Source organism: Mustela nigripes, chromosome 2, assembly GCF_022355385.1.
Source record: "Mustela nigripes isolate SB6536 chromosome 2, MUSNIG.SB6536, whole genome shotgun sequence".
Classification (NCBI taxonomy): domain Eukaryota; kingdom Metazoa; phylum Chordata; class Mammalia; order Carnivora; family Mustelidae; genus Mustela; species Mustela nigripes.
In genome coordinates, this window is record NC_081558.1 from 17,878,597 (window position 1) to 17,949,131 (window position 70,535).

At 47.8% G+C, this 70,535-nt stretch overlaps 1 protein-coding gene across 4 annotated transcripts; it reads right to left on the minus strand.

Annotated features, from left to right (window-relative positions):
• Positions 1-5,445: 5,445 nt before the first annotated feature.
• Positions 5,446-32,703, minus strand: CDC25A (cell division cycle 25A). Of its 4 annotated transcripts, none has more exons than XM_059389624.1 (15): positions 31,362-32,703; positions 30,295-30,368; positions 28,714-28,756; positions 28,165-28,201; positions 27,385-27,483; positions 25,056-25,175; positions 22,301-22,435; positions 21,483-21,557; positions 17,444-17,617; positions 12,693-12,791; positions 11,102-11,164; positions 10,908-11,006; positions 9,697-9,827; positions 7,625-7,736; positions 5,446-7,414 (listed from the first exon to the last, which is right to left on the minus strand). In XM_059389624.1, the coding sequence occupies exons 1-15, from the start codon at positions 31,529-31,531 to the stop codon at positions 7,274-7,276; spliced, it is 1,572 nt and encodes a 523-aa protein (XP_059245607.1). In that variant the 5' UTR covers positions 31,532-32,703; the 3' UTR covers positions 5,446-7,273. The 4 variants fall into 4 exon arrangements, with proteins under 4 accessions (XP_059245607.1, XP_059245606.1, XP_059245609.1 ...); XM_059389623.1 differs by having other exon boundaries at positions 27,385-27,486; XM_059389626.1 differs by lacking the exon at positions 25,056-25,175 and having other exon boundaries at positions 31,362-32,702.
• Between the last annotated feature and the right edge of the window lie 37,832 nt (positions 32,704-70,535).

Below are 70,535 nucleotides of genomic sequence, written 5' to 3' on the forward strand. Positions count from 1 at the left end.
GTGTAGAGATTACTTACAAATTCTAAAATCTTTTAAGAAAGAAAGTTGGAAGAAAGAAAGAAGGGGCGCCTGGGTGGCTCAGTCGCGAAGCGACTGCCTTCAGCTCAGGTCATGATCTCAGGGTCCTGGGATCGAGCCCCACATTGGGCTCCCTACTCAGTGGCAAGTCTGCTTCTCCCGCTCTCTCTGTGATCTCTCTCACTCTCTCTCAGATAAATAACAATCTTAAAAAAAAAAAAAAAAAAAAAAAAAGGAAAGAAAGAAAGAAAAAAGAGAACGAAAGAAACCCAACATAGGTCTGGTGTCTTTCCACGAGGACCACTTTACTGTATTTATTAAAAATGTACACTGGGGTACCCAGGTGGCTCAGTTATTTAAGCAGCTGCCTTTGTCTCAGGTCATGATCTCAGGGTCGGGGGATCGAGTCCCCAATTGGGCTCCTTGCTCAGCTTTGTCTGTCAAATAAATAAATAAAACCTTAAAAAAAAAAAAGGTTAAAAAAAATATACATACACTAATGGCAGGGCACCTGTCTGGCTAAGTCTGTAGAGTATGCAACTCTTGATCTCAGGGTTGTACGTTCCAACCCCATGGTGGGTGTTGAGATGAAAGCAAAACAAAATGAAAAACAAACAAACAAAAAAACCCAAACACTAATGGGGGCAACTGGCTGGCTCAGTTGTAGCACACGTCACTCATTCTCAGGATCTTGAGTTCAAACCTACATTGGAAGGCACCTGGGTGGCTCAGGGGGTTAAGCTGCTGCCTTCGGCTCAGGTCATGATCTCAGGGTCCTGGGATCCAGTCCTACATCAGGCTATCTGCTCAGCGGGGAGCCTGCTTCCTCCTCTCTCTCTGCCTGCCTCTCTGCCTACTTGTGATCTCTCTCTGTCAAATAAATAAATAAAATCTAAAAAAAACAAACAAACAAACCTACATTGGACATGGACCCCACTTGAAAGAAAGAAGTAAAAAATAAGTAATTCGTTTTATAAAATATATATACACTGATAACCCACCCTCATCCGTCCTTTTTCTTCCTCTGTTGGTGCTCCTGCTTTGTGGTACGTGAAGCACATGCTTTTACTAGGCCTTTGGGAACTGCGGCCTGAACAAGGAAGAACAGCACCTTTGCCACACTCAGGGCAGGCAAAATGCCTTTAAATACAGCCGGAAGCCAGGGTGGAGTGGGGAGCTCCTGCAGAGACCCCAGCTCCTCCCAGTTAGTGGTTCCGGGGAAGAGAAGCTGGAAGGCCGAGGTCTGGGAGGCTAAACTGGGGCACTATCGCCATCTGGTGGCGTATTCCTGCCATGGCCGTGTTCGTGGCCGCAAGCCCCGCGGGGCGAAATGAGAACAAAGGACGCCGGTGGGTGGAGGCGTCCGGCTGGACGGTTTGTTTCGGCCGAAAGAGCTGACCCGCCCTGGCCGTCGCTGGAAGGGGCTGCCTCCTGGTGAGGGTGAGCTCCCTGACCCGGGAGTGTGCAAGCAGGGAGCCCTAGGCCGAGCTTGACACGAGCTGCAGGCATGATCACTTGCAAATCTGAGTGGCCAAGGTCTTCAAAGGTTAGAATCATCAAGGTCATCCGGACTTCCAACCCTCCCGCTAGGTCACAGTCACACAGACGCTGAGAACAGCCCGGGATGCCCCCGCTCGCCGGTGACGCTGTTTCTGCGTCGCTCCTAGGCGCTCCTCCGCCTCCACCCCAGTGTGGGAAGCCTTTGTTCAACCAAGGTCGTGGGGCGCGTTGCAGCCCCAGCCAGCAGAGCTTTCCCTTATCTCTCGGGCCTTCCAGCGGAACGGCCCGTGGCTCCACTCCCCTCCCTTCCCCGTCCTGTCCCTGTCACTGCCATCCTGCCCTCCAGCCTCTCACTGCTTCCCTGAGGCCCTCGGCGCCCCCCCCGCCTCCCCCCCCCCCCCCCCCACCCCACCCCCGTCCCCGCGGGGGACCTCTCGCGTACATCAATGCCATTTGGGTGCTTGGGACAAGTTGCTGCCACCACCCTGGATATTTCTCCAAGACCGTTCCTCACGTTCATCCCCCGACCACCCAGGCTTCTGGACAGACAGACGGCTGCCTACACCCGCCCTGTCCCCACAGGAGCCTAACCCGCAAGTCATCACCTCTTAAACTTCTTTTGAAATAATTTCATACTTACAGAAAAGTTGCAAAAATAGTACAAGAACTTCCTTAGACCGTTTATCAAGAGTCACTGATTTTGGGGGGCACCTAGCTGGGTCAGCTGGTAGAGCACAAAACTCTTGATCTCCAGGTTGTGAGCTCCAGCCCAACGGTTGGGCCTAGAGTTTACTTAAAAAAAGAAAAAGCCATTGATTTTCCACACTTGTCCCCACCCCTCCCCCCCTTTTTTAAAAAAGATTTTATTTATTTGTCTGAAAGAGAGGGCAAGCAGAGAGAGAGAGGCATAGGCAGAGGCAGAGGCAGAGAAAGAAGCAGGCTCCTGGGTGAGCAAGGAGTGTGATGCAGGACCAGATCCCAGGACTCTGGGACCACGACCTGAGCCAAAGGCAGCTGCTTAATGAACTGAGCCACCCAGGTATCCCTCACACTTGTCTAATTTGCTTTCTCTCCTCTGTATCTTTTACACACACACATTTACATCTTTTTGTTATTATTATTAAACCACTTGGAAGTAAATTACATCACAGTTCTTTACTTTTTTTTTTTTTTTTTTAAGAGAGAGAGAACCTGGATATGGAGGGGTGAATTTTGAGCAGGCTCTATACCCAGTGAGGGGCCTGACACTGGGCTTGATCTCAGGACCCTGAAATCATGATCTGAGCCAAAATCAAGAGTCTGGCGCTTAAGTGACTGAGCCACCCAGATTGTCCCCCACCCTTTTTTAAGTAGGCTCCACACCCAAGTTGTGGTTTGAACTCAGGACCTTGAGATCAAGAGTCGTGTGCTCTACTGACTGAGTCAGCGGGGCACTCTCCTGTCACAGTCCTTAACCTTAAATGCAGTGTTATTTCCTGAGAATAAGGATATCCTTAGATACTTATCGAAATCAGGAACTTTAATCCTGAGGCAATCTTTCAACCTCGGTCAACTCCATATTGCAATTTTGTGAATTATCCCAAAAATGTCCTTTATAGCACTTTCTTTTTTTTTTGGTCCAAGGTCCCATATTTCATTTAGTTGTTGGGTCTCTTGAGTCTCCTTTAATCTGGAACGGTTCCTCAGCCCCTCTGCCCTGTGTGACACTGACATTTATGAAGAATCTAGGCCGGCAGCTTTATCAAGTTCCTCAAGGCAGACATTTCCTTTCCTCTTATATTTTTTGCTCTAAGTGCCAAGTTCTATCTGCCCAGTTCCTCAGGCTTCGCCTCTTGGGTGGTATGCTTCCTTCTGTCCCTCTTGAACACTACTGGCTCTACACCTGTCTCAATCCCAGCTTCTCCTCCCCAGAAGTGTTACTCCCATGTGCTCCTGTCTTGAAGGGACTATTTCTCCTACTAGTTGGTGAGCTCCTTGAGAAGAACCTGCCTGTTACACATTGCCTCATCCTGGGGGTCTACCTAGCGCAACTGAAATGTCTGTTGAAGGAGCACGTGAAAGAAACAGCTCTTCTTCCACAGTTGCCCTTCTTCCCAGTAGATCTGAAGTGGGTACTGGGGCATCCAAAGACCGGAGTTACAGAATGTTGGGACAGGGGTAGCCACAGCGCGACATCAACTTCAAATGCCCTTTGTTACTTACGAGGAAAGGCACCGGGGAGTGAAAAGTGACTTACTGAAGATTCTGTGGCTGGAGAGGTGTGGCCCTTTAGTCATCGCTGGCTCATGCTTTGCTCTTCCTGGAGTCAAGTGGCCTTATGTGGTTTGGTTGAGAAACAGGGTCATAAAAACCAAAGTGAGGGTCACCTAGGTGGCTCAGTCAGTTGTGTGCATCCAGCTCTTGGGTTGGGCTCTGGTAGTTATCTCAGAATCGTGGAATCAAGCCTTGCATTGGGCTTGGCGCTCAGCAAGGAGTCAGCTTGGGATTCTCTCTCCCTGCCTCTCTGCCCCTCCCCATGTATATGCACTCTCTCTCAAATAAATAAAATCTTATGAAAAGAAGTGAGATGCAGAAGAAGGTGCACAAAATAGAGACATTTATGCAGTTTTACATGAAAAGCAGTTCTGTATCTGGTTGCTTAGGAAGCAATCACACTGCCAATGGTAGCAGTTACCTTGGGGGGAATGGGTGGGACTGGACAGTTGACCATTAAGCGCGAATTCACAAACCCCAAGCTCCAGTCACATGCTCTACCGACTGAGCCGGCCAGGTACCCCTGAACTTAAACATTTTTCTACTGAAACCAAGGGATTATGGCTTGCATACAACAGTTGCCCCTAATCTTTTTTAGTGAGCTGTCTTAAGATTCTCAGGGAACTAGCTCTCAACCAAATTTCCAAGCAAGGCTCCAAGGGCAGGGTACATTCTAGAAACAGAACTCTGCCTGTTATTGGAGCATAAGATGAACACAGGGTAAGGCTGGCTTTGTCTTAGCACATGGGCTAGAGTTCAAGTTTAATTTTATAGGCAACAAGGAGCCATTCAACTCTCCAGTGAGAATGGGCTGACCTAATTAGACATTTAGCAAGTTGATTATGGCAACAACAGGCTAAGCCAAAAAGCCGGTGGGCTTTTGCAATAATCCAGAGAGGTGTTACTTGCTCAGAGTAAACTTAAAGAGCAAAGTCAGGGAGAAGTGAGGAAGAGAAGATGCTCTGAGTAGATGTTGTGGAAGCTTTCTAATGGGCAGAAAAGTGGTTCATTATTCTTTCTGGAGTTCTCCATGATTAAAAAAAGCCAATTTCTTGTCAAGGTCATATACACTCACATGACCCGTGAATCAAATCCTTAAAGAATGGATACTTGGAATAAATAAAGTTTTCATACATGAACTAGAAAGATACAGGCCTCTCAAATAATTTGGGATAAGAAGATGGGTTCAAAAATAGTAGTAAAGTCTGGAAACAAATATTAAAGTTGTTGGTTTTTTTTTTTTTTAAGGTTTTATTTTTTTTTGACAGAGAGACAGCGAGAGACCAAACACAAGCAGGGAGAGTGGGCAAGGGAGAAGCAGGGCTTCCTTTCAAACATGGAGCCCAATGTGGGGCTCTATCCCAGGACCCCAGGATCATGACCTGAGCTGAGGGCAGACACCTAACCGACTGAGCCACCCAGGAGGCCAGTTTGGGTAAGCTTTTGATATCCCTATTTCATCTTGCAAATCAATCTGAATGCCAAGTTTTTGGCGTCAGGGTAGTAACTGGCGGTTATTCCGGCCATCCCTGGGACCATGCTACATAGGAGCCCTTTGGCCTCTTGGGGAAATAGCCGCGCCCACCCCCGCACCAAGGGTTTTAGTCAAGTAGGGTCCCAGAACCTTAAAGGGAAACACAATTCTCTTAAATCCATCAAGAACTAGGCAGAGAGTATGGGTTCAGGATTGTTTTTATTTTCAGAGCCTGCAACAGTTGGTCACCCACGCGAGCTAAGCTGGTACAGTCCGAAGGCCATCCCACCTCCCTTTCCAGGCATCCAACCAACAGAATCCCTACCAACAAGATTAGAGACCAACTGAGAAGTGTCTCAATGTGTGGTGAGAGGGGGAAGAGGCCTTTCTCTTTCTTCCTGTTCCCTTCCTCCCCCACTGACTTTTTTCTAACAAGATTGTTTTATAGCCAAATACAACTCAAACCCATAAGAACAGCAACAAACCATCTCCTGTACCACTGCTTCCCTCCCTACCTCCAGAGGAGGAAGGGAAGTAAAAGGGGAGACTGGCTCTTGTGTTTAAGAAAAAGTTGGCTACACCCCAGTGGAACAAAGATGGCGACGAGGCTGGTGCCTGGGGGCGGGGGGGCATGAGCAGGAACCAAACAGGCTTGTCCAGAATCAGCCAAGTCAGCCCCAGCTGACTTGAGACTGTTCCTTTGAAACCCCCATTTCCACAGGGCTAGATGAGGGGGCAACTAGTGACGATCCATCACTCCCTGTCCCTCAAATTCAAACATGATAAACTCAGAAAGTTTTACCTTCAAAATCCACCACGCTGCCTCCTGAGAACCACATTCGGTATCGTCATCTGTATGCACCTATGCCCCTCTCCTAACGCCCAGGACTTCCAGTCCCTCTCTTCACCCTTGAGTGGCCCAGCCAACACTGATTTGATACTCCCTGACTCATACAATGACTATTTTTAGAAAACCAAAAGCTATTCAAGAGTATCAGTGTAACAGAAGACACTGAGCATACACTCCTGTCCCCTATCCCGCAGAGAACCCCCACGCTGCCCTCCCCCCCACTCTAGGACACCTACACTACCACACTCCGACAATGACCTGGGGGTGGCCCAATGGAAGCTACCTGAAGTGCTTTCCTGACTGGGACTCCTGTACCAGCCAGCATCACAGGGAACCGGGGTGGGCAAGAGCAGGGTCACCCCCTCCCACATACACATTGATCTCAGTGGCCTTCGAGGTAGGTCTGGGAGGTTTAGCTTATGTCCTGTAGTCAAGTCTGAGTCCAGTGCCCACTCCTACTGGTACCTCAGTCCTTGGCTTTAAATAGCAGCAGCCCCAGTACCACAGTGCCTCCTGGGGGTGACAGAGCTCCTAGGTCTGTCCCTCGACACATGTTTGCCTCTTCTCTCCCATCTTTTTTTTTTTTTTAAAAAGCAGAGGTAGTCCCTGGGATGATAAAACCCTACCCAGAATGGCAGTATTATGACTTAAAGAAGCAGTTAAATAAAAGTCTCCAGGAATTAAAAAAAAAAAATATTAAAGTGATTGATGAAGTTGAATAAATTAAAGATACGGGTTATCCCACTGAGACCGTTCCCTTCCCAGGCTGTCTTTGGTATCTGGCCAGCAGCATTTCTGCTTCCGTGACTTCTCTCTCACTCTCCGACGCCTCCCCTCCGAGAGGACAGTGCCCCGTAAGGCCCCAGGTGGTCTGTCCAACACCAGGGGGTCGTCGGAGGGGTGAGAAGTCAGAACTTCCTAACTTGGTGCTCGGAATGGTGCTGTGGCCAGTGACAGCCTTGGCAGCCAGTCCCGAGGCAGAAGGAGAACGTCTTACAGGGACAGAAGAGGCTCCCAGCCCGGGAGCGCAGAGGCAGGGGTAAGGTGAACCAGCCCCGGTCCTCTCTCCGCACGCTGCGCACACGGCTGGCCCCTTCGCTCACGTTTCTCTGCAGCGAAGAGGGAAGGGGGGAGGCACGGAGGGAAGCTCAGGCTGCTGTAGTCCGGTGTGGCCACCCTCACAGCTTCTTCAGACGGCTGTACATCTCCCTTTTGCTCTTCTCCCCTGCCCAGGTCCGGCTCTTGGTGCGGAACTTCTTCAGGTCTTCTTTGAAGTCCTCGTGGTGCATGGGGCGGTAGCTGGGGGGCTCACAGTGAGACTGCAGAGGGGAGAGGACGAGATGAGGGGCCCCCGCCTCACAGCTCCCCCCACGTGCAAGGCTGGGAGCAGCGCCCACTGGGTAGCACGTTCCAGGGCCCGTCTCTGTGCAGGGCAGATCTCCAGACGAGACACAGCCATGCCCACCAGACAGATCGGACCGTCCAAGCTGCGTGAGGGGGTACTACGCCCTCCCGAGACTCCCCCTTACCTGGCATTTCAGGAAGAACTCCTTGTACCCGCCCTTCAGGACATATAGCTCAGGGTAGTGGAGTTTGGGATACTCGTTACCAAGCCGATCTCTCTCTCTCACGTATCGGCACCTACAAAGAAGGCAGGCCAAAGCGAGGTGAGCCGTTGCGACGCAGAGAACATGACACAATGCAGCAAGCGCGGCGGGGCGGTGCGAACACTCCTCACACAGCTTCCCAGTCTCCCGGTCATTTGTGCAAACAGTCAGTGTTGAGCTGTGCGTTCCTGGCCACACAGGATCTCTAGGAAGAGTTCCCAGGTGGTGGGAGGGAGACAGTCTCTCCCTGATGGTCCTTCCTCCGAGTTAAACAGCCCTACCAGCCGGCCCCTGCCCAGCATCCTCCCTGCCCCCACGGGACTGACATGGAGCTGCCCACATGGGAGTGACAGCCTCAGAGCCAGCTCCCCACTGCAGTCTCCGCTCTTGGCACATCCACGACCGGGGTCCCTCCCTCACTTCCTGTGTAAGCCGGCTGCCTTCTTCCTGTGGCTTTTAAAGAGGCTGAGCTGGCTCCTGCCTCAGGACGCCTCCTTGCACCCTCTGCCTGGACTGAATTGTGAAGATCTTACTAACAGCCTCACCCGGCCTTGGCTCCTGAGCTCCCGATCCCGGGTACCAAAGCCAAGTCCTCCCAGGGGCCCACAATGTGGTACCCCACCATCGCCGCTCCCCCCCTCTCCCCACTCGGCCACTCCTGCCACCTTGCCGTTCCTCCAACGTGCTGGGGGCAAACAGCTCTCATCTTATTTGTCTCCAAAGCACCTTCTAACACACTGAGTAGCTGACTTGTCTTTTCTGCCCACCCAGAAAGGCAAGCTCCATGAAGGCCAAGAGTTTTTGCTCTCCTACGTTTTGCTGTTCCCTGCAGTGCCCAGAACACCTTCTAGCAGGCGAGAGGCAACAGGACCTGTCGAGTGAATGAGTAATCCCACTCGTGAAGGAACAGAGTCCTCGCTGAAATCCTGCCTCTTCCTGTGACCAGTTTTGTGCCAAGTTCAGGGCAGGTCCCTGTCCTGGGGAAGGAGGTGGGGAGACAAGTTCCTGCTATGGGTGCACGTGGGCCAGTGAGGCAGAAACAGCAGCGCTGCTGAAGCACATGCAGGCAAAGGGCCCTTTTTTTTCCTTTGAAGAATTTTTTTTTTTTACATGGGGGCATCTGGGCAGCTCAGTCAGTTAAGCATCTCCCTTCGACTCAGGTCATGATCTCAGGGTCCTGGGATCAAGCTCTGTGTGGGGCTCCCCGCTCAGCGGGGAATTGGCTTTTCCCTCCACCTCCTCCCCACTCCTGCGCATGCTCTCTCTCTCAATTAAATAAATTTAATTTTAAATTAAACAATTTTTAAACAATTTTTAAAAAAGAGATTTGAGTGTGTGTGTGGTGTTGGGGGTGGGGTGGTGGCAGAGGGAGGGAGGGAATCTCAAGCAGACTCCCTGCTGAGCAGAGCCCAAAGCTGGGGACCATGACTTGAGCCAAAATGAAGAGTTGGGACTTTTAACGGACTCACCCCCCAGGTGTCCCCATGTGACCTGACTTTTGAACTGGTTCAAAATGAAAAGGCTGTGCAAGAATCTAGGCTTGCGGGCCTATGAAAAGTTTACCTTGGCCCACCCTGGTCAAAGCTGCACCCTGCCCTGCCCCAGCCCCCACCCCCCCTCTCCAGCTGTCCCCCTGTTCTCCCAGTACAGACCACACTAGCATCCGAGACAGGGCCAGGCTGGAGAAGGCCCAAAGCCCTTGGCAACAGAAACTGCTAGGTCAAACCTATAAAAAGCCACACTCAAGGAAGCTGTTCATCAAATCAAATGACTGTTTAATAGATAAGAATTTGGGAAAACAATTGCTACACATGAATTTGAACTTTCACAAAGCCAACATTTGCATGCATGCAGGCGAGGGTATGGAAATGACTCAGGAGGTGTGATAGGGTGCTCAGTGTGCTGACGTCTGCCCCGAGCGCAAGCCATCCCCGGCCACATCCCCCCAGTTACGGGGGCCCACGCCCCAGAGCCCAACTGCACGCAACACTCACATGCGAGGACCTCGCTCAGAAGAGAACTCGCAGTGGAACACGACAATGACGCGCTTGCCGTCAGTAGGTACGATGGGCTTCTTGAGTAAGAAGTCCTCGACCTCCTCCTCCATGTGCAAGTTCACCGCACCCTGTGGAGGCACCAGAGACCTTTGGCATCCATACGCATCACACTTGCCAATAAGGATTCTGGGAGAGTCATCTTTAATTGGGTACCTCATATTCCGTTACGGCTACAGTGGACATGACTGGTATTTATGGATTCAGGACTTTCGAAAGCCACTGAGACCGTGGCAAACACTCACGTACTGAATGTACCCCTTTACTGTATAATAAAATATACACTATTTTATTGGTTAAAAGATTAAGCTGGCACAACCAGTCACTTTCTTCCTGGGAAACTGTGTCACAACACCCGCCCTCCACCCTGCGGCTTAATTCCATTACAGACTTAGAGGCATCACTAAGCCTGGCATAGACAGAAATACGTCCCCAGAGACTGGCTTCTGGTCAGGAGCCTTGGCATGCTCAGGCCTGGCTTAGCAATCAGTGGGTACAACCTAGAAACGCCCTGGATGGTGCCAGTGTGAGGCCTAGGACAGCGAGCATCTGCGGCAGTGCGGTGAGCAGTGCAGGCCAGGCAACGCTCTTCAGTGCCCCAGGAATCGAGGCCTCTTTCAAAAATTTGCATAACCAGCATGCGAGCTAATAAGCAGCCAGGTGTCACACCCCACCCCCCGCTTTATTTTACTTTTTATTTATTTTTTAAGTAGGCTCCATGCCCAGTGTGGAGCCCTATTCAGGGCTTGAACTCACAACCCTAGGATCAAGATCTGAGCTGGGATCAAGAGTTGGAGGACGCTTAACCAACTAAGCCACCCACACACCCTGACCATCCTGCCACTTAAAAAAAAAAAAAAAAAAAAAAAAATCCCACATCCGTGGGGTGCCTGGGTGGCTCAGTCTTAAGTGTCTGCCTTCAGCTCAGGTCATGATCCCAGGGTCCTGGGACTGAGGCGGGCACCTGGCTCCCTGCTCAGCGGGGAGTCTATTGCTCTCTCTCACTCTTGTCTCTCAAATGCATAAATAAAATCATAAAAATAAATAAATAAATAGATAGATAGATAGATAAATAAAATCACAGATCCTGTCAGGGCTCCTTCTATGCCTCCCACAACAGCAGGGCTCACCAGCAAGTCTCGGGAACATACCTTGATGTGGCCTCCCTCATACTCATACGGGTACCGGCAATCGATGATGACAAACTCTTTAATGAGGTTGGCAAACTTGCCATTTAAAACAGATGCCATCTGTGGACAGAAAACCCAGGAGAATCAACTGGGGCTACCAGAAACAGCTAGATGCAAATACCCCATGGGTGGCAGGATCCAAAAAGATGACTTACAATTTCTGGAGAGATGTATTTTAAATCCTGATGCTTCCCAGCAACTGTATGAAAGAGATAACCCTGGGGGCGGGGGGGAAAGAAAAGATACTTAGTAAATCTCAAAAGGCCTATAAATGCAACATTTACACTGCTAGCCTGCCTGGGAAGAGGCAGCTTTATACACAAACCTTAAATAGTACAGGCAGGTTACTCATCTAGGCACTTTGTCAACATCCTGACATCGCATGTTTGCTCATACCTAAAAGGCTATTATCCTTCTTCTCATGTGTAAAGCTGGGCACTCTATCTGAGGTTAGCTAGCTAGTAAGCCAGACAGATGTAAATACAGAAACCTCAGGTAATTTCCTTCCTCCTCCTTGTCAGGAACCTTCATCTCAGTAGCCAGATTGGCAGGAACATGGTGCTGGGCATTGGAGATGGGAAAAATGAGACCTGGCCTGGCCTTGAGGGGAAAGACAGGCACATCGGCAAGTACTCATTAGGGCAATTCGCTGAATCAAGAGCTCACCTGTCCCCATCGCCATGTGTAAGGTCATTATGGCAAAAATAACCAACAGCTTCAATTCAAATGGAAGGTTCCATCAACGAGGACACACCCAGTAGTATCTGCTTGCTCTTCCCTTCAGACAGAATTGTCTCCTATTTTTAATCCCCTTACAGGTCCCTATTCCTTCAAAACCTACCTGGCCGAAATGTGAAACATGGCCCAGACCCGTACCCTCCCCAGTCTTCTAGCTGGGACAAGCCGTCTTCATTTCTCCCAGTCTGCTTACACTGCCCTGACCTTCACTTCCTTCTACTCTGCAGTCCACTGTCCACGGCACAGCAAGTCTTACCACATGAGAAGTGTTTTGAGGGAAGGGACTGGGTCTCATACTGGAATCTTTGCTTAATATGTAACACTGAATGCTTCAACAAATGCTAGCTAACTGATGAGTAAGAAACTGATCTGGTAGCCTTCACATCCTTGTGGCTGAACCAGCCGTACCTTCTCTGTCCCACCCTTGTATTTCACGGCAACCCAAAGCCGCCAAGTCCTCCACTCAGTAAATCCGTATGTATCAGGCCTCAGATCTTCCTCCACACTTCCCTGAGGCCCTTCTCCCTCAAAGACTATGCTTCTCTGCACAACAGAGAAATTTGTAACCTTAGGATTTTCTAAGATAACCTTTTGATACACAGTCATATAGTGAGGCTACGGGTTTATTCTTGCTTCTTTGCACTTTACTGCATTACTGTTTTTATAATCAGAAACACAGTTCCCAAGGAGCCTGGCCTTTGGGTTGGGAGTCGAGGTGGCTGGTTGGTGGCTTCCTACTTTGTCTGATCAGTACTGGTAAGGTTGACAGTGCCAGAGAGCAAGATACATCAGATTATGAGACTGTTTCCTTACCTTCAAAAACTTCAAACTCTGTCCCCTTGATCTCAGGGTTGTAAGTTCAAGCCCCATGTAGAGTGTCCCCAAAAATGCCCTTTTGGGGGCATTGCAAGAGCCACCCAGGGAGGAAGAAAGGCTGAGGGGGGTTCTAGGAAACACCCCCAAGTCCAAATCACATAGCCAGAGCTCCTTGCATCTGTTTAGAATTACCTTGGAGAAGTCTCCTATAAGGTCCCTTGGGTCATTATCCAAAATGTTCTCAATGGTGCCCTTTGGGGAAGATACCAAGGATAAAGACTGATGTAGAATCTGTAACAAATCAAAGGTGGAAAATGAGGCCAGGGTTCCCAATAGGACTTTTGAAAACATTCACCTAGAATATGTCACCAGGAGAGTGACATATAAATGTCTATATTTAGCAAATAAAATATTTTCCTTATTTGATTGAATCTAGACTGAAAAAGATAATGTGGGTCACTGACTAGGTCTATTATTTCAGTGTCTAACTCCAATGTTCTGAAACATTGATTTTTCTTCCCTTTTTACATTTTTAAAAATTTTTAGAAGATTTATTTGAGAGAGAGAGAGCATGTGTGTGCACAAGGAGAAGCAGCAGGCAGAGGGAGAGGGAGAAGCAGGTTCCCACCGAGCAGAGCCCGATGTGGGCCTTAATCCCAGAATCCTGGGATCATGATCTGGGTGGAAGGCAGCCACTTAACTGAGCCACCCAGGTGCCCCTCCCTGCCTTTTTAAAAAAGGGAAATTAAAATTAAGGCCAAGTCTAAATAAATATTTTTTAGTTCTCTACAACTGAGAAGCTCTAGAGGTACAATGAGCATTCCTAAAGGATATTACGGTCTCTAAATACTATTTCCCACTAAAAGAAACCAGGGTTTGAGGGTGCCTGGCTGGTCAGTCAGTGGAGGTGCGACTCTTGATCTCAGGGTTGTAAGTTCAAGGCCCATGTAGAGTGTAGAGATTACTTAAAAATAAAATCTTAAAAAGAAAAGAAAGCAGGGCTTTTTGAAGAAGCAGTTGACTCCAGGTTGGGACAAGAAATGTACAAGATAAACCTGGAATGCCTTCTGATAGTAGCAAGGAAGTTACCAGACTAGTCAGGCTGTGTCAAAAGGGCTAGTCATGGGGAGGTAAGGATTTCTTAAGCAGGACACAAAAACCACTGAACAGAGATAAGACTGATGAACTGAAATACATTTAAAAATCAAGAAATTCTGTTCATCAAAAGAACAGTATTAAGAGAAACGGCAAGCCAGAGTGGGAAGATATATAATCTTGTCAATACTACACAGCAATAAAAAAAAGGCGGGGTAAGGGAGGACCCAACCATGGATATGATATACAACAAATGATTCTCACAATAATAATGCTGAACAAGAGAATCCAGACTTAAATGAATACATACAGTAGGACCCCAAGGATACAAGGTTCAAACACAGGCAAAACTTGGCCACATTGGCAGAGCTCGGATCAATGTTACTGAGGGGAAGCACAGGAGGGGCTCTGGGTGGCTGCCGGGGCTCCTTCTTACGTCATGATTGGGTGTTTATGGGGGACATTCACTTCAAAGAGATCCAGCATTCATTCTGTCTTTCCCAAGGGTGACCAAAGAGTTTGATGCGCAGAAGTTTCTCTTTGTGGGAACATTCTGCCAATAAAGGACGAGTGATGGAACTGCAGGATTGGTTTCTGAAACCTTTGTTAAAGAATCCTAGGCAATAATCATCAATGGCTGCCCAGTGGCGGGCCGCCTGATCGAAGTAAACGAATCACCCAGGAAACAAATGGAACCGCAATCTGATTAAGCCTTCCCAGGGTTTAGGTGTACGGGTGATCCAGAGGATAGAAGACAAAGTCAGAATATCCCACAGGACTGGGAACTTCTACAGGACAACTGGCCTGAGTTCTTCAACCAATAAATCTCAAGAAAGAAACAAAAAGATGGAGCCCAGGGGCCCAAATAATAAGAGACCTAGCGACTAACTGCAAGGCACAGACCTAACTTCAACCTAGATTGGAACAAATAAACTGGAAACGCATTTAGGGCACAATTAATTATAAATGACACCGGGGCATCTGGGTGGCTTCGTTGGTTAAGCATCTGACCTGATTTCAGCTCAGATCAAAATCTCAGGATCATGAGACCCAGCCCCAAGGCAGGCTCCTTGCTGGGTGTGGAGCCTGCCTAAGATTATCTCTTCCTCTCCGTCTGTCCCCTACTCTTTCTCTATTAAAAACAAACAAACAAACTTAGAAATGATATTAAGATTATAAAAAGATAAATCCCAAGTATAGCAAAGAGTATTGATAGACACATACACTAGAAGCTTCCTGGAAGGCAATTTGTTGGCATGTATAAAATGCAAAGTATCATAAATGATACTTTGCATTATCATAAATGTTCCTGCCCTTTAGTCTAGAATTCTGTTTCTTTTTTTGAGGGGGGGGTACAGAGGGAGAGGGAGAGAGACTCTTTTTTTTTTTTTTTTTTTTAAGATTTTATTTATTTATTTGTAAGAGAGAGAGAGTGAGAGCGAGCACAGGCAGACAGAGTGGAAGGCAGAGTCAGAGGGAGAAGCAGGCTCCCTGCGGAGCAAGGAGCCCGATGTGGGACTCGATCCCAGGACGCTGGGATCATGACCTGAGCCGAAGGCAGCTGCTTAACCAACTGAGCCACCCAGGCGTCCCGGGAGAGAGACTCTTAAGCAGGCACCATGTATACTGTAGAGCCCAACATGGGGGCTCCACCTCACACCCTGAGATCACAACCCGGGCTGAAATTAAGAGTCAGGCACTTAACCAACTGAGCCACCGAGATACCCCTAGAAATCCATTTTTTTTTTTTTTTTAAAGATTTTATTTATTTATTTGACAGAGAGAAATCACAAGTAGATGGAGAGGCAGGCAGAGAGAGAGAGAGGGAAGCAGGCTCCCTGCTGAGCAGAGAGCCCGATACGGGACTCGATCCCAGGACCCTGAGATCATGACCTGAGCCGAAGGCAGCGGCTTAACCCACTGAGCCACCCAGGCGCCCCTAGAAATCCATTTTTTTAAGATTTTATTTATTTATTTGACAGAGAGAGATCACAAGTAGGCAGAGAGGCAGGCAGAGAGAGAGAGGAGGAAGCAGGCTCCCTGCTGAGCAGAGCTTGATGCAGAACTCGATCCCAGGACCCTGAGATCATGACCGGAGCCAAAGGCAGCAGGTCAACCCACTGAGCCACCCAGGCACCCTAGAATTCCACTTTTAATAAGAAAAAGTAAAATGCAGGGCGCCTGGGTGGCTCCATTGTTAAGCACCTGCCTTAGGCTTGGGTCATCATCCCTGGGCCATAGGATGGAGCCCCGAATCGGGCTCCCTGATTGGCAGGAAGCCTGCTTCTTTCTCTCCCACTCCCCCTGCTTGTATTCCCTCTCTCGTTGTCTCTCTCTCTCTCTGTGTCAAATAAACAAATTAAATAAATAAATAAATAAATAAATAAGAAAAAAGAGAAAGAAAGATGCTCATCAAGTATTAGGTAACCAAAGACAATTATAAAATAGGAGATAGCAGGCCTAGGTAGTTTTAATGGCTGTCATCTAGCTGATTTTTTTTTTTTTTTTAAAGATTTTTATATATTTATTTGAGGGTAAAGAGAGAGAGCACAAGCTGGGGGGAGAGGCAGGAGAGGGAGGAGCAAACTCCCTGCTGAGCAGAGAGCCTGATGTGGGGCTCAATCCCAGACCTATAGGTGTTTCAACCTATAGAAAGTTCATGATATATTATTAGTAGAGAAAGTTCCAAAGTAACAGGAAAACAAACCATAACCAACTATGAGCAAACCATGAGAAGTTAGAGAATTCGATATGCTGAACTTGACACCAAAGAAGATACATATTGTTTGGAGCATAGGTAAACTTTTATATTTTAGAGGCACCTGGATGGCTCAGTGCGTTAAGCATCTGCGTTTGGCTTGGGTCACAATCTCAGGGTCCTGGGATGGAGCCCCGCATCAGGCTCTCTGCTCAGCGGGGAGCCTGCCTCTCTGCCTATTGTGATCTCACTCTCTCTGTTAAATAAATAAATGAAATCTTTAAAAACAATTAAACTTTTATTAGGCCATGACAGGTCTGAATTAAAAGAAAACAATGGAACCAGAATACTTAGAAAATACTGAAAAACACTACACCGTTGTGAAACAAACTTAAAATAACAGGTAATTTGTAGATCCAAGTAGACCAGAAAACAGTGATGTAGCAAACTCAAAGCAGTAAGAAACCATAAGGAAAGTCTGTTCTCCCTAGCCAAAGGACTAAGAAAAGGGCCGCCTATCAAGGCAGAAAACTAAGACAATACCACCACTGTAGGCAACGCCAAGGGAAAACTACTGATGGCCCAACACCAGGCCCAGTCAGAAGCAGGGAGCTAACTTGTTCAGCCCTTGCCCAACTGTAATGAAATGCCCAGTCTCCATTCCACTGGAACGGTATCAGCAGAGCCCCTGTGGGGACCCTGAACCCCCACTCTGCCCAATAATAATGAGGCTTACCCCCATCCAGTGTGTCAAGGGAGGCTGTGTTGGGGGAACCTGAACTTCCACCCCTACCATCCCCGCAGTTATCACAGGCCTAAAACAGAACATTTACATAGACCCCAGTCTTATAATACCCAAATACACAGGATACAATAGAAAGATCACTTGCCATAGCAAGAACCAGGAAGATCTCAACTTGAATAAGAAAAGACAATCAACGGAACCCACCACCACAACTTGGATGCTGGAATTATCTGGCAAGGATTTTAAAGCAGCCATCCTAAAAATGCTTCAGTAGCCAACTGGGAACATGCTTGAAACACATGGAAAACAGTAAGTCTTGGCAAAGAAAAAGAACTAAATGGAAATTTCAGAATTGAAAAATACAGTATCATGCTCCTTGAACGAAGAGGCACCTGCCAGACCAACCTCCTGGGGCTTCTCTGGACTGGCTGCCTCCTCGGGACCGGCCCCAGCCATGCTCTTTCTCCGCTTTGTATTTGCGGGCAGGTGCTCCTCTTGAGATCGATCTGGTCTTTTTAAAACGGACCGGGTGACAGAGCTACACGTGGACGAAGAGTCAAACAGCTTGCATCGATTGCCCTAGAGAGGAAACAAAAGAGACCCATCTTCCATTAAAACCTGCTCACTTGAGGGGCAGCTGGGTGGCTCCGTTGGTTAGGCAGCCGACTCTGGGTTTCAGCTCAGGTCATGGTCTCAGGGTCCTGGAATCGACTAGAGTCAGGCTCCGCATGGACCCTGAGCACAGAGACTCCTGAGCACGGAGTCTGCTTCAGGATTCTCTCCCCCTCTGCCTCTCCCTCCCTGGTTGCTGGAGCTCTCCCTAAAATAAATCTTAAAACCCAAACCAAACAAAAACCCCTGTTCATTTGGGACGGTAAAGAAGATGGGTCATGAGCTTGCTGGGAGGAAACAGACACGGTCCCTTCCTCTAGTCCCAGTGACTGCTGGAGGACTGGGCACATAGTAGCCACTGAGTACCTGATGCCTACGTATACAGCTGACAGGATACGGAGATAAGACAATCAGCTCTCCAAAGCTGTCTACACAAAGTTCCAAAGATCAAATCACTGTTACCTTCCAGCTGGGAACACATTTTTTTTGGTTTGCCTCCTCCCCACTGTTTGTTAACCTGCACCTTGCTCTCAACTGGTTTTAATACCCCACCTAAATCCAGAAAAGGTATGAAGTTGCTAGATCATGCTAGAAAACAGGGCCAATGAGGTGTTAAGATAGTGCTAAGGGTGTACGTTTGTAAGGAACAGGGATGTGCAGAGGAGCAAGTGCCTTCAAAACTGTGTTCAGAAGTCCTCTAGAGAGGCACCTGGGTGGCTCAGTGGCTTGAGCCTCTGCCTTCAGCTCAGGTCATGATCTCAGGGTCCTGGGATCGAGCTCCGCACTGGCCTCTCTGCTCAGTGGGGAAGTAGACTCCCCTCTGTCTGCCGCTCTGCCTACTTGTGCTCTTTGTCTGTCAAATAAATAAATTAATTAAATCTAAAAAAAATATATTAATTAAGGAAAAAAAAAATAGTCCTCTTGACCTGGTCTTTCTAAGACTAATTTTCCAGAGTCCTGGGGCAGCCACTCTGACCAGTGGTAGGGGCAGTCTGAACTCATGTGTCTGTTCATGACTCAGTATGCCCTGGCTTGGCTTTCCCTTCCATGCACAATCTACTTTCATACCCCAGTAAACCACTCCTTTCCAAGTTGATACTATAATTGTGATGCGTCCTTGAAATGTTCCGGTTAATCCCTAGCAGAGTGTGCCACTCCCAAACCAACTTTCTCCGAGACCAAGACTATTCCTAAAAAATCTATTCCATATTAAAGGAATGTTTTCTGAAAAGCGAGACCAGAGTTCTTTTTTATTTGTTTGTTTTTTAACCTAGAATTGCTGAAAGCATTTTTGGGGAAGAGGATCACTGCCTTCAACAGTCTCAGGGGGAACTGTGAACAACCCCCAGGGCCCAAACCACATTTCCAACACAGCCCAGCAACTGAAAGTCTGCAGTAAGTGTCCTTACAAGGCAAGTCCTTGCTGTGAAGGGCCCCAGAACGCTATTGGTTAAAAATCTAATTAAACAACAACAAGGGGCGCCTGGGTGGCTCAGTGGGTTAAAGCCTCTGCCTTTGGACAGGTCATGATCCCAGTGTCCTGGGATTGAGCCCTGCATCAGACTCTCTGCTTGGCAGGGAGCCTGCTTCCTCCTCTCTCTCTGCCTACTTGTGATCTGTCAAATAAATAAATAAATAAATAAATAAATCTTTAAAACAAAACAAAAAAACCACCACCAACAAAGAACTGATAGACATTTCCTAAGCTTCCTCACTCTGTACACAATTTACATCTTTCAAAGGGACCTAGTAAATTTAGTCAGAGCATTTGTACTGGGATAGCCCACTAGCAATGCTTATAATTTTTAAGTGATCTTAAGGGTATAGTTCATTTGTCCCATATTGATAGTTCAAGGGCCTAATTTAGGATTCCTTCAACTATTCCCTCCTCTCCCTGTAAATCAGAAAAAGTCTGGAGCACTTTGCCAAATAGTCACAACCAGCGCCTAAGTAACCTGTTTGTAACTGACCCCTCCTCCCTTCCAGTTAAGGGTCACTCTCAGATTTTGGCGTCCCTGGGGAAATCCATCCAACCCCCTTAGACTGGCAGACGGGTGATACCCGTTCACCACCTCACCCCTGCCCACCACACGTCCCCATTCTCCCCCTTCTCAGGGCCATGTGCTTTTCCCCAGATGAACTCTCTTTCATGAATTAACACATCCTGTCCCCCAGCAAGTTCCTACACAGCCTGAGACCTTGAGCAAATGTGCCCTCCCTGTGGGATCGGCCCCTGACTTGCTCACAGCACTCAGGTGGTGGCTCACAGCTTATGGCTCTTCCTAGGGGCATGGACGTTCTTGCCCGTGAAGAGTCCACAAGGCCCACCCATTCGATGGGCTACACGTGGCCACACATACAGGGTAAGCTACTGTCTGCTTCCCCACGGGGGCTCCAGAACTCCATGGCTACTGTGTGACAGAGACGTGCAAAAATAATTCATTCCTTGCTGTCGTCGTACTGCTGAAAGGGTGAAGTTTTAAAATGGGAGCTGAATCAAACAAAGGTGTAGCTGAGGATGACAGCGGGGCAAACCCTATGTGGGACAAGATGATGACACACAAGCTATACAAGCTCTAACAATGGCCTATTAAGGACACCGGCTAGAAGGGAAGTCTCAGTGTGAAAGCACAGGCCGAGTTCACCCACTGACACCTCAAACTCCTGGCTGAAGCCAATGTTGGTGACTGCCACAGCAAGCCACCTGCCCCTTCTCAAACTCAGAGCACCTTTCTGAGCAGGTAAAGCAGAGGGCCAGAGGGGGTTCTGCTCTGCAGAGGTGGGACACAGAGCTTCATGGGCCACTTTCGGACCCCACACCAATGAAGAAGCCATCCAAGGATGTGCCTCTATCCCTAACAGTTGTAAGCAAATGCCTGGCTGGGTCCGAGGCAAGTCTAACTTGACCTAGGCAAAAGAAACACAAGTATCTGTCCTAAATATGAGCTGTGAGTGAGTCTATACAGGAGAACGGAAAAACATAAAAATGATATAAAACTTCAGTTATCTACGAGTAACACTCTCAGCACTTTTAAGCTCCGAAATAATCTGAAACTCCACGTGGAAAATACCTGTAGTAAAACAGAATCTTTGAGCAGAAAACGTTTGTTCCAAACGTTTGGCAGTGTTTGTGCAAATGTTGAAAAGCATGGACAAAACAATCAAGCAAACCTAAGAAAGAGGAGAGCCAGAGACCTAGGGAGTACAGACCTAAGAGGAGAGCCAGCTCCGCACGTAGGTGTGCTCCTCAGCTCCTGGGGGACATCCTGGGTTTTGAGGCCAACCAAGGCCTGGGCCTGTGAACTCAGCCTCATTCAGAGCCAATCCCTAGACTACCTGGCCCAGCACCCACAGCTGAGAACACAAATGTGCCATCCACCACGATCACTTATGAGGGGTTCAATTTAGCAGACATTTTCATGAAATCTTAAACTAGAAAGTAAGAGAGGTCAGAGTTGAACAGAAGAGACATTAACACACACACACACACACACACACACACACACACGACATTAACTTGACCAAAGGTTGGGATAAACGAAAAATTATAAAATAAGAACTAGGGGTGTATGTATCCCAGCCAGACTTCCTCACACACCAATAAGGAAACAAAGAAACAAAAGAGAACAAAGAAACAGGGTGCTTTACACCAGAGAACATCAGTGACCAGTCAAGGGAAAGGCCCACAGACCGAAAGACAGAATCAAATGCAACTATTTCTGATCCCTGTGGTGATGTGGGCAGAAGGATTAGTTTTCCATTTAGTCTAGTCCACTATGTCCCAGAGGTCTAATTACTCAAGTCTCTCTCCAGACACTCAGGAACAACTTACAAGGTTTGTCGTTCTTCTCATGACAAGGGGAGCTGTCCAGAGACTCGACATGCACGATGGGGTCTCTTCATCATTCTAAAAGAGAAAAACTATTATAAAGATACAGCAGAGCCTAACAGTTTAAAGGCATTAGGTGTGACTCTGCCTGAGAAGCATCAGATAGGCCTGGAGAGGAAGCCTCAACGTTCGCTCCTCTTTCCCATTGCCCAGTATGTTAAGGTCAGAAGAGCATCACATTTCACAATTTGGACACCTGAACATGTAGCTAAAACCACCCCAAGCTAAAAAACCAAGGATTTGTGAGTAGGTAGTTTCTAGCTCTCCAGCTTTACACCAGCTTGTTCTACACCTTCTTGTTCCCAGTTTCTTGTACAAAAAAGACTGTCAGCTCCTTCAGGGTAAGAAGGATCCTCCCGGTGTCTTCTTTTGAACTGTCCCACTTCCACCTCAGATTTAACTAGACTAGGAGCAGAGTCTCTATAAAGAACAAAAATATTGGGGCGCCTGGGTGGCTCAGTGGTTTGGGCTGCTGCCTTCGGCTCGGGTCATGATCTCAGGGTCCTGGGATCGAGCCCCACATCGGGCTCTATGCTCCGCAGGAGGCCTGCTTCCCTCTCTCTCTCTCTCTGCCTGCCTCTCTGCCTACTTGTGATCTCTGTCTGTCAAATAAATAAAATCTTAAAAAAAAAAAAAAAAAAAAGAACAAAAATATCAGCCACCCAAAGCCCTGGAGAACTGCAGTTCTTTCTCACGACTTCCCCAGCGTACTCAGTGGAATGGGTAGGAACACACGCGCACACACACACACACACACACACCTTCAGATTCTCTCCATCAAGAAGGTCCATGAAGCCATCATCCTCATCAGACAAAGTGGCTGTCACAGGGGACTGGGGCATAAAAAGAGGGACGAAATTCCTGGGCTCGCTGCCATCTCTTTCGTTGGAGGAAAGCTGGAAGACAGAATTCACATCTTGTAAATGACTGATCACATTGGATTCCCTTGGATGGGTCACTAGATTTTATGAGGAAAACATACTGTATTTATTAGAAGTAAAATTGTAGTAGCTACTCGTCAAAAGAAAATGCAGCCCAAGATGACAAAGGATTTGATATCTACAGTCCTGAGCAGCATCAGGCCTGGAAGTCTTCAAAAAAACCTCTTCCCAGAAACAATTCACCTTACAGTGGAGTTGGGGAGAGCCTCTAGCAAAGGGCAAGGCTTGCTTTATCAGAGGACTGTAATCCGTGAAGTGGGTTGTGATACGACAGGATAACCGGCTGCAAGGAGGAAGGTGACAGATACAATCTCTGCCCACAGAACTGCCTAGAGAATGCCTATGTGACCCTAGCTCTGATGGGGTTGCAGGGAGAGGAAAGGGTGGCCTGGTTCTACAAAGTCTATCCTAGTCCGTTAGACTTGGAATTTGAATGACAAGTACTGTTTTTAACTGAGGAATTACTGTGTACTGGGCACTATGATATCATCTTAAGTGTTCAGTTCCATTGAAACCTCACAACACACTGAGGGGAGTTACTCCTCCTCTACGTATTTAACAAATCAGTAAATCCATGCTTAAGAGAGGTTACCAAGATCACATGGCTCACCCATTTGACTCCAAAGCCCAAGCTTCTCTCCCCACTATATTCTCTCCTAGGAGAGAACTATTCCTGGAGTAAAAATGAGGTATTTTACCAGGTGACCCTATGTTGTTCTCTGGGGGGTAACCCCCATCTTAAAACTACTATATATTTAATATAGGAAATTTAGACAGATGGCTCGTAAGTCTACCATCTAGAGATAAACATTACTGGGGCACCTCGGTGGCTCAGTCGGTTAAGGGTCTCCCTTCAGCTTGGGTCATGATGTTGGGGTCCTGGGATCAAGCCCCACATGGCTCCCTGTTCGACGGGGAGTCTGCTTCTCCTTCTCCCACTGCCCCTCCACCCTGCTCATGCTCTCTCTCTCTAAATAAGTAAAATCTTAAAAAGATTCTAGATATAAACATTACTAATACAAATATTGCTGATAGTGAATTGTATCTTTTCCAGATATTTCCCAAAGCCAGGAAAAATGTTCAGAGAAGGATATTTTTCCCCACAGTAAGGAAGCAGTCTCAACCTAAGTCCTACAGACAATCCTTAAGACACAAATCCCTTTGTGGCTGGCCTCCTCTGCTTCAAGCACCTGCTTGCTTCACAGAAGTTCTAGGTGCCTCTGATCCTCCACAAGTGCTCCCGAGCACGCTTGGGGCATATTGTCAAGTTTTCAGCCAGCAGAACCAAGGGGCAGGTAATTTTATTGTGGGGCAACACCCCTGAAGGCTCAGACTAGAATACCACTATTTGTGGGGCGCCTTGGTGGCTCAGTAGGTTAAGCATCTGTCTTTGGCTCAGGTCATGATCCCAGGGTCCTGGGATCAAGTCCCACATTGGGCTCCTTGCTTAGCCAGGAGCCTGCTTCTCCCTTTGCCTGCTGCTCTCCCTGCTTGTGTGCTCTATCTCTCTGACAAATAAATAAAATCTTTAAAACAAAATTTACAATACCAGTATTTGTGACCTAAGTTCTGGGATCCCTAGTGCACACGTGATACAGCAAATGATGGACATGTCACCTATAATTAGGGATGACCAGGTGACCACAATAAACCCCGATATAGTAGTCTTCAAGGGCACACTAAAGAGATTTAGTTTTGGACACGCAGTACTTAAAAGAATTACTGTGTAGTTGGGAATCAGTAGGTTTTGTTAAATCCTGGTCTTCTATTTATGTGTCCTTTGGCAAATCACCCAACCTCCCTGACCAGACTTTTCCCAATCCGTAAAAGGGGTTAACTCCAGCTACTTCACAGGCTTATGAAGATTTAAAGACCAGAACATATATAGAAGTGCTTTGTGATTATGCTAGACAGAGTAACAATACTGGACCTGGACCTGACAGCACAAGCCAGACTGGAAAGCTGTATTTTCACATGCCAAGTTCCCAGGAAAACCCAGAAACCAAATGCGGTCATTTCATTGGCCCTCTCTAGCTTCAGCTGTCAGATTGCAGCAGGCAACTTGGGAAGCAGTGACACCTCAGTCTTGCAAAGAAATAACCCTGGCGTAGGTGGCCCCCAATACTGTCAAGTAGCCCATAGGGAGTGGGTTTGCCAGAATCCCTAATAGTTCTCAATAAACCACCTTTGGAAGAAGCCAAGTGCTATCTCTGAACAAAACCACTCTGGGAGTATCTCTTAGCTCTCAGGAAGCACTATGAAAGAGCAAGTTTTAAGACCTATAATCCCACCGTACACACATTTAGAAGAATGACCCAGAATGCCCCAATCTCCCAGAATTGACAAGGTCAAATATTTCTTGCCAAGTTCAATATTCCAAACATACCATTTCTCATTCTGCTTCTGCCTGTCTGCTCTCCAGACACAGCAAAAACACCAAAAAATGTGAGTCTAGCTTCAAATGACCAAGTCAAGGTAAAAACAAGAGCTACTGTAGTGTCTCTGACTCCAGGTTAAAGGGGATGCTTTAATTCTGTTCCCATCAGGAACTCCCCTGTGAAGGCCGGGCACATACCATCCGAGCTGGGGCAGAGTTCTGCCTCTGTGTGAAGAGATCTTTACTCTCCTCAAGTCCATGAGAATGCAGGCAGCCACGAGATGCCGGTCTTATTGGCTTCTTAAACTCAAAGGCTTCCTGCAAGACAGTAGAGTCAAGACATCTTCCACTGTCCATGAAAACCAGGGCCTTGGCTGTTGTTCGGGTGAGACGATCAGGGGAGCAGGCACCGCTCGCCTTTGTAACTGTCTCCAAACTAAGGGTTTACCTGTTTCTGAGCTTAACTTCAACACTGGATCTGTGTCACCAAGAATTTCACAGACTCTGTCAACAGCTAACTTCTAAGGCAGCATTTTTATCTCACCACAAAGACTATTTCCTGACAAAAACATAAATACCAGCCATGTATACAAAACACTGAGTTAAAGAGCTACATCAAATCGACAACTTCTAAGCTAAAGCAAAGTGTTTCAGTATAATTGCCTGTGAATGGGAGCCAAAACTTCTCACTCTAGATTTGTTTGAGGATTTTCTATTTCCCACCTTCTTCCTACCAAGAGGAGTTAATTATTTTCCACTTTAACAGTTTTTGTACTCCATACTCAAAGCAATGGAAAATTAAGAAAACTACTGTTTTACACAAGAATACGAATGATTCACGTATGTTGAGTGAAAGCCAGAAGTGACAGAATACATTCTGTATGATTCCATCTACTTCAAGTCTGAAAGCACATATAAACCCCCACTTAAGAGCCACTTCACTTGTGGTGAGCGCTCAGAGCAGTAACAGCTAGTATCACAGAGTATTTATATGCCAACACAGCACTCAGAACTTTCTGTGCATTAACTCAGAGAACCATCACCGATCACCCCCATTTTACAGATGAGGAAAGCAAGGCCTTACAGGTTAAGTGATGTGCCTAAGCTCACAAGAGCTCTTTAACTACCATCTATACTGTTTCCCTTCAGAACAAAGTTCCAAGCAGGCAACCCTGGGAAAAGACAAGTTCAGGGGAAAATCAGGCATCAGTACACCTTTCTTGCGTCCAGTAGAAGGCTATATATATATATATATCCCTCTCTATATATACACATACACAGGCCAAGGCAGTGCTCCAAGCACTTGAGGCAGGAACTCACTCACTTCTGTATTCTCCCTCCAAACCACTCCCAAGTGGCTAAGGGAATTACTGGGAGAATTTACGGAGGCAGAAGGTTTTACATGAAGTCTGGAAGATGATAAGAATCACTTACTGTGGCATTTTAGCGGGTAATGGAAGAGGAGAAAATCGACATGGGGATATAGTGAGGATGAAAGCTGATGAAAGTTCAGCCAAGTCACTGAACTGTTTTGGGTGCTTACTCTGTGCAAGGCACCTGGCAGGTGTGAGAAAAGCCAGGCCGGGATGTTCTTGGCCTTTTGGATGGTGCACCACAAGCTCACCCTCTAAGCTGCCAGTTTAGTTACTCTGTAATTCCCAGAGACTTGTTGGCCCTGTTCTTTCAATACTGCCAAGAAGCCTTTTCCTAAGCTTACAACTCATCCCAGGTGAGCACAAAGAGGCAGGGCCTGGGCAGACCCTTCTGGAAAAAAGTATTCATGGTGTAATTACTCCTAAGAGCTACCATTTCAGCAAATCCTCCCAGCTGGGAACCATTTTAAATATTTTATATATATTATCTTACTTAATTCCATAATGTCCTACAAGTTTTGCTACTCCTATCTTACAAAGAAACGAAGAGACCTAAAAAGAAGTAAGGGGGGTGCCTGGATGGCTCAGTCAGTTAAGCATCTGCCTTTGGGTTGGGTCATGATCCCAGGGTCCTGGGATCAAGCCCTGTGTTAGGCTCTTTGCGGGAACCTGCTGCTCCCTCTCCCTCCTGCTCCCCCTGCTTGTGCTGTCAAATAAATAGATAAAATCTTTTCTAAAAGGTGGGGGAGGGTGCCTGGGTGGCTCAGTTGGTTAAGCATCTGTCTTCATCTCAGGTCATGATCCCAAGGTCCTGGGATCGAGCCCCATGCCTGACATCGGGCTCCCTGCTCAGCAGGAAGCCTGCTTCTGCTTCTCCCTCTCCCACTCCCCCTGCTTGCGTCCCCTCTCTCTGTCAAATAAATAAATAAAATCTTTAAAAAAAAAAAAGAGAGAGAGAGAGAGAGAAAAGTAACAGGTCAGGGACGCACAGCTAATAAGCAAGATTCAAACGCAGGTGTCTCTGACTACAAAGACCATGCATGGCTTTGGTGGTAAAGGTCTAGTCTCCCAGAAAGGAGCCCAGCCATACTATGTAAGCCACTGACACTTGTGGCTTTACCTCTATCCTAGGTTAGTACACTGGTGACACTCACATTTTCCTTGTTCTCATCCTGGTCCATCAGATGAAAGACATCATGGTCAAGAGAATCAGAATGGCTCCTCTTCAGAGCTGGGCTACATCCCAAGAGCTTCTGCTGTCAAAATGAAAAAAAGACATTAGGGTACATGACAATGCAATGAAAGTCAGGTTCAAAAGAAAAACAAAAATGGCAGTGGAGGGGGTGGGGTAGCTTCTCACACACTGCAGGGGTTAACCCAGAAATGTGGCCAGGGTTTCACCTTGCCACAACATGAGATAGAAGATCCTGCTACACAGCTTCCCACCTAACCACACAAGGTTGGTCTATAGCCCTCTCAGCAGAGATTTAGGGTGCCAAATCAACCCCAAAACATCATCTGCAAAAAAAAAAGAATACTTCCTGTATCTAACTGGTTACATACTGTTAGAACTGAAAGGTGAGAGGCTCCTGGGTAGCTCAGTGGGTTAAAGCCTCTGCCTTCAGCTCAGGTCATGGTCTCAGGGTCCTGGGATCAAGCCCCACATCAGGCTCTCTGCTCATCAGGGAGCCTGCTTCCTCCCCCACTCTCTGCCTGCTTCTCTGACTACTTGTGATCTCTATCAAATAAATAAATAAAATCTTAAGAAAAAAAAAAAAAGAACTGAAAGGTGAGGTTGTTTAGGTGTTTGGAGTGCTTACAAGACTAAGGAAAAGCAGGTTTTGCTGTCTAAATTAAGTTCTACCATCAAGGTCATGCTGATAACTAAGGAGACAGATAATATGAATTAGCTCGAAATAAACAAGGGAACTTACAGGCAGGAAACTTATTCTCCTCATGGGGTTTTCAAGGCTGCAAAGAAATCAGAAGACAAACAATGAGAATAAAACAAGAGAGAGGTATTCACATTAGCAGATACAGTGTCTAGTCTATAGTCTGGGGAGGGGGCAGTCAAACATCCCCATTTTAAGCAAAATGGAAGAACAGACTTCTGAGGCTGTCTGTCCTGTTCTCACAAGCACCCCCAACATTACTGAGCTTCTAGGTAAAAAAAGCAAGCCTAGGTCTTCTCTTAAAACTCACATTTCTCTTTAAGTCTCTGATGCCAGAGGGTGAAGTAAAGGTTTGGGCAAGACTTGAAGAGAACACCACAAATTACAGTGAAATAAAAGATGGGAAGTCCTAAAATTTGCTGACACAAACAACTCATTCTCTAAAGGCACCAGACTTATTTGCAGGATCCACAAGTCTTACTGGGGGCAGCTAAATCCAGGTCTCTCATCCAGAGCACAAAGAATTTCAATAAAACATTAGTAAGAGGAGTCTTTCCTAAGTATAAACTTTTAAAACCAGTGAATACATACTTTTCTTTACTGTCCAAGGGCCCAGGAGAATCCAGACAGAAGCCTGTGGGAAATAAGAAAACCTCAGGAAATAATACACGAAGAAACACCATCTTGTCATTAAATAAAGCAAAAATACTACTAGTACTGCTTCTTTAAGCCATCAGTCAAGACTCATGGCTTGGACTTCTGCCGGAATTATAGTGGCATCACTATTTGACTGTCAAAAACTTCCTCTCTGCACAAGTCTTAATACTTCCATAGTATATTTGCCAATCCCATTGTCCTTCTTGCAAACACCATCAAACAAATAGGATGTGAGAACTGAACATAATCTTTTAAGAACTAGTTGGTTATTCAGACAGAGATTATCCAGTTAACTTTCTGTTGAGTTCTGACAATGGAAAGAACAGGTACCAGCTTTCTGGAGGAGTTTTGACTTCAAATATTTTATCTTGTCAGAGCGTATGTGTAATCTGAGGGCTTGGAAAAATACATTTTTTTTTTAAAGATTTTATTTATTTGACAGACAGAGATCACAAGTAGACGGAGAGGCAGGCAGGCAGAGAGAGAGAGAGAGAAGCAGGCTCCCTGCTGAGCAGAGAGGCCAAGGCGGGACTCGATCCCAGGACCCTGAGATCATGACCTGAGCCGAAGGCAGCGGCTTAACCCACTGAGCCACCCAGGCGCCCCTGGAAAAAAACATTTATCAGGCCTATCACAAGCCAAGTCTTCACTGCCTTTAACAAAATAAGACCAAGTAAGGTGCTCATCTCATCAAAGGGAGCAAGGTGTAGGAGACACTGCTCTCAGGATGGCCCAGACCCACCAACGTCTGCTCTAGCCTACACCTTTCCTCACGATAGCCACATAACTGCAGAAGTCAAGTGCTAGCTCTGGTATTCTCATTTGCCACGCTGCTGCAAGTAAGCATCCTATCCCTCATTCTTTTTTTTTTTTTTTTTTTATTTGACAGAGAGATCACAAGTAGGCAGAGAGGCAGGCAGAGAGAGAGGAGGAAGCAGGCTCCCCGCTGAGCAGAGAGCCCGATGCGGGGCTCGAACCCAGGACCCTGGGATCATGACCCGAGCCGAAGGCAGAGGCTTTAACCCACTGAGCCACCCAGGCGCCCCAGCTATCCCTCATTCTTAAGAAGGCTACATTTTAAGATCTTTGCTCTTGCAGTTCCCTAACCTAAAGCATCTGTGTAAATACAATCATGAATTTATGAATTAGAATAAAACGCACTGGCCCGTTTCCTCCATAGCAGGCTCGCTGAAACAATCATTTGACTCTGCATTTCAACTGATATGCTTTTCTGGTCTTGGTGTTATGGTTCATTTTACCCAGCTACTCAACCTCAAGATCAAGCACACACCACCTCTCCATGCATACCCTGGACACTTGTTTCCTCCATAAACTACCACATGGCCTTCTTTGTCCTGTTTTACCAGTGTTTGTCACGGAATCCCAGGACTCTTGTTTACTATCACAACTAGGCACCACGCTCCATTCCTCAGTGAAGTGCACGTTACAAGAAACTCCAAGTCTTGCTCCCCATGTAGCAAATACATAATAAATGTTGGAAGACTAAAGGAATACCTGAATCGGTTGACTCGGAGGAGCCCATTCTCTGCAGACTGCTGTTTCTCACCTCCAGTGGCTGTTCATATTCACTGAAAGCAAGAGAAAGAATTTTCTATAAATTTCTAAAACATAATGACAAGGTTATATACAGGAGACAGGCCATGAGGTTAGCAAGTATCCAGGCTGCTCTCAACCACCTCCTTCTAAGGCCACACCACAGCCCCATTTTGCTACCCAAAACACCCAGTTAGCACTTGAATATAAAAGATGAGCAGGGAGTGGGTAGGCATGGCCTGGGCAAAACTGTAGACAAGAGGACCACCATGCTGGAGTATTTCCTGAAGTGAGAGCATGTGTTCTAGGTACCTGCTAGGATGAAAGGTGAATCAGACAAGTTCCTGCTTTTCAGAGGCTGGAAAACGTACCAAGACCTGTGCTTACAGAGACAATGGGACGTCCAAAACCGAAGGAGAGCAGCTCCACCACAAACACCGTGGGATGCGTATTTTGCCATAAGGAAAAGCCCAGGAAGCGTTTTTGGATGGAAAGCTGAATAAAAAGGCCTGGCGATAAGAAAGCGGGGTGGACATCACGAATGTGCACGGGGTGAGGAACTGTGATGATTTTGCACATACGCCAGGAAAGAAAAATCCATGTCTCTCTGTAGAGAAGGAACAAAGCTAAGATCCTTCGAGATGGTTCAGCAAAGGATGGAAGTGAGCGCCTGGAAGGGTCCGCTTTGCCCTCGTGGGGGTAGATTACAAAGAGCTTCCTGGGATTGGGACAGAAAAAAAGTACAAAGCAGTCTGAAAGGGGAGGCCAAGGTGGGGAACCCAGGCCGACCCCACCCCCTACCGGGCCCGGCTCGGGGCTGAGGGCAGCCCTGGAGGGTCCGAACGGCCTCTCCCGCCCCACGTTCCGCCTGGGGGGGGGGGGGGTGCACATGGCGGGCCTCAGCTCAGCCGGGCGGCGGACAGGTCTCGTCCCGCTCTCGGCCCGTTTCCCAGCCGGACCCCCACCCCCACCCGAGAGCCGACTGGAAGTCCAGCGGCCTGCGGCTCCGCTCGCCAGACCCTCCTCACCTGCCCAGCCCCTGCAGCTGGTCCATGGTGACCGTCAGGTTGGTGACAGGCGACAGACCTCCAGAGGCTGGCGCGCCGAACAGCGCTTTCACGACGGGCTGCGGCGCGGGAGGGGTGCTGCAGGCGAAGAGCAGGCGGCGGCGGTGCGGGGGCTCCGGGCCCAGTTCCATGGCGGCGCCGGGCCTCCCAGGGCTCCCGCTCTCTCTTCCTCCGCCTCTGCCTCCGCCTCTGTCCGCCCGCCCGGCCCCGCCCCGCCGGCACCGGCCTCGGCCGCGCGCCCCGCCGCGGGCGCCCGCGGGTCAAACACAAACACGACCCCGCGGTTCAGGGACGCGGCTGCCGCGGGCAAGCGGCGCGGACGGGCGGGTGTCCAAACCCGGCAGGCGCCAGCGACATGCACGGGTGATTCCCCCTCACCCCGCGAGGCCAGCGGGCGGGCGGGCGCCAGCAACCTGAAGATTAAATCCAAACAAACGCGTCCGGTCGAGAAGAGAGAGCGGCCAGGGCCACAAGGCAACGGCCTGGGCTCACACTGTCTTCGCTTTTCTCTCTTTTTTTTTTTTGCCCGAACCCGGGGTCGCGGAGCACCAAGTGGACCTTCACCTCCCTTCCGGGCTGTCGCTGCTGAGGTGGCCTTTCGCGGTAATAGCTTCTCACTAGGGACCTCCGCTGCCCCGCCCCCCTTTCCTAGTTGGCGCCAAACGGAATCCACCAATCAGCAAGCAACTTCTCCTCCTCGCACCCGAATGGCAGCTACGCTGGGCCAATGAGAGGAGAAGAAGGAAGAGGCTCGCGTGGCTCGGCGAGGTCACCCGCTCTCCCTAAGGGGCGGGGCCTAGAGAAGGCCGGAGCAGATCCAAATGAGAGGGGGCTCAGAGGTCAATGAAAACTCCCAGCGGAACCTGCGAGACGCGGGTAGAGCGGCGAGACCTCTCTTGCCCCGTTGCATGCTGGGAAGCGTAGTTCGCAGCCCGCACGGCCGTCCAGGCACCTTCCTACCCACTGTGGACACCGCTGCAGGGCCCCTTCCGGGAGGTCCACACACGGAGAGGACATGAGCCTGGAGAGAGCCGTCCCGGCCACTGGGGGCCGGCCCGAGCCCAGCCTTGGTCTGACCTATAACCATGAGGTACTGTAGGCCCCTTTCTTCCCGGGGGCCTCCAGGCCCCAATTTTGTAACTGAATGACCCAAGGACTGGACTCTGTGTCTTGAACTCCAGGCCCCCAAAGCGAAGCACGTCACACTCTTGCGGTGCTGGTCACGAACTGACCACACAGACTTGAATCCTACTATACAGACTGCTGGACTCCGCATTCATTGCTTACCTCCATTTTAAGTTCACACTGCATTTTTTCAGAATCATTTCCTTCGTTTCTATCCTTTCTTACCCTTTTGGGTGCTCCAAGATAGTAATGCCATAAATACAATAATAGCCAACACTTATATAGTGTTTATGTGCCAGACACTGTTCCAAGTGTTTATCTGTACTAATTCATTTAATCCTTACAACACTGTGGGGGAGGAGTTGTTCCCATTTTAGAGGTGACCGTATTTATTTTTATATCTCCTGCCTCAGTGGCAGGTCCTAGATTGAATGGTTTTATAAAAGGGGCATAGGTACAATGATCAGGCAGCAAGAGGACTTGTCTGTAGACAGCATGCTTAGAGCAGACACTCTGCTTATTGGGATTGTATAGTTATTTTAGGGGTCTGCTGGAGATTATGACCATTACCTCTGCTTAGGGCCAACCATTAAATACATTCAATTAAGTGTTTCTTTGAAAATCTTTTGCTTTCAAAGATTTGTATTACACATATAATACAAAATAATTATAGCCTTTAGAAAATACAGATAAGCACAATTTAAAACACCTGTAATTTTACCATCATCGAGGACACAACTGTCAACATTTTAAACGTTTTTTTTTAACATTTTAAATTTTTTGCGTGTGTGTGCATTGTAAACATACAATCAGTATTCGTTTCAGAGTCAAATAAAGGAATTGAGAGCTCTCCCTCCTGGGGATACCTTGGGGGATCAGTCAGTTAAGACAGTTAAGTGTCGGGCGCCTGGGTGGCTCAGTGGGTTAAGCCGCTGCCTTCGGCCCAGGTCATGATCTCAGGGTCCTGGGATCGAGTCCCACATCCGGCTCTCTGCTCAGCAGGGGGCCTGCTTCCCTTCCTCTCTCTCTGTGATCTCTTCCCTTCCTCTCTCCTACTGTGATCTCTCTGTCAAATAAATAAATAAAATCTTAAAAAAAATAAAAAAATAAAAAAAAATAAAAAGTTCTTTAAAAAAAAAAAAAAGACAGTTAAGTGTCTACCTTTGGCTCGGGCCCAGATTCTGAGGTCCTGGGATCAAGTCTCTCATGGTGCTCCCTGCTCAGCAGGGAGCCTGCTTCTCCCTGGGGCTGCTGCTTCCTCTGCTTGTGCGCGCTCTCTCTCTCTCTCATGAATAAATAAATAGAATCTTTTAAAAAAAGAAAGTTCTCCCTCCTTGCTTGAGTAGACATTCCCCGAATGGGATCAGCCCAAGAAGACTAACATGTGGAAACACCTAAGCTAGCAAGTCCAAGTACTGGAATAAAAACGTGATGTCTGAAATGCAAAATGGCAGCAGAAGGAAAAGCATAGTTTCACCAAACCATTTCCCCCCATTCACTTGGGCATGCTCTCTGAAATCCCAGAGGACCACTGGGGGACAGTAAGAACCATGCACTGAGCTGGGAGGTCTGAGTTCTAATATGATTTTGCTTTGGGGCAAGTCAATTTTTTGCTCATTCATTCAGTCTCTATTAAGAGCTTACCAATTTGCTATATCCAAACAGAGTCAGTGTTTTCCTGGACACTAGCCTGAAATGCCCTTCTTACCTCCATAGTCCCTTCACTCAGCAAATATCCACCCTTTCCAGGAAAGCTCTACCCTCAGACATCCTAACTAATCTATTCCTCTGTTATCATCCACGTTCCAGGCACCATATGTTTACATTTGATTCTGTGATTATTGGATCAGGGTGAGTCTCCCCGCCAAAATGACTACAAACTTGAAAGGATAGAGACCCAGCCTTTTTCTCCCCCTCGTATAGTACCAGCCAGTGCCTGGTACTCCTCAGAACATACAGATTGAATTACATGTTACAAAGAAAAAGTGTAACCCCTATGCGGAGGGGGAGGGGAAGAGGAAGAAGAAAAAAAGAAAAAGTATGAATGCTTTGAATTTTTTTTAAGATTGTATTTATTTATTTGATAGAGAGAGAGATCACAAGCAGGCAGAGAGGCAGGCAGAGAGAGAGGAAGGGAAGCAGGCTCCCCGCCCAGCAGAGAGCCCGACACGGGGCTCGATTCCAGGACCCCAGGACCCCAACCCGAGCCAAAGGCAGAGGCTTTAACCCACTGAGCCACCCAGGCTCCCCTGAATTTTTTTTTTTTTTAAGATTTTATTTATTTATTTGAGAGAGAGAGAGAGCGCGCCCAGAGTGAGTGAGAGAGCACATGCAGGGCCAGAGGTAGAGGGAGAAGCAGATTCCCACCAAGCGGGGATCCTGATGCGGGGCTCGATTCCAGGACTCTGGGATCGTGACCTGGGTCAAAGGCAGACATTTAACTGCTGAGCCACCCTGGCACCCCGATCTGAGTGTTTAAATTTTATTTTATTTTATTTATTTATATGATAGACAGAGACCACAAGTAGAGAGAGAGGCAGACAGAGAGAGAGGAAGGGAAGCAGGCTCCCTGCCGAGCAGAGAGCCCGATGATGCGGGGCTCGATCCCAGGATCTTGGGATCATGGCCTGAGCCAAAGGCAGAGGCTTTAACCCACTGAGCCACCCAGGTGCCCCTCGATCTGAGTGTTTAATAAGGGAATCTGATCTGATCTGGTATGTCCTCAGGAAATGTCCAGAAGGATAAATCCTTAGGAGGTAGAAGAAAGTGTTCTGGCCAGAGGGAGATGCCCTAAGCAAAGGCTCAGAGGCTCATGGAGTCACTGGTGCACAGCAGAGAACAGTGGGAGAAGAGGAGGCTGGGGAGGGCCCAGACTCTGCAAGGGCTTGGGGACCACATTCTGGAACTCGGACTTTGTCTCAAAGGCTATGGGAAACAAAGCAAGGTTTACATTTACATGTTAAGTAGATAACCTTGGCTGCAGAGTGGGGAACTGATTTCAGAGCAGCAGTGGGAGAGCTGGGGAGACCAGTTTGGGGGGATCACAAGGTCCCACCCTGAGAAGGTGGTGACTTGAACGAGGTGGGAGGGAATGCAGAGTGGGGAAGGAGGCCTGCATTGTACCTGTGAGTGATGACTCAGGTGGACCACAGCTGTGTCTCTCAAATAGTGAGCTACCCTGGCAGGGTTCCACTCCTTGGCAACCACAAAAACTTGGCTTTTAAATCTGCATTAGGTAGGGCAGTGCCTTGTCCATTTTCTTGGGGAAGGGAGTCCCCTTGTTAAAAACAAACAAACAAATCTGCATAATTTCCCATCACTGTATCAGACTTAATTTCTGGGACAAAAGAAGTGTTTCTTTTCTGATTTCATGTTTTACGTATGTTCATTCTTCTTTTACCCACCTGTGCTGGTGGCAGGTTTGGGTTGATTCTGCCTGGTTATGGGAGGCAGCATGAGACTCCACCCAGAGGCTATCAGGTTTCGGTTTAAATTAAGGAGGGGGACCAGTGTAACCAGTATCTTAGATGCTGTCAAGGTGAGCCGGAGTCCCTGCATTCAGAGGCTCCCAAATTCTGGTTCTACAGCACAATTGTCTGATATTTATTTATTGAGTAGATAATCTAATGGTCTGGTACAAATTCATATGATACCAAAAAAGCCTAGAGTAAATCTCCTCACCCCGTGCCAGCTACACTGTTGTCTTCCCTGTTGGTTGCCACCGTGGTCAGCTTTTTTGTGTTTCCTAGAGTCTGTGTCTATGCTAACAGCTAGTACCTTCTCTTCCACATAGACTTTTGATTTTTCGTGGACAGCAACATGTTATAAACACTGTCCTGGACATTTCTTTTTTCACTTGGTCTATCTTGGAGTTGGTTCAATAACAGATAGAGTTCGTCAGTTTCTTTCTCTTTCTTTCTTTCTTTTCCTTCCTTCCTTCCTTTCTTTAAAGATTCTATTTATTCATCTGAGAGAGCATGTGTATGTGATTGGGGGAGGGAAGAAAGGCAGAGGGAAAGGCTGAGCAGGGAGCCCGACATGGGACTCAATCCCAGGACTCCTAAAATCATGATCTGAGCTGAAGACAGGTGCTTAACCTACTGAGCCACCCAGCTGCCCTCCTCAGTTTCTTTTCTTTCTTTCTTTTTTTTTTTTAAACTTCTTTTTAAAAATTTTTAAAAGATTTTATTTATTCAACAGAGAACACAAGTAAGCAGAGAGGCAGGCAGAGAGAGAGAGAGAAAGGAGGAAGCAGGGTCCTTGCCAAGCAGAGACCCCGATGTGGGGCTCGATCCCAGGACCCTGGGATCATGACCTGAGCCGAAGGCAGAGACTTTAACCCACTGAGCCACCCAGGCACCCCCACACACATTATTTTGATACGTAATCTGTATTCTTACTATACTGTGCTGGACAACCAGTTTTGATGGATGATATTCTGAGCACGGGCGACGTCTTGTCTCATGGCTAAATGTCCGCTCTCAAATGACAGTGTTTTCTAGTAGGTTCCCATCCATTTCCTCAACAGTGTCACCCACTCCTGCTACTACTTGAGCCTTGTCCCTGCAGAGATCCCAAGTTCCTGTCTCCAGCCAGAATCTCCCTCCTGAATTCCAGCCCCTCAATTGAGTACACCTAGAAATGGTCCACTGGCAACTCAGCTCTACTTGCCTTAAGATCTCATCTCTTTCCTTCCAAGCTTCTGACCCTCCCCAGGGCCCTTGGCAGGAAAGGGCACCGTATCTTCTTTCTCCTCGCTGTTGCCCTGGTCTAAGAGGACTCCCAAGTCCTGGCCCTAAGTGAGTTTTCTAAATGTAAATCTGATCTCTTCTTCCCTCTTCCTCTGCTCAAAGCCCTGCCTGTACCCCCCACATTGCTTAAAGCAGGGGCTCTCATACCTTTTGGACCCGTGACCCAGAACATACATTTCAAAAACTTTCCAATACATCGTTTATTCATACTTCATGCAACACAGTCTTTTCTATTTTATTTTATGTCACTTAAAAAGACCTGGTAATGAGGGGGTGCCTGGGTGGCTCAGTGGATTAAGCATGCACGGACTCTTGACTTTGGCTCAAGTCCTGATCTCAGGGTTTGGAGCTCTAGCTACGTGCTGGGCGTGGAGGCTGCTTAGGATTCTCTCTCTTCCTTCACCCCTCCCCACCCTCTTTCTTTCTCTAAAGAAACAAAAACAAACAAAATTGGGTGCCTGGGTGGCTCAGTCGGGTAAGTGGCTGCCTTCAGCTGAGGTCATGATTCCAGGGTCCTGGGATTGAGTCCCGCATTGGGCTCCCTGACCAGCAGAGAGCCTGCTTCTCCCTCTCCCTCTGCCTGCCTCTCTGCCTGCTTGTGCTATCTCTCTGTCAAATAAATAAATAAATTCTTTAAATAAAAAAAAAAGCAAAAGTTAATGTTGTGTTGGCTTTCAACCTATAGTTTGAAAAGCAATGGGTGATGGGCTGAAGCAAAACCTTTGGCCCAGGACACCAGATCCTTCACCCTGAGGCACCTTCCTCTCCTGCTCCATCTCCTTTTTCCCTCAAAGCACTCCAGCACCAGCCATGACCATCCTGGCCCTCCAGAAACCCGACACTATTTAGGCCTCCCTGCTTGTCACAGTTCCCCATAGGTCTGGGGTGACCTCCCCTGACCAGTCCACTATTTTCAAGCATTTTCTTCTCTTAAATATGAAGAGTTTCTTCCCTCTGCTCCTGTCTAGGGAGTTTCATACTTGGTTCAATATCCCTATTCTTGGAACACCTGAGTGGTTCAGTCAGTTAAAGTGTCTACCTTTGACTCAGGTCATGATCCCAGGGTCTCGGGATCAAGTTCCCCATCGGGCTCCCTGCTCAGCTGTTTCTCTGCCGGCAGCTCTCCCTGCTTGTACTCTCTCTCTCCATCTGACAAATAAATAAATGAAAATCTTAAAAACAAACAAACAAATCCTATTCTTGTATTCATTCTTCTAACAAATAGTTATTGGTCCCTAGGACAAACCAGGAAGGTTGGAAATAAAAATGCCACCATCCCTACCCTCCAGGCTTCCATCTGCCAAATGCAATCTCACAGAATGATAATTCTAATAATGGAGTCATCACCATGATAATGGTTGCCTTTGTGGTTGGTGCAACCTGGAGGAGGGGAGGAGGTGGAGATGGGGAAGGCTGGAGGAAGTGGGGTACTTCCCAAACAAGATTCAAGCCACTGAAGCTTGAAGGCTGGAGGTCCCTGGAAAAGGGGAATTTAGTGTCAGGTGAGGTGGGGTGCTTTCTAGGGAGAAGAGCCCCCTGAAGCTAGGTGAGAACAGCACTTTTTGGGAACTACTTCGGAGTTGCCCCAGCCAAGTCTTAGAATGGGGGTAGTTGAGAGGGACCCATGAGGGAGGAAGGAGTCCTCTCTTGAAGGACTTGGAGTTTGCGGAAGGGTTGGGTCTGCGGCCCGTGCAAGGGGTGGAGGGTGGGGGATAATGGGATTAGAATTGTTGCAAGTGGGTTAGTGGGGGGAGAGGTCAAAGGCCTGCTAGGTGGGGACGGGCGGAACAGTGCCGCGTGAGGAAAGGTGAGATCCTGAACCAAGGTAGGGGCCTTGGGAATAAGAGGAGGGGAGTGACCTTGGGAGGAACGTAGGGCTCGTGGGATCTTGATGACAGGGTTGAGGGGCTCAGGGGGAGGAAGCAGTCTGGAATGAATCCTCTGCAATGACTTAAGCAACTGGGTGGATGGTAACATTATTTCAACACTTGATAACAACTAAGCCTTCAATATCCTGATAGTATTCTTTGCCCCAATAGCCCTTCTGAACACCCCTTTGTCCTCACCTACCCAACTCCTGTGTATATAACCAACCACCCCTCACAACCCAGGGCAGCAGCAGCTCTTCCTGCCCACAGGTCCTGTCCCCGTGCTTTAATAAACCACCATTTTGCACCAATGACGTCTTAAGAATTCTTTCTTTAGTCGTCAGCTCCGAACCTCACCCCACCGAACCTGACTTAGGTTCTGGGACTTCATCACTAGGCAGCATAGTCTTGGAGGAATTTGGTTAAGTTCCATTTTGTGCTTGTGTGCTATGTGGGCTTGGCACTCAGGAGAGAGGTTTGGGATTCATTAGCATGAGGATGGTAAGTCTGTTGAGGAAGTGCAAAAAGTGATTTTGGAAACTGGGTCTTAGGAGTGTCACCATGGAAGATGGGGTGTAGCAGGAGAGGCCTCTATGGAGGTAGAACTGGGGAAGGAACCACAAGGGAGGGACAGGCCTGTCCATGGTTGGGACAGGCCCTGAAGGGAGTCAGGGAAGGTGGCCAGATGGAGGTCTTAGTCATGTTGAGTGGGTGAGAGAGGTGGAGGTAAGGAAGTAGCCACAGGAAAGCTCTAGAAAGGTTAGAGATGGCACAAAAGGTACATTGTGGTTCATAAGTGCACCAAAACATTTAAACAAATGTTCATAGCTTCATTATTCATTTTAGCCCCAAACAGAGAACAACCCAAATGCCTATCAACAATAGTATGGGCAGATCGAGGTTCTTTCATACAGCAACGAGAAGAAGAAAATCACCCATACTATGGAGGAATCAAATCCGCGTGGAAAATAAACCAGATGCAGAAGAGGACATGCTGTTTGATTCTACTGACATAAAGTTTTATAAAATGGAATCCTTTTTTTTTTTTTTTTTTTTTTTAAAGATTTTATTTAGTTGAGGGAGAATGAGATCCGGTGTGAGAGGGGAAAGGTCAGAGGGAGAAGCAGACCCTCTACTGAGCAGGGAGCCTGATGGAGGACCCAATCCTGGGACTCCAGGATCATGATCTGAGCTGAAGGCAGTCACTCAAGCAACTGAGTCATCCAGGTATCCGGAACTCATGCTTTTTAATCTTTGGTGATAGAAGTGAGTGTACTGGTCATCTATGGGGTGGGGTGGTAACTAGAAGGGACTGTAAGGAGAACTTTGGGGAGTGGATACTATGGTTTCTTGATCTGGGTGCTGGTGGCATGAATGTGTTCACCCTGTGGAAACTCACGGAGCTGCACACTCACGGTTGGTTCATGTTTCTGCGTGATTGGTATATTTCTTAATTTATTTTTAATTTTCTTTTTTTAAAAGATTTTATTTATTTGAGAGAGAGCGAGCATGAAGGGGGAGGGGCAGAGGGAGAGGGAGACCCCCCCCCCCCCGCATCCCTCCACCCCTGCTCCAGAATGCTGGGCTCAGTTCTAGGACTGTGAGATCCTGACCTGAGCCCAAGGCAGACGTTTAACTGACTGAGCCACCCAGGTGCTGCTTGTTTTGTTTTGTTTTGTTTTTTTTAAGATTTATTTTTGAGTAATTTCTACACCCAACATAGGGCTCAGACCTACAACCCTGAGGTCAAGAGTCACATGCTCCATGGACTGAGCCAGCCAGGTGCCCCTGAAATGTTTATTGTTAATAATACAAATTATTATTAAATTATATATATATATATTTCATATATATATATGAAATAAAACCTGCCCTTCATGCCACTTCCCCCACAGCTATAGTCTTTCCCTTCACAGTTAAACTCAAAAAGTTGTCTCTAATTTCCCTGTTCTCATTTTGTCTTAAACCCACTCCGATCAGACATTCATCCTCTGTACTCTGTGGAAATGGTGTTTGGCAAGTTCTCCAGGGAACCCTCATTTTGCTGAATCTGGTGACCAATTCCTACACTTCGTCCTACTCCCCAGAAGCTGTCTGTTACAGCACTGAATACAGTTGACTACTCCCTTTTAGAAACATTTGCTTCATTTGACTTTCAGGACACCATTCTCCAGATTTTCCTCCTACCTCAAATTGCTCCTATAAAAAGGTGTTATAGAGAGGTCATGATAGGGGGAGCCGTTTGGCCCCGCAAGGGTGGGAACCAGGCATAGGGAGAGAGCCTCGGGTCTCCTGGGTAAGCCAGAAGCTCTTCTGGGCTGGTTCCCAGAGGCATGAGGAGAAATGTGTAGAGTGGATGAAGATTAAGAATTTGAGTGTTATCCTGAAAATGGTGAGTTTATAAAGGGCCTCTGAGAAGCTGTCCCCCCCCCCCCGCCACTATGGAATATGGATTAGATTTAGGGAGCTGGCAGGTCTGTAGGGTCCCCTTCTCTCCAGAAAACATGGAGGTCTTCTCCGCCACTCTTCCCCCTGGTGGTCATGGTGTAGCACCTGAGGTGGCCGCCAGGGGGCACTTGTTTCCCAGGAGAATATTCTCTGGGAAAGAATTGACAAGTGTTGCTGGCAGAAGAGGGGGCTGTAGTCAGAGCAGCTTGGGATGGAAGCAAAGCGTGTGTGGGAAAAAAACGAATGCGCCCTAATTGTTGGGGAGGGCCTGGATCCTCAAACCTGTGTTGTTGGTCTCAGCTGGTCCTTTATCTTATGTGTCAGCCTCTTGGCCGCTCTTGGTCTCAATTTTACCCTCAAGGAAATGGGAGGAATGACCCCTGATCAGTCTACCACACAGAGGCATTAGCAAGAGAGAACAAATAGTTTCAATACTCTTCAGAAATTTGAAATGAAGTGTACTGGAGAGAAGCAGGGGGTTGCTGCCCCTTGCTGTCCCCCATGCTGCCCCTGTGCTGATGTAACCTAATGAGTGTGTGACACTACACTTGAAATTGCTTAAAAGCATAGAGTTGAACAAAAATCAAAATGGCTGTGCTAATGCTTCAGCAAAGCTTGATTTTTAATTTTTATTTATAATTTTATTATTTATTTATTTGACAGAGAGAGAGAGATCACAAGTAGGCAGAGAGGCAGCCAGAGAGAGAGAGAGGAAGGGAAGCAGGCTCCTAGCTAAGCAGAGAGCCCGATGCAAGGCTCGATCCCAGGACCCTGGGATCATGACCTGAGCCGAGGGCAGGGGCTTTAACCCACTGAGCCACCCAGGCGCCCCCAGCAAAGCCTGATTTTAAGGTAATCTTTTTCCTCTCTTCCGCAGACCTCCCCTCCTCCCTTCTTGAGCTCTTTTTCTTTTTTAAGTTTTCTTTTTTAATTTTTTAGTAACTCAGGACCCTGAGATCAAGGGTCAAATGCTCCTCCCACTGAGCCAGCCAGGCATCCCCTTTCTCGGCCTTTCGTTTCAGGAACCCGGTACAGCCCTGAAGACAAGACAAACGAGGTTGGCAGCACGTACACAATTCTTGTCAAAACCAGCTAGATCCCATATTTCCCTATAACCAACCCCCTCCACCCATGCCCCAGTCCCTGCCTCCAGGCAGTCATGCCGTTTCAAAGGCCTTAGCCTGCTGCCACCTCCTTTGCCCAGCAAAGCAAGAAAGCTGTTGGTTCCCCTTATACCTAGACTCTGTCTTCGTGGTACGTATTTCAGCTCCAGAGCACAGAGACTGGTTTTCAACCACACACTCATGTACACTAACCACTGTGATTAACTATAGAGTGCTACACACTTTGAGACAGGGATTCCCCATCAGGTAGAGGTGGTGAGGCCTGAGTTAGATCAGAGGCAGCGGGAAGGGAATGGAGGACACTGGAGCAATAGGGAGTCATAGTAGGTTCTAGAGTGGTGGGAGGGCTTCATTCTAAAGGGCCAGGTTTTCTTGCAAGCTTTCCTGGGTTCATCCCTCTGGAAGTGAGAGGTTCTGGGGAGTAACTGAGTTCTTTTTACAGCTTGCAGTTAGCTGGGTGGTGTCCCTTCCTCCCCCGACCAGAACATACAGGGAGGGGAGGAAACACTGTGCGGGTGGCTGGAGGGGGCTGGAGACCCACAAGCTGGACCTGTGGTGTATCATTGCCCCGTCCTGGTCTTTCTCAATCCCTGGGCCTCTGGGAAGTGAAATTGTTCCTGAGACTCCCTCCCATCCTGGTTGAGTTAGACTATCTTGCGCCATCTAGCTGTTAGCTGGTTGACAAATGGCCGCATTAGGCAAGGTCTTGTGGGAGGGTATTGCAGGTGGGAGTCTGGGGGGGTTAGTTTCCTGGACCTGTCCCTTTCCAGCCCTGAGCAGTGCCTGCCCTAGAGGGAATTGAGGCTGGACCTATTCTGAACTTCTTACACCTAAAATCCAGACTCTAAGGCCTGCTTCAGGCCTTCTGGGACGCTTAGGAGTTCTGTGAAAAAATGGGGCAAACTTGAGGAAATTAGGGATAATCAGAGGGAAACAGGTTCTTTTTCTGCAGGACTCATCAGACGCTTTAAATAGCAAATGTGTATTGCGAGTCTCCAAGAACCAGCAAGGGAGGTTTTACATACTTCCTTGAATAAGGGACCCTTTTCATAGAGCCTTGTATGGCCACTGTTCCGTGGAACACACTCTGATAGTACCAGCTAAATCCAGTGTGGCCCCCACATTCATTTCACACATGAGGAAATAGAAATGCAGAGGAGGGAGGGGTTGCCCTCAGCCCCAGGTTGGTGGGCCCTGCTCCTGAGTACGACTTGGGTCTCCCCTCCCTGGGCACCTTCAGAGCCTTCCCAAGTGGGCAGGCCTCTTCTTCCTCACCACCAGCCCCTTCTCTCACTGGGGCTCCAGGGCCAGCTCATGTAAGCTTGGGTTTTGTGGTCCCAGAGAGTTGAGGAGAGAGAACAACACGTCTTCCTGGAAGGATATGCCCACACATTGCTGGTGCTTATTTCCCCACTCTACAGCTTTTATTTTATTTTATCTTATTTTAACATTAAAAAAAAATCTCTATGCCCAATATGGGGTTTGAACTCACATCCCAGGGATCAAGAGTCGTGTGCTCTACTGACTGAGCCAGAGATGTGGGCCCTCACCCCCCCAGTCTACAGCTTTTAAAATTGAGGTATACATTATCTACCATAAAAGTTACAATTTTAGCAGTTATTTATATGAGTTTTGACAAACGTATGCAATTGTGTAATTATCAGCACAATCAAGATGTGGAACGTTTTCATCACCCTAACTCAATCCCTCAAAAACCCCTTTGTAGTCAGTCACTCTCTCCTTCCCAACCCCAGCCTCTGGCAGCCACTGATCTGCTTTTCACCGCTTCAACTTTGCCTCTCTTGGAAGTGTCACGTGACTAGCATCCTATAATGGGTATCTTGCTTTCTTCCCTGAGCATAACGTCTATGAGGTTTATTAATGATGTGTGTATACTGGCATTTCTTTGCTTTTTACTTACCCATTCTATTCCGTTGTGTGGATGTTCCACAGTTTGAGGGGCCTGCTGATGGATGTTTGGGGTGCTCCTGGGTTTGACTATTCTCAGGGAAGTTGCTGTGCACCTTCTCATACAAGGTTTTGGGTTGGAGGTAATGTTTTCATATTTTTTCTTTAGATAAGCTCTGTGCCCACTTCAGGGCTTGAACTTACAACCCTGAGATCAAGCGTTGTGTATTCTACTGACTAAGCCAGCCAGGTGCCCCACATTTCCTGATGGTGATGACCCCGTAGTGGAATTTCTAGGTTGTATGATAAGCTTACCCTTTTCTTTTCTTTTTAGATTTTATTTATTTATTTGACACAGAGAGATCACAAGTAGGCAGAGAAGCAGGCAGAGAGAGGTGGGGAAGCAGGCTCCCCGTGGAGCAGAGAGCCCGATGTGGGGCTCGATCCCAGGACCCTGGGATCATGACCTGAGCTGAAGGCAGAGGCTTTAACCCACTGAGCCACGCAGGCGCCCCAAACTTACCCTTTTCAAAATGATTCCTGGTTGTCCTTCTCCCATCGCCTGCAGACGGAGTGGTGGGGCGCGCAGATAGATGGGCTGAGGCTGGGAGAGGCTAAGGGGTAACCTGGGCCTCAGCCTTCCTTCCATCTGTCACAGTAGCTGGTATCTTCACGAGCTGCTCTGTCCTGCCCGGGGCTGGCCTCCCTTTACTCAGCTGTGACATGATAATAGCACTACAGCCCTCCGGGTCTGTCTCAGATGCTCTTTCGGGGCTGAAAGGAGGTGGGCAGGGGTTCTCTCTGGAAGCAGTGAGGGGCCTGCACTCTGAGGGGTGGGACGGACGTTGGTGGTAGTTGACAGACAGAATACGGTCCTGGGAGACGGCCTCCCTTTGAGAGCTCTTTGCTCTCTCAAGGCCATGTGGACATGACAGTAACCAGTTCCTGAGAAACTTGAGAGGATCCTTTTGGCCGGGAACTGAGTTGGCCAGGGCTAATATTTTTGGGGTTATCAAAGGCCACCCATTTGCCATAAACCCATTTGCCTTGGAATATGGAGCTATAAAGAAGGAAGAACATTTTGTAAGGAGACCAAGGAAGAAAGTGTCTCCACCACTGTCCTATACACATGTGGCTACTTAAATTTAAATTAATGCAAGTTAAATTAAGAAATCAGTTATGCAGGGGGCCTGGGTGGCTCAGTCGGTTAAGTGTCTGCCTTCAGCCCAGGTGGTGATCCCAGGGTCCTGGGGTCGAGCCCCTCTTTGGACTCCCTGCTCAGTGGGGAGCCTGCTTCTCACTGGGGAGTCTGCTTCTCTCTCTGCCTTTCTCTCTCTGTCTCTCATGAATAAATAAATAAAATCTTTTTTAAAAAAAGATCTATTTATTTGTGAGAGAGAGAGTGGGAGAGAGAGCATGCACCCAGCAGGAGGGGCAGAGGAAGAGGGGAAGGAGAATCTTTTTAAAAAAGATTTTAGGGGCTCCTGGGTGGCTCAGTGGGTTGAAGCCTCTGCCTTCAGCTTTGGTCACGATCCCAGGGTTCTGGGATCGAGCCCCGCATTGGCAGGAGGCTTGCTTCCTCCTCTCTCTCTGCTTGCCTCTCTGGCTACTTGTGATCTCTGTCTATCAAATAAATAAATTAAAATTAAAAAGATTTTATTTATTTGTTTGAGAGAAAGAAAGCGAGAGCCTGACCATGAGTCGGGGGGAGGAGCAGAGGGAGAGGGAGAAGCAGCCTCCCCGCTGAACAGGGAGCCTGACCTGGTGCTCAATCCCAGGCCCTGGGGACCATGACCTGAGCTGAAGGCAGATGCCTAATGGACTGAACCACCCAGGTGTCCCAAGGGGAGAGAGAATTTTAAGCACAGTCAGGGCGGAGCCCCATGGTGGGGGCTTGAAGTGGGGTTCAATCCCATTACCCTGAGATCGTGACTTCAGCCAAAACCAAGAGTTGGAAGCTTAACCAACTGTGCCACCCAGGCGCCCCTCAGGTTGGGTCTCAATTTCAGGGTGGTGAGTTCAAGCTCTGTGTTCCAACTCCACGACCAGCATGGAGCCCACTTAAAAAAAAAAAAAAAAAAGAAGAAGAAGAAGAAGAAATCAGTTTAGGCTCTACTAGCCACATTTCAAGTGCTTAATAGCTATGGTGGTTAATGGCTACCATATTGGATTGCACAGACATAGACTGTTTCCTTCATCACAGGAAGTTCTATCAGACAGCTTGATTGAAACCCCAAACCCTTGCCTTTGGGAGGCTCACTATGTTAGAACATACCTGGTGGACTGAAGCAGGCTCCATAGGGGTCAGCGAGCTTAGAGAAAAGAATCCCAAAGCTCCGGGGGCAGAGCTCATCATGAGACAGTTGACTTCACAGGGACCCTGGGGTTGGCTGGTGGGGGACATGGCCCCTGAGATGGACAGGTGGGTATAGTGAGAACATTTCAAAGGCAGAGGGGTGGGACTGGGGCAGGGTGGAAAAGGAAGTGGCTGGGTGGGGTAGATGTTGGAGGGGAAGGTTTGATGGGATGATGAGGAAGTTCCATTTGAAGTATAGGCAGTGGGCCTTCTCCGGGGTGTGAGGGGGTGAGAGCGTCAGACATTTCAGGAGAAATGAGCCAGGCCTCATGAGGCCATCTCCTTGGCCAGAGCCCCACAAGGGGAAATCGTGACCACTTCTGCTCTGAGTCCTGTCTTCAGGATGGTAGCGCTCTGTTGGGTGATCTCAGCACAACTCTCAGGAGTTGGTCTCAACCGATCCATAAACAAGGTTGTGGCTGGACCAACCCTTGTGGTTCTTATCATAACAGCAAGATGCTGTTCAGCAGTAATCATCAGGAAACTTCGACGGGGAGGGGGAAAGAATAAAAGTTTACCACTTACAAGTTCTGGAAATTACACAGCACACTTGAGGCCACACAGCAAGGTTTCAGGTAGAGAGACAGAGTGCAAGCGAGCAAGGGCCTGGAGTTCTGCTTTTATTGGGGTCAAGGGTGGGGGCCTAGGGTTTCTGAGGCTCATTCTTTATTGGTGAATTTATAACATAAGAGCAGGAATTTAAAGGGTGGAAAGAGAAAAAGCACAGGGCCTAAATGATCAGCTATCAAAATCCACCAAGATCTCTAAAACAAAGCACCCTGGGAGGTCGGGGATAGAGGCTGGGAACCTGGGTTTTTTGTTTTTTTTTTTTTTAAATCTTGAGGTGTGGCTGGCCTTGTGTTTATTCAAGGTAGCTATCTGGAGCTGATGCTTCTTTGAAGTGGATTCCTCCAAAATGGGTAATCAAAGCTTAAGTCCAGTACTTGCATTACAAAAAAGAAAAACAAAAACAAAAACAAACCCACAACCAACTCTCTGGGTTAACACCACAACCCACCTTGTGGTGTGAAGGTATCCGAGCCAATGTTGAGGACATTAGCTACGCAGGTAGCTGATAAAGTCAGGGTTTGTAAGGCAGAAAGTACAGGTCTAAATAGGATTATAGCAGCAAATTTTATTTCATTTTATTTTTTATTTTTTTAAAGATTTTATTTATGGGGCGCCTCAGTGGCTCAGTGGATTAAGCCTCTGCCTTTGGCTCAGGTCATGATCTCAGGGTCCTGGGATCAAGCCCCGTATTGGGCTCCCTGCTCAGCAGGGAGACTGCTTCCCCCCCCCTCTCTGCCTGCCTCTGTCTACTTGTGATCTTTCTGTCAAATAAATAAACAAAATCTTTTTAAAAAAAAATAAAGATTTTATTTATTTATTTTGAGAGAGAGAGTGAGTGTGTGTGTGCACAGGGGAAGGTTAGGGGCAGAGGGAGAGGAAAAGGCAGACTCCTCACTGAACAGGGAGCCTGATGCGGGGCTTGATCCCAGGACCGAGGGATCATGACCTGAGCCGAAGGCAGCCGCTTAACCAACTGAGCCACCCAGGCGCACCATAGCAAATTTTATAATAATTCTGCAGGCCATAGTGTGAAATAACAGCGGATGGCTACAGATGTAGCCACGTCCCAAACTTAAAGGGTCCTACCATGAAAACAAGTTAATGATCTTGAGGGCCCTGGGACTCTGCTGAAGGATTTGGGCAATATTGCGGAAAGTGTTAATATTTGGGGCCATCCTGTGTAGTAGGTATGAACCTGTCCTGAGTTGCTAGGTTGGTCCATATTGCCTTGAACCAAATTGCTGTAATTCATAGATAGCTTAAGCATGGAGGTTTCCTTACATCCTGAAAAAACAAAACCATCATGTTTCAAACAAAAAAAAACCATTAAAATTACAATCATCTTGGGGCGCCTGGGTGGCTCAGTGGGTTAAGCCGCTGCCTTCGGCTCAGGTCATGATCTCAGGGCCCTGGGATTGAGTCCCACGTCGGGCTCTGCTCAGCAGAGAGCCTGCTTCCCTCTCTCTCTCTCTGTCTGCCTCTCTGCCTACTTGTGATTTCTCTCTGTCAAATAAATAAAATCTTAAAAAAAAAATTACAATCATCTTCATCAATTCATTCAGTTCCATGTAATTAATTAATTCTTGTTGATCTTGATCTTTTGTTGGAGGTCTTATGAAGCCATGATTTCTCCATTAGAGCTCTGTTAATTTTTATCCGTTCAATGGTATGATCTGAAAGTTACCAGAATCTTGTACTTGTCAAAATTGTTCCCATGAATCTCACTGAAGATGAAGCACTTTTGCAAAAGCTTCAGAGGAAAACAGTAACTGTGAATAACAAAAGACTTAAAAATAACTGTGGTTAAAGATCTTATTGAGGGGCTCCTGGGTGGCTCAGTGGGTTAAAAGCCTCTGCCTTCAGCTCAGGTCTTGATCCCAGGGTCCTGGGATCGAGCCCCACATTGGGCTCTCTGCTCAGTAGGGAGCCTGCTTCCTCCTCTCTCTCTGCCTGCCTCTCTGCCTACTTGTGATCTCTATCAAATAAATAAATAAAAATCTTTAAAAAAAAAGATCTTATTTGAGTTCATTGCAATGCAGTTGACAAAGAAATTTGGTTATTTCAGTGATACAACATTTCAAGATAATAACTAGAATTATGACTGATAAACATAAGGCCAGGGCATATCAGAATTTTAGGAATTTCATACACTCTCTCAAACACTTACATACTTACTTACATAAATACAATATAGAGAAGTTGTAGTTACTTTTTACTTGACAATGCTTCCCATATAATTTAACATATCAAATAAGCCTAATTAGGTGGCTCAGTTGGTTAAGCGTCTGCCTTCAGCTCAGGTCACCATCCTGGGGCCCTGGGATCTAGCCCTGCCTCTGGGTTCCCAACTCATCAGGGAGCCTGCTGCTCTCTTTTCTCCTGCTGCTTCCCCTCCTGGTTCTCTCTCTCTCTCTCTCTCAATTAAATAAATAAAATATTTAAAAAATAAGCCTAATTAGTTTAATGTTTCCTTTTCATAAGGAGAGGGAAAAAATATTTTGAGATGATTCAGGGCCCTTCTGGGTAATCTTGGAGTTGAAGTCTCCAAGTCTTCATTTAGAATTTGATTTTGGGGGGGGGGGTTATAAAAAATACAAAAGTTTTGGATGCTTGATTAAAAAGGATCACAAGTCACTGTGAAACAATACTTATACATGTAACCAAAGTGACAATAAAAGATTTTATAGGCGGGGCACCTGGGTAGCTCAGTGGGTTAAGCCTCTGCCTTCAGCTCAGGTCATGATCTCAGGGTCCTGGGATCAAGCCCCACATTGGGCTCCCTGCTGGGAGCCTGCTTCCCCCTCTCTCTCTGCCTGCCTCTCTGCCTACTTGTGATCTCTGTCTGTCAAATGAATAAATAAAATCTTAAAAAAAAAACATTTTATAGGTGAATATAGAAGATTACATAACTGTAAAAAAAGACTTTAGTTCTTCTTTTTTTTTTTTTTTTTAAAGCTGAAGGCAGATGCTGAACCACCCAGGTGCCTCTCTCTCCCTCCCCAAATATCTATACCATTTTGTTCTTTATGCTCCTTTTTCCCATTCTGAAATAACTAGCTTTGCTTTAGGAAGAATTACTTTAGTTCCCTTCAAAATTCATCTCAATACCTCATACCTTTCTTATCCCAAAACACACCCTACTTTCTTCGTAGACAGAAGTTTTAATTGCATAAATTAATTGGGATTCTTAACCCTTATAAACCTGAATTTTTAGGGAAAATGAAGAAGTAAGAAGTTGTGAACTAAAAAGTAAGCAATTATGAACTGTTATACCAGCATTCTTTAGATTGGCAAATTGGTGAATACATTTCATAATATCTAGAGACATACATTTCTCCATAGCACAATTTTTCAAAGTGACACAAGATATGTTTTCTAACATCTAACAAGATGTTTTCCAAATATCTTTAGTTCCTCTGTAGTAAGAGGTCAAAAGTAAGTAAACTAAGACATATTTAGCAATTAAGATTTCAGTATATCATCCTGTTTGGAAGTGACATAGGTATTCAATGAATTCCCATCATATAATTTTTTTTTTTAGATTTTATTTATTTATTTGCCAGACAGAGATCACAAGTAGGTGGGGTGGGGGGAGAGGGGAGGAGGCTCCCTGCTGAGCAGAGAGCCCAATGCGGGGCTCGATCCTAGGACCCTGGGATCATGACCTGAGCCGAAGGCAGAGGCTTTAACCCACTGAGCCACCTAGGCGCCCCCATCATATAATTTAACTTAGCAAAATATTAAGAGTGGAAGCTATCAAAGATTTGGGAAACCGTGTTTTTAGTTTATTTATTTTTTTTAAGTCATCTCTACACCCGGAGTGTGGCTCAAACTCATGACCCAAAGATCAAGAGTCTCATGCTCTCCTGACCGAGCCGGCCTGGCACCCTGGGAAAGTATTTTTAAGCAGATACACCATAACACATAATCATTGTTAAAAGTTTACTTAGAAACTGTTATCTCACTTATGTTTACGTAATTCAGCTGTTCCCAGCAATTACATCTAGACCACTCATGAAAACTTCATCAGACATTAGATAAAGTCAGCCATCGGGAGCCTGCTTCCCTCTGTCTCCCCCTCTGCCTGCCTCTCTGTCTGCTTGTGATCTCTCTCTGTCAAATGGATAAATAAAATCTTTAAAAAAAAATGTCAGCCATTGTCCCAAGCTACTTTCCTTGCTCACCAATTTTGTAATAGAGATAACATAAATTTCTTTGACTAGTAAACCCATGTAATGTAAGTTGTTTGTCTGCTTTGTATTTCATGTTGATAACTCTGAAGACATACCTATTTTAATTAACTCAAACTTAAAGCCAACTTTAATTAAGCCCAAACTAGCTTTTATTTAGTATGATCTCACATCATGTAAACCTGAGAACACTTATTTTAAAGCCAATTAAAATAAAGCTCTTTCACAAATTAAATTTTTAAAAAAGGTTTTATTTTTAAGCAATCTTTATACTCAACGTTGAGCTAGAACTCACAACCCTGAGATCAAGAGTCCCATGCTCTACTGACTGATGCCCCACAAATTGATTTTGACCATACCATCTGGAGATAGAAAAATATTCCGTATCTACAATGTACATGTACACACACACACTAACATACAGGCAGATAAAAAGACCTTATAGTTTTGGTTCTAAAGTTTTAGCCATGAGTCAGGTATAAAAATATAAAAGTCATTAGTTTATAAAAGAACAGTTGGATACAAATTGGGTCTCTGGCAGAGGAACAAGTTATAGTTACCTACTCCAATGGCTAAAGCTTCTTCTTCTTCTTCTTTTTTTTTTTCCACTAATATTTGTGGAGAAGGCTTTTAAGATTTGTATTTGTCCTTGATAAGTAATGTTAGAGGTTGTGGACTAGATTTTTGGGCAATAGAGCTTTTTAAAATTTTTAAATTTTATTCATCTATTTGTCAGAGAGAGCACAAGCAAGGGGAGTGGCAGGCAAGAAGAGGCAGGGAGAAGCAGACTCCCTGCAGAGCAAGAAGCCCAATGCAGGACTCTATCTCAGGACCCCGGGATCATCACCTGAGCCAAAGGGAGACACTTAACCGACTGAGCCACCCAGGTGCCCCGATACAAGGCATCATTTTTGATCTCAGTTTCTACTTCTTGATTTTTTTTCCTGCTACCTTAATCTTACATGATGTTACTAGAAAATTTCAGATGACATTCCTTGAGTCCTCTGGTAGGTGGCTGCTTTCCTTTCTAGGGTGTCCCAAGAGATGTCTCTGGGATTGGTGTCAGCCTCCACTAGCACAATACACACAGAGTCTTTGGGTAAAGCCCCCAGGTTTCTGGAGTGTGATACCAGAGTCTTGTGTGTTGGTGTGCCGTGGCACAGAGCATGCCCAGGAAGCTTCCGTGGAGTTCTGCGTTTATCAGCAGGCTAGCGCATGACCTCAGGGCTCTTAGGAGGCACTGGCCCTAGATATTCAGGATGTTTATATTGGTCTGTTAATTTTTTTGACATCGTACCAAGGATTGAACCCAAGGAATCTCATCGGGTCAGTGGACAAAGAGCAGGAGCAGTGAGTGGTGACACAGAGACAAAAGGTCTCTGTTGTATATTTCCCCTCGTGGTGCCATTGGTTTCTGGTTGCAAGGCTATTTACCCTTCTGGGGTAGGACATGTAGTAGCGGCACTACTCCCCTAACTCTGTAGTTGCAGGGAGAGGTCTCCCATCCTCACCTCTGGGAATATTCCTGTGTGTCTTTAGCCAGAGCCTCTTGGGATGTGACAATGGCTTTATGATCCAATTTACCCTCCTTAATTCTTCTTGGCTTCAAGGCAAGAAGGATGCCTACACATATTAACAGTCAATGATGGCCTTTATAATAGGTGGTCTAATTATCTCATTAGAACATAGAGCCTTGAGGGCCACCTGTGGTGACTCAGTGGGTTAAGCCTCTGCCTTTGACTTAGGTCATGATCTCGGGGTCCTGGGATTGAGCCCCGCATCAGGCTCTCTGCTCGGCGGGGAGCCTGCTTCCCCCCTCTCTCTGCCTGCCTCTCTGCCTACTTGTGATCTCTATCTCTGTCAAATAAATAAATAAAGTCTTTAAAAAAAAAAAAAAAAAAAAGAACATAGAGCCTCGACTGTAGCTCTCTTTATATCTTTTAGCACCTGACACCGGGGATGCACCAGGGCACCCGGAGTGAATGAATCCCATTTTATTTTGTTTTGTTTGAAGAGTTATTTATTTATTTGAGAGAGAGACAGCGTGTGCGAGGGAGAATGAGTGTGCGGAGAGGGACAGAGGGAGAAGGAGAGAGAGAATCTCAAGCCTCCTCCCGGCTGAGTGTGGAGCCAGAAGCAGGGCTTGATCCCACCACCCTGAGATCATGACCTGAGTCAAAAATCAAGAGCAGATACTTAACCGACTGAGCCATCCAGGCGCCCTGTGAATCCTTTTATACCTCTGTCTGCTAAACATCAGAATACTTTTCAGTAATAGCTCTGTATAAATAAGCAATAATTTTTATGTTCTCGATTTATTCTTTAGGTTTATAACAATGTAAAGGGGAAAACATTGAAATTTAAAGTCATTTAAATTCAATAAAATATTATATATATATATATGAACATAGCCTGATCACACTGCTCTGAGGACATCATTAGATTATTACGGCAGTGGTGGTGACCTTTTGGGCTGGACACTAAGCAGCAACACACAACAGAGGCAATATGTGAAGCACATAGCGACCAAATGACACCCGCATGCGGTGCTCCTTTCCTAGATGGTGTTCATTGAGTTAGGTGGTTAATAAGCAAGTCACAGGTAAAGTGCATTCCCCTTGGTTCGTTGCAGGGGCAGTTGTGCAATCCCAACTGTGCCATTTGTTGTATATTGGTCTTGGCCTATCAATGGCCAATGTTGTGGCTAGAGCAGCCCTCCTAGTTCTTGTTATAATTGCAAGATGCTCTTCAGCTGTAACCGTTAGGAAACTCTGAAAGAAAAAAAAAGCAAGTTTATTACTTGTAAGACCTGGGAATTACAAGGCACACTTAGGGCCACACGAGTCCCCAGGAAGAGAGAAGAAGCAAGAGAGAGCAAGCCTGGGGTTCTGCTTTTATTGGGGTCGAGTGTGAGGGCCTAGGCTCACTTATTATTGACAAATTTAAAGGAAGAGGAAAAAACCAAGCGACCCAAATGGTCAGTTACAGAAATCAACCAAGATCTCTAAAACAAAGGATCTTTGGTGGGGGAGGTGGCCTGGCTTTTTTTGTTTGTTTGTTTGTTTTGTTCATAGGGCCTCTCAAGCTTTTGCTCCCCTCTGCCATCCAGGATTTCATCTATTTTTTTTTTTTTTTTTTTTTTTTTAAAGATTTTATTTATTTATTTGACAGAGAGAAATCACAAGTAGATGGAGAGGCAGGCAGAGAGAGAGAGAGGGAAGCAGGCTCCCTGCTGAGCAGAGAGCCCGATGCGGGCCTCGATCCCAGGACCCTGAGATCATGACCTGAGCCGAAGGCAGCGGCTCAACCCACTGAGCCACCCAGGCGCCCAAGATTTCATCTATTTTTCATGCCAATCACTAATAATTTGCCAGACATTCCATGTTAATGCTGTGAAGAGGCCTACTTGGTGGCCTGGCTTTTTACCTAGCCGAGTGGCTGGCCATGTGTTTATTTGAGACAGCTGTTGGGCTGGCAGGAAGGGCTACTGAAGATGGCGAAAGTTCCCGCCACAAGACCTGAGCTCGGACAGGAGAACAAAGGCCCAAGCAGGAATCTGAGACCCCCGCCCCGGGCTCCTATGGACCAATGGGATCCCGATGAGCAGGCGGGATATCCAAATAAGGGAAACTTGCCAAAAGACCCCTGAGCTTTCCCCAAGACCCCTTAAAAGCCCCCTCCTCCCTGCGTTGGGTGCGACTTCCGCCACTCTGCTTTCCAGAGTGGCGGAACCTCGCCCGAGGGTGCCCACCTCCTCCCGGCGCAATTTTCCTGGCTCCCCTTCTCCTGAGCCCTGAAACTTCGCCGTTTTTAATAAATCTTGCCTTGCACCCACTTTGCCTGGTGTTGTGTTTATCTCGCCGGAAAAAACCTTACAACAGCCATCTTTGCTATTTTATTATTTATTTTAAGATTTTTTTTTTTTAAATTTAGCACAGAGACAGATCACAAGTAGGCAGAGAGGCAGGCAGAGAGAGAGAGGAGGAAGCAGACTCCCCACTGAGCAGAGAGCCCAATGTGGGGCTCCATCCCAGGACCCTGAGATCATGAGCCAAAGGCAGAGGCTTAACCCACTGAGCCACCCAGGTGCTACGGAGACAATCAAATCTTAAGCTGACATTTGCATTATAAAAAAAGTGAAAACCAGCTACCTGTCAGGGTTTACACTACGGACTGACTGGGCAGAGGCCCCATTGAATCTTGGCTTTGACATGCTCCAGTGAGTGGATCCCACTGGTTGCCCTTGTTGTTGTTCCCAGGAAGGATTTTGATGAACTCACCTGGCTAGATTACCAGGGTTGAGAACAGATAGATAGTTCTGAGTTATGACTCCAAGCACTTTCCTTGGCTAGGTTCTTTTGGGTTGTACTAGATGTGGAGCTAAAAGGAGATTTGGGCTAAACCCCAGGTCCAGCGCATATAGGGCCTGCCTGGAGATGGTCCTTACTGCCCAGTCCCTTGGGGGCGTATGGCCTTGCCCAGGGAGACTCAAGTTGGCATATCATTTATTTCCCTTCTACCCTCAGAGTCTGGTGGCGAATCCAGGGGCAAACTGAGCTGGGCCTTTCTCCCCACCTTACATCAGGACATGAACTTGAGTTCATTCCAGACCCTAAACTTTACCCTTCTGGAGACAGTAAGCCCCACAGAGGAGCTCGTAAGACCTCTAGAGAACTGTGGCTTTCTGGAAAAGGAGGTAAAGTAGGAATCACACCAGAGAGATCTCTTCCTCAAGGGTCACCATGTGTCCTCTTCCCTGGTTGCTTGGCTTCTGTTCTGCCATCCCTTCTGTCTGAGCCTCCTGGTGAGTCAGCCGGCTGGGCATTCCCTCTTCTTGTGGGTCTCCTCAGAGGGACCGGGAAGCCGAAAGCTGAGAGGGTAGCTTGAGGTAGCAAGGTACCTTCCTGAGCGGGCCACTTCAAGGTTGAAAGCCAAGGACACTCCCTCCAGAACCCAGTGGGGCCTTGAACCAAGCTGAGGAAACCACAGAGAAGCTAGGGTTCGGGAACAGGAGAGGGGATTGTGTTCCTGCTGGGGGGTGGGGCAGCAGGGAGGAAGGCATCTGGGCTTCCAGAGTTTCTCAGAAGATCTGTAGCAGGGGATTTATTTATTTATTTATTTATTTATTTATTTATTTATTTATTTTAAAGATTTTATTTATTTATTTGACAGAGAGAAATCACAAGTACACTGAGAGGCAGGCAGGGAGAGAGAGAGAGAGAAGGAAGCAGGCTCCCTGCTGAGCAGAGAGCCCGATGCAGGACTCGATCCCAGGACCCTGAGATCATGACCTGAGCCGAAGGCAGCGGCTTAACCCACTGAGCCACCCAGGCGCCCTGTAGCAGGGGATTTAGAAGGGGTCCCCCATGCGATTCAGGCAGATTCCCATCTCCTCAGGAGATTTGCCGCCGCAGGCCAGCTGCACCCAGTGGACATGAAGGCAGCCTCCTCCAGAGCCATAACTCGCGATTAGAATAACCACCCACTGCTGATGATACAGCACTGCCTGAGGGAAGAACTCTGGGAACCCAAATTTTCCTGGGTGAGGAGAGAGCTCCGCACCTGCCTGTGCAGGAGGGTGGGTCCTGGGAGTGAGCATGTGTGTGGGGGAGTGTGTTTCCTTAAAAAAAACTGGGTGGCTCAGATGGTTAAGTGTCTGTCTTTGGCTCAGGTCATGATCTCAGGGTGCTGGGATGGAGCCCTGAAGGGCTCTCTGCTCGGCAGGAAGCCTGCATCCCCTGCCCCCTCTGCCTGACTCTTTGCCTACTTGTGATCTCTTTCTCTGTCAAATAAATAAACAAATAAAATCTTAAAAAAAAAACCAAAAAACAAAAATAAAATGTTTTTAATAGGAATGATTTTTTGTACTTTGTTTTTTGTTTTGTTTTGCAATTTCTTAAAGGATTTTATTTATTTGAGATAGATAGATACAGAAAGAGCATGAGCAGTGGAAGAGGCAGAGGGAGAGGGAGAAGCAGACTCCCAGATGAGCCAGGAGGCTGATGTGGGGCTCGATCCCAGGATCCTGGGATCATGACCTGAGCCAAAGACAGACGCTTAACCATCTGAGCCACCCAGGCACTCCGGGAGTGTGTTTTCTGTGTGTTCTCTCTGACTGAGACTCTTCAGGGGACATGGTGGACCCTTCCCCCCATTGACTCTAAAGTTGGTGACTATCTCTTGTGAGCAAGGAGTCCCCTGCCTTGGAGGTCATTCCCACTGGGGAGAGAGTTCCTGTGGAGGGGAGGGGAGATGCTCTCCTCTCTTCAGCCCTATTCCAGTGAGTTTGGAAACTCAGAGCCCACAGAGCAGCCCTGGGGCCCTTGCCATGACCAAAGCAAAAAAACCTGTGTCTTTGGGGTTGTCATAGTAACAGCACCTTGAGAGCGTGCCTGGGGCCATAGAATTTTACAGCCATGACTGCCCGTGGATATGCTGCCCATCATCTCTGGCCACCTGAGCCTGGATGTGATGCGTGCGTGGCTTTCCTGTGCCATCTGTCCCCTCTGAGTTCAGAGCAGTCCTGTGAGGAGGTCAGGGCAAGGGGTCACCACCACAATTCCCATTTGGCAGAGGAGGAGACTGAGGCCAGAGAGTGGGTTGCCTAAGGTCACAGAGGGAGGTCTTAGTGGGTCAGATCTTTTTCAGTCGAGCCTATACTGTGACCACACCTTTTTCCAAAGCCCACCTGGGTTGAGAGACTGAGATTCGGCTTCAATGGGTATATTAGAAATGGAGGGGCTGAACTGGGAGGTGGCTGGCCAGGGACAAGGGCCGGAGCTTTTCCTCAGGTGTCTGCTGACCACAGAAGAGGACAGAGAGTTGAGGGGTCTCTGCCAGCATTGTGCAGGCCTGAGGGATGCTCTATTCCCTGGGAAGCTCAACACTACTACAGCCTTGGCGTGGCCTCAGTAGAGCCTTGACGCCTCCAGTCTAACCAGCTTGCTTCCCGCCCACACACATGCTTCACTCTTTACATGAACTAGTCACTGCTCATGGAACTTGGTGGACCTTCTCACTGTTACGCCTTGGCTCACACTGTCTCTATTTGCTGTGGTTTTTTTAAATTTAATTTAAAAATTTTTTCAATGTTCCAAAATTCATTGTTTATGCACCACACCCAGTGCTCTATGCAATGTGTGCCCTCCCTAATACCCACCACCAGGCTCACCCAAACCCCCTCTACTGGCTGCATTTACTGGTCATCCACAATACCCTGGCAGCCCCCTCTAACACAGATATTGTGTCCTTGTCCATCTTCCTGCTGAACAGGGAGCTTCTTGGGAGTGGAGATCACCTCTGAGTCACCTCTGGGCCTCCACCGTACACATGGCACAGAATTGAAAGGCCTCAGGACATTCTGGAAGCACACACAGGGCAAAGGTGATTGTGGTTGTCTCTTCCACTTTGGATTTTTTAGTGGACTTCTCGTGGATTCTCTTCATCACGTGAATGGAAGAAAGAATCTCATCGTGATCGGGACTGGGCTTCACCCAGGACCCACAGGGGACCCACATCGGTGTGTGGCTGAGCTTTGTCAAGGGCGACCTTCACTTGTTTCCATCCATTGAGCACTTGGCCCTTCAGGGAATCTGGTCTTTCCAAGCTGCTCTTGCTGTCCCCCCCACCCCCCACAAGGCACTTCCTCCACTTTCTTTCTCCCGGTTTTCTCTTCTTTCTCCTCCTCTTTTTCTTCTTGTAATTATAAGCTCTATTAAAGGATATAGTCTCCTTAGACAAACTCAAACAAGCACAGTATAAAAGTCCTTTTGACAGTTTGGATCCCTATTCCACCTATCCCACTCATGTCCACCTCAGAGATAACCTTCATTCTTTGGTTTTTTTTTTTTTTTTAAAGATTTTATTTATTTATTTTACAGAGAGAGATCACAAGTAGACAGAGAGGCAGGCAGAGAGAGAGAGAGAAGCAGGCTCTCCGCTGAGCAGAGAGCCCGATGTGGGACTCGATCCCAGGACCCTGAGATCATGACCTGAGCCGAAGGCAGTGGCTTAACCCACTGAGCCTCCCAGGCACCCGATAACCTTCATTCGCCAACTGGGAGCATACCCGTCCCGATCTTTTTCTAGATGTTTGTATATGTTGATGAGTGCCAAAAAATAGAGGGTCTTATATTACAGTGGTTGATGGTTTACATAAATGGAATCATCTGCACATATTATTCTGAAATTTCACTTGTCCTCTTCATAATTATATTGGCATCTTCCTACTTTTTTAAAAAAGATTTTATTTATTTGACAGAGAGAGAGCACAAGCAAGGAGAGTAGGAGAGGAGAGGGAGAAGTAGACTCCCCGCTGAGCAGGGAGCCTGACATGGGGCCTGATCCTAGGACTCTGGGATCATGACTTGAGACAAAGGCATACACCCAACTGACTGAGCCACTCAGGTACCCTGGCATCTTCCTACTTTTAATTGAAATATATATGTATATTTATATGAATGTATGAAAAAATGCACTAATCATAAGTATGCAGATTGCTGAGTTTTTGCTAAGTGAACACATTAGTGTAACCAGCCCCCAGAAGTTCCCTCGTCCCTCTTCAAAGGGCTACTTGTCCCTATAATCATGACCCTGACTTTGAATTCCATAGACTAGTGGTGCCAGATTTTAAAACTTATAGAAAATAGAACCATACAGTATATACTCTTTTGCATACAAGCTCTTCATGTATCAGGACATTTGAGAGAATCACCTACGTTGTATACAATTACAGTTTGTTCAACTTTTTGTTGCTGAGTAGTATTCCATTCAATGACCATATCACAATATTGTTATTCTTTTGCTACTGATGGCTATTTGGGTAGTTTCCAGCTCATTCTTTTTATTTTAGTTAGTTAATTAATTAGAAATATTTTATTTATTTATTTGAGAGAGCATGCACACATAAGTGGGGGGGAAGGGCAGTGGGAGAGAGAAAATCCCAAATAGACTCTGCTGAGCCCACCAGAGGGTCCAATCTCATGACCCTGAGATCATGACCCGATCCAAGTCAAGAGTTGGCTTCTTTTTTTTTTTTATTTATTTATAAGATTTTATTTATTTATTTGACACAGAGAGAGAGAGATAACAAGGAGGCAGAAAGGCAGGCAGAGAGAAGGGGAAGCAGGCTCCCTGCAGAGCAGAAAGCCTGATGTGGGACTTGATCCGTGGACTCTGAGACCGTGACTAAGACGAAGGCAGAGGCTCAACCCACTGAGCCACCCAGGCGCCCAAGAGTCAGCTTCTTAATGGGCTGAGCCACTCGGGCACCCCTCCAGCTCATTCATTTTTATTTTTTTAATTTTAATTTTTATTTATTTTTAAAAATATTTAATTTATTTATTTGAGGGAGAGAGAGCATGAGTGGGAGCAGAGTGGGGGGAGGGGCAGAGGGCATGGAAGAAGCCAACTCCCTGCTGAGGACCCAGGACCCTGGGATCAGGATCTGAGCCAGAGGCAGACACTTAACCTACTGAGCCACCCAAATGCCCCCAACTCATTCGTTTTAAATGGCTGCCCTGTAGACCATAGAGTGGACATACCCTTTCTCACTGACCTGTGTTTGGATAATTTCTGGTTCCCCAAAACTAGGTCCAGCAAAGCTGCATGGAGCGTCTCGGTTCACGCTTCCTCACCTGCATCCTTGAGGGAGGTTCCTGAAGAGTCGGGTCTCGGGGGTAACACCAGCAATGGCCTGGGCTTCTCCTGGTGAGCCGGTCCCAGGGTGGGGGCAGGCCGCTGTGGATTGATGGCTGCCATCCTCTTTCTCCCTCAGGAGGGTCTCTGATCCCTCACCTTGAAGTTCACATGGGACGCATTCCTCCATGGAGAAGACAATGGACTTGCAAGCAGATATAATAATATCTTCTACGTTATTGACAAGGAGGAGGGGCAGCTGGTGAACATCTTAAGTTTGCATACATGGTCAGCAGGTTAGGCAGGGGGCAACCCAAGTCACTCAGCCAGGGCCCTACTAGTTCTCTTACACCACTTAGCATGGATGGCTTGGAAATCCAGGGCTCTGGGGCGGGGATAGAGGAGGTGTTCACACACAAGCAAGGCTGTGCTTTGTCCAGCCTATGCGTTTTAAGGGCCAAGCATGACAGGGAAGGACATTTGTCTCAGCCAGACCGGGAGGAGGAAGAGAGGCGGACTGGGAAAGGTGGGAGTCCAACGCTGGGGTGAGGTGGTGATACCACTCCCGCACTGACCTCTGCAGGACCATCAGCTCCCACCTCTTGGGCTGGTGTCCTTTGCTGGGTTAGGAGTGGGCATGGGGTGGAGGGAGCCCAGAACCTGGCCTGACCATCTCAGGGCCTAGTTACCACAGCCTCTGAGATCTTGACCCTGATCTACTTTGGCTTGTCCCTTCACTCCAGGCCAAGGGTATTGCAGGAAAGTGGAGCGAGCATCCAGAAGGACCAGTTAGTTAGTTCTACGGCTTGTTCTGTTCTCCCTCTGAGCTTTATGCCTGAGGTGATGTGAGTTGGGCTCACACTCACTTGCTGCTGAGAGTGCCTACAAGGGCAGAATTTTTCCAAAGAAGTCGCAGCTAGTGAGGGTAAAGCAGTGATTCAAACACTGATCCGCCTGATCCTGGAGTCTATGGTCCTGATCAGCCCTTGGGGGTGGCTCTTCCCCCTGTTGATTTTTTTTTTTTTTTTTTTTTTAAGATTTTATTTATTTGTCAGAGAGAGGGAAAGAGAGCGAGCACAGGCAGACAGAATGGCAGGCAGAGGCAGAGGGAGAAGCAGGCTCCCTGCCGAGCAAGGAGCCCGATGTGGGACTCGATCCCAGGACGCTGGGATCATGACCTGAGCCGAAGGCAGCTGCTTAACCAACTGAGCCACCCAGGCGTCCCCCCCCTGTTGATTTTAACATCTATAATGGACCACGTTCTTTATCTGCTTGGACTCCTTTATCAGACCTCATCCTTTATCAGCCACTGAGGTCTGTGCTCGCCAAGACCAACTTTAGAGGGAGGAAAATGGACAGACAGAGAAGCTGGGAAGCAACTTGCCCAAAAGCACTAAGCAAGTCAGTGGCAGAGCTGGGACTTCCAGCTTGGGCACCTAGCCCCAGCCTCTGTGCCCTTGGCCGCTTCTTGGCGTGGCCTTCATCAGAACCCACTTTCCTAGAGCCAATCCCATCTCTCTAACCCCCACTCCTACCCCCGGGGGGAGGGGCAGAAGAACTCCTTTTTGTTTTTTCAATTTTAATTACAATTCGTTAACAATATAGTGTTATATTAGTTTCAGGTGTGCATTGTAACGATTCAGCACTTCCATGCAACACGGGGAACTCATCACAGCAAGTGCCCTCCTTAATCCCCTTCACCTGTTTCACCCATTCCCTCCCCCACCCCCGTAACCCTGAGTTTGTTCCCTGTAGCTAAGAGTCTGTTTCGTGGCTTCCTCTCTCTTTCTCTTTTCCTTTGCTCGTTTGTTTGGTTTCTTGAATTCCACAGATGAGTGAAATCACACGGTATGTGTCTGTCTCCGACTGGTTGTTTATTCTGCTTCCCATTATACTCTGCAGCTCTGTCCATGTCCTTGCAGATGGAAAAGATCCACTTTTTTAATTAATTAATTAATTAATTAATTTATTTATTTGGCAGAGATCACAAGTAGACAGAGAGGCAGGCAGATGGAGAGAGAGGAGGAAGCAGACTCCCTGCTGAGCAGGGAGCCTGATGTAGGGCTCGATCCCAGGACCCTGAGACCATGACCTAAGCCGAAAGCAGAGGCTTTAACCCACTGAGCCACCCAGGTGCCCCAAGATCCATTTCTTCTTCTTCTTCTTCTTTTTTTAAGATTTCATTTATTTATTTGACAGACAGATCACAAGTAGGCAGAGAGGCAGAGAGAGAGGGGGGGGGAAGCAGACTCCCCGCTGAGCAGAGAGCCAATGTGGGGCTCAGTCCCAGGACCCTGAGACCATGACCTGAGCCAAAGGCAGAGGCTTAACCCACTGAGCCACCCAGGCGCCCCAAAGATCCACTTTCTTGAGGAGTTTCCCTAGTTTCTTTCTGGGAGACATTGCCTGGATCCCCTGCTCACTTGTGTAAAAGCTGACAAGGACCCTGGTGGAGTCTGGGATGCTCACGGGCTTCCTGGCTCAGCTCCCCGTGCCCCCTTGGGGGGGTGGAGCTGGGACAATCCTGAGTGTCCCTGAGCTCACACGGCAGGGCGCCCCACTATCCACCCCATACTAAGTGCCTTGGGGTCCGGGGCTGCTCAGAGCTGGGCCACAGATGAGCTGGTCTCACCCCTTGGGGGTCCCACCGTCTGGAGGAAGACAGACAAGGAAATGGACCCGGCCGCCATGCCAGTCAGGTATCCCAGCCTAAGACTTCAACTCTTTTTCCTACCTCAGGTCTTTCTGCTGTGCCTCCCCACGCCCTTCCCCACCTGCCCCCTCTCAGGAGCACAGCACCACAATCAGCTCACTCCGTATCTCCTCAGGATGCCCCAAGAGGGGTTCTGTACTTGTTGTCTCCATCCTAATATATTTTGCACACCTCTCACAGACTCACGACTGCCCCACAGAGACTGCACTGTGGGGCACGGTGCTGAAAGAGAGCTGTGTTCAGGGAGCCCCAGGAGCTGGGGCCAAGGACAGTCAGGGTGGGCTTTCCTGAGGAGGGGAGCCTTGTTCTGAAGGAGGGTAGGACTCTGGCAGGTCAGGGAGGCTGGGCTTCGGGGAGTGGGGGAGAGGGTGCTCCAGCAGAGGAAAGCTGCCTGTGCTGGAGGGGGCGGCCCACTGGGCGGGTTCAGGCTTGGAAGGGCTGGAGGCTGGCAGGGAGGCCAGAGGCCAGCTCACAAAGCTCCAGAGTGCCCCCTAGGGTCCGATGACGGGCTGCGGGGTGGGGGTGTGTGTGCTGTGGGGGCTGAGCCCCAGCCAGCATGGCCCCTGCCACATCTGTGACCTTGCTAAGCCCCCTTCTGCCTCTCTCTGGGGACCTCAGTGACTCCTTCTGAGCAATGGGAAGTTGCGATGGCACTTCTTTGTGCCTGTTCGGAGCTCTTACTTACTTTCTTTTTTTTTCCCCAAGATTTTATTTATTTATTTGACAGAGAAGTCTGTTGTCCAGTCTGCAGCTAAGAACCTGGAACTTTTGCCCAGGGCCCTGCCTTTCCACAAAACAGCTGCCGCAAGCCAAGCCTCCCAGAATCCCAGGAGGGCCGCTGCTCAGAGAAGCCGGAGAGTCCTTGCCATGTGGACTCGGCCCCAGCCCCACGTGTGAGGGTGTGGGGACCCAGGGGACATTTGGAAGAGCGGGAGGGGCCCTGGAAATCACACTGAGACTCAAGGGAGCAGGGTGAGACCCTGGAGAGAAAATCTCACAGAGTATGGTGAGGGCTTGGGGGGGACAGGGAGAGAGATCCTGGGGAGCAGAGAGGGATTCCCCGGGGACCTAACTGAGCCCTGCCCCCTAGCAAAAGCAGTCCGCTGGCTAAGGATTAAATAGCTTAATTTACCAAATTTACCTGGAGAGACCACTTTTAGGCAACCATGGAGCATTGAAAACCTTATACAAACAGGCCCATTAGGTGGCCCACCTCAGAACATCCCGTGAGCCCTAGCTGACCACTGGCTTACTAACCGGGACATCGGACACCAGACACTAGTACCAGGAAAGGGGGATTCTGTATGTTCCCATACCTCCTCACCTTCTCTCTTAACTACAGCCCCCTCCCCCACCCCTGTGCTGACCTCAGCTACCTTGCAATATATTCGATACACTTCTGTCTCCTTTGTTCTGCCTTGGGTGAATTCTTTCCTGCCTACAAGGCTGGCCTCTACCCAGTAGGGCTGTCCCACATTTGGTGGCCTCGTCCCATCAGAGCGCGCCACATTACCAACACTTTGTTTTAATGACACTTCATTCCTAATATATTCTTATGAACACATTTCTCAGATATGTTAAGGAGATTGAATGCTGAGTTTGGGGAATTTATTCTTCTTGAGGGTTAGTCTTTTTATCATAGAACATAGTCTTTTTTTGCTATACAATAAAAACTAGCTCTGTATAAATGAAAATTTTAGTTCTTTTGATGTCCCTTAAAGACTGAGTAATTTTCTGATGTGACTTTTTTTAGTGTCTTAAGAATACTGCTCTGTTTTTCAGACTGAGCAATTCAGAAAGTCTAGGAAGTGATCAATTAATTAAAGAGGGCCCTCAAACATTTTGTACCATTTACAGGAATTCAAGTTATAGGAGATTGGTTTGAACACTTGAAGATTTATCTGCAGTGCTACTGGGTCTGCTTTTATGTCTCTTCATAATGAATTTGAGCAGACATGGAAACATAAACTGGGGTGGTGAACCTGAAAAGAGGGAGACAGAGAGGAGGAGGCTGAGGACACAGGGAGGCTGGGGTTCCGGGAACACTGGAGGCCTGGCCCCTCTGACACTCTCAGGCCCTGTGACTCCATTCCTCCCCTCATCCCCTATAGAGATACATGAGTACGTTTTGGACAAATCAGTAAATTTTATCAACTGTGTGAATGGATCATTCAGAAATCATCATGGAGAAACCTTAAAAACATTATGCTAAATGAAAGAAATGAAACTGTTTATATGAAATGTCCAGAATAGGAAAATTCATAGAGACAGAAAGTAAATTAGTGATTGCTTAGGGCTTGGAGTGCTGCTGGGGGCGGGGAATGGGGAGTGACTGCTCACAGTGTTTTCTTTTTTTAAAAGACTTATTTATTTTAGGGAGAGAGAGATTGAGAGCATGCACAAGGAATCAGGGGGAGGGTGAGAGGGAGAGGGAGAGAGACACGCTGAAGAGCCTAGAGTCCGAGGTAGGCCTCAATCTCGGGAGCCCTGAGACCATGACCTGAGCCAAAATCAAGAGTCGGATGCTTAACAAACTGAGCCACCCAGGTGCCCCTCCAGGGGGTTTCTTTTGGGGATGATGAAAATGTTCTAAAACTGACTGTGGTACTGGTTTGCAGAACTTGTGAGTATTCTAAAAATCATCAACTTTACACTTTATTTTTTTAATGTTCTCACTTTTAAATTTGATTGTTTAGTGTTCTGTATCATTTTAAGATCTTTATTTATTTATTGGACAAAGAGAGAGAGAGATCACAAGCAGGCAGAGAGGCAGAGAAAGAGGGGAAAGCAGGCTCCCCACTGAGCAGAGAGCCTGATGAGGGGCTTGATCCCAGGATCCTGAGATGGTGACCTGAACCAAAAGCAGAGGCCTAACCCACTGAGCCACCCAGGCCTCCCCAACTTTACACTTTAAATGGGTGAACTGTGTGGCACGTCAGTCATATCTCAGTAAAGCTATTACAACAAAAAAGTTGATTTGGGACGAGGCATCTGCTTCCCAATCCCTACAGCCACAGGCAACAGATACAATTTACAGGTGCATGTTGCCTTGGCCCCAGCCACGTGGAGGCACAGAAATGTTGGAGCAGCACAGGGTTTATGGATCACTGGCAAGAAGAGGCTGGGAATGGGGAATGGAGCTGGGCAAGGTCACCAGGCAAGCAGGAGGGGCTGCCCAGGTCAGGAAGCTGAAGGCCTCATCTTCCTCATTGGCGGCAAATGTGGAGATGGGAAATCTGATTTTGCAATGGGGCCCTGGCCCCGTGTGGGTATTCTTGCACAGGCCAGGGTGTGATTGCCCACAGTGGCCTTGGCCTTTCCCAGGAGGACACATTCTTTGGTTTGACACTTCCAGTCTCCCCCACCATATACCTTGCAACCACCACCAGGGGAAGACAGATGGGCCCTAGAAGCTGAAATCCGGGCAATATCTGGGTTTCCCCATTCTGGCCGGACAGAGATTCCTGGGACACCATGTCCCAGGCCCCTCTAGGGAATCACTCCAGGAAACAAAGGCATATGCTCTAGAAATGACACATCAGCACCCCCATGATGTGTAGCTTTTCTTTTGATGGCTGTTCTCTAAACCTGGCTCTGGATGCATTGGTTGTTGGACCCCTCTGAGGGCAGAGCCCAGTGCCGGGTCCCAAGAGGGGCCCAAAGATGAAATGGGTCCTGTCCCCTAGGGAACCTGTGAGATGAAGGGAATGCAGAGTCTTGCCCTCAGGAGCCTCTGTCTGGGGGACAGACTTGGCACATTTGAGAAGCCCTGGGGGGAGGCTAGACAGATGGAGTGGCTTGGGGAGTCCAAGTTTGAGGGGGCAGCTCAGGCCTTCATGACTCTTGCCTAAAGGGATAGGTAGCCTTATCCTGGGGACCAGCCTCAGACTAAAGGGAAGGTTGGTGAGCTGCCTCCATCCTGATGTTGGGTGTGGGATGCATCATAGAAGATGCCAGCTGGGGGTGACATTGGGCCAGACCTCCCAGAGAGGCTGACTCTGAGGAAACATGTAACAGGACCCTGGGGCAGTGGGTGTTGGTGCTGGCAAGGAGGGCACAGCTCCCAAACCTGCATGTGGGCATGCACCTATTGGGATATGGTTGAGTTCGAGTCACTGCTGGGCAAGGAGACTTGACCCTGACCTCACTCACAAAAACTCCCCGGGAGGGCAAGATGTGACAGGACACATGTGTCCCCATGCAGACATTACAGGACATGTAATCCCATCCTGAAGATGAGGAGAGCCCACCGAGGCCCAGGAAAACAAAGCAACTTGCTCCAAGTCACACAGCTAGGAAAAGATGGTGCTCACGATGCCCCCATTCGAGGTCGTCTGGCGGTCCGGTCCAGCAGCGGGGAGAGGTGCACAGTGGGAATTGCGGAGTCTGGGCAGAACCGATGCGAAGCCCTGCTTGACCAAGAGGCCACTGAGGCAACAGCTGGCCTGTGAAACTAGGTTGCACAGCAGCCCATTTCTTCTTCCTTCTCCCAAGACTGAGTGTGCAACCAGCATCATGCATCCAAGATGCCACCTTCTGAGGTGCCCTGCCCTAGCCCCCAAGAGTCCCATGGGCTGCTGGAGCCAGAAACTTCCCCAAGGCTCACAGCCTCATGGCCGTTGCACAGGGGAGCTGGGACTAGCATGGCCTCTGGACCCTTCTGTTACTCTGGCTGATGGTTTCTCCCAGCGGTGCTCTCTCCACACCCCCCAGACCCAGCCACCCTAGCCTGAGGTCTCAACCAGAGCATTGGACAGAGAGAGTCATTTGGGGTCAATTCAGAGGAGACTTTCTGAAGGAAGCAAAGAGGAGCAAAGAGGAGGAGGTTGCTCTGACTGGTCAGAGTTCAGGGGAGCCTTCACAAGGTGGAAGGGCATGCCGAGCGGAGGGATTGGGTGCAGAGGTCAAGCAAGAGGAGGCAGCTCAGAGGGGTCTGGGCCGTTTGCATATATAGGGCATCCTGGTGTCTGGGGTGTGCAGGACTGCGGGTGACGGCAAGGAGGAGCAATAAGACTCCAGGCTCTGGGGGTGCCTGGGTGGCTCAGGCAGTTAAGTGCCTGCCTTCAGCTTAGGTTATGATCTCAGGATCCTGGGATCAAGCCCCACATCGGGCTCCCTGCTCAGTGGGAGTCTGCTTCTCCCTCTCCCTCTCCCCCTGCTCATGCTCTCTCTCTTTTTCTCCCTCTCTCTCTCTCAAATAAATAAATAAAGTCTTTAAAAAAAAAAAAAAGAAAAGAAAAAGACTCCAGGCTCTGATACCAGCTCAGGAGGCATGTGAGCTCCTAAAGGCAGGGGTTTGAAAGAGCCCCTAGAAAATTGCTGTGCATGATAGGTTGTGGCCTGGGGAGAGTCCGGAACCTAGAGAAAGTGGAGTCTGGAGATTATGGTCACACTCCAGAGGAAAGAAGATGATGACAGAAACCAGAACAAAGGGGCGCCTGGGTGGCTCAGTCGGTTAAGCATCTGCCTTTGGCTCAGGTCATGATCTTAAGGTTCCGGAATTGAGTCCCGCATCGGGCTTCCTGCTCAGCACGGAGCCTGCTTCTCCTTCTCCCTCTGGCACTCTCCCTGCTTATGTGTGCTCTCTCTCTCTCTCAAATGAATAAATAAAATCTTAAAAAAAGAAAAGGAAAGAAACCAGCACAGGGGGCTACGGGGGAGGTCTTCCCAGGAAGAAGGACCAGGCAGGGCACACCACAAGCTTTCATCTCAGGGTTCATGCAATGGCACTGAGCAAAACAGCAGACCTGGTGTAGACAAGCAGTGGGTATTCATGCGGGTCTTGAATGTAGAGATACAGACCAGGTCTGTCTCTCATAACTGGTGTCCTGAGAGGGGATGTCCCCAGGGAGATGAGAGGACTGGGAAGAGAAACAGCTCAGGATACAATTCTGCAAACCCCCCCCCCATCCATATTAAGAGAAGGGTCCCTTGGAGGAGATTGAAAAGGAGTACCAGGGACATGAGAGGGAAACCAGGAGAGTGGCATCAGGGGACAGTGGAGCAGGGGTCATCAGTGCCTGTGCAGGTAAAGACAAGGCTTGAGAGGGACCACTGCATCCAGCGAGGGCTGGCCAGCCTATGGCAGCGTGAGTGTCAGAGAGTGAAGAAGGGGGTCCATGAAGGTAGATGACCCTTCCTCGGGCTTGGGTGGGGAGGAGCCAGGGCAATGGGCCATTTTCAGGCTGAGAAAGGAAGTGGAGATGACCCAAGAAAGGGGGACAGCCAGAGCTGAGCCCCTGAGCTGTCCAAGGGCTGGGTCCAGAGAACAGGATGTTGTGGCCTTGAAGGTTTCCCTTACAACTGCCTGGGCAGGGGGTGGTCAGGCTCTAGAGGAGGGGTGGTTACTGTTATTCATTCATCAAACATGAGCTGAGTGCCAACTGGATGCAAGACAATGCCTAGAGCTGGAGATTGAGTGGTGAATATATTATATTACCGTGATT

What these genes read in the sequence shown, in the direction of transcription:
- CDC25A (XM_059389623.1), bottom strand. Translation starts at nt 31,531, where the DNA reads ATGGAACTGGGCCCGGAGCCCCCGCACCGCCGCCGCCTGCTCTTCGCC. An exon ending in AATACATCTCTCCAGAAATT is followed by an intron (nt 11,007 to 11,101) that starts GTAAGTCATCTT and finishes TTCTGTCCACAG; the next exon opens with ATGGCATCTGTTTTAAATGG. An exon ending in ATGAGGGAGGCCACATCAAG is followed by an intron (nt 9,828 to 10,907) that starts GTATGTTCCCGA and finishes GTGCCTCCACAG; the next exon opens with GGTGCGGTGAACTTGCACAT.